The following is a 72,089-nucleotide window of genomic DNA, read 5'->3' as shown; positions in this document are numbered from 1 at the left end:
CTTCAAAAAACTCCACCAGGTTAGTGAGGCATGACCTCCCTCTCACAAAACCATGCTGACTATCGTTAATGAGTTTATTCCGTTCTAAATGCGCATACATCCTATCTCTAAGAATCTTCTCCAACAACTTCCCCACCACGGACGTCAAGCTCACCGGCCTATAATTACCCGGGTTATCCTTCCTACCCTTCTTAAATAACGGGACCACATTAGCTATCCTCCAATCCTCTGGGACCTCACCTGCATCCAGTGACGAGACAAAGATTTGCGTCAGAGGCTCAACGATTTCATCTCTCGTCTCCCTGAGCAGCCTTGGATAGATTCCATCAGGCCCTGGGGATTTGTCAGTCTTTATATTCTCTAACAAACCTAACACTTCCTCCCTTGTAATGGAGATTTTCTCCAACGATTCAACACTCCCCTCTGAGACACTCCCAGTCAACACATCCCTCTCCTTTGTGAATACCGACGCAAAGTATTCATTTAGGATCTCCCCTACTTCTTTGGGCTCCAAGCATTATTCCCCACTTTTGTCCCTGAGAGGTCCGATTTTTTCCAGGGACAGCCTGGAAACTTCCAGATACACCCGGGTGCAAAGCTGCTGGTGTTTATTGTCTTCAAAGCATCTTCACTGTTGTTTCTGCTGGTGTTTATTTCTCAAGGAGGACGATGACAGTTATTTACGACCCTATCATCATGGTCAGGTTCACTTACAAAGTGTCTCACTCCTGGGTTAACCTGACCTATATTTGATTTGATTTGATTTAGTCACAGAATTCATAGAATCATTGAATCCCGTCAGCACAGAAGGAGGCCATTCGGCCCATCAAGTCTGCACCGACCACAATCCCACCCAGGCCCTATTCCCGTAACCCCACGTATTTACCCTGTTGATCCCCCTGACACTAAGGGGCAATTTATCATGGCCAATCAACCTCATCCGCACATCTTTGGAGTGTGGGAGGAAACCGGAGCACCCAGAGGAAACCCACGCAGACACGGGGAGAACGCGCAAATTCCACATAGACAGTGACCCGAGGCCGGAATCGAACCCAGGTCCCTGGCGCTGTGAGGCAGCAATGCTAACCACCGTGGTTAGGTCACGACCCTTTGAAAAAAACATTTCTCCTCACCTCCACCTTAAATGAGCAATCCCTTATTTTTAAACAGTGGCCCATCGTTCTAGATTCACTGACAAGAGGAAACATCCTCTCCAGCTCCCCCGTCAATGCCCCTCAGGCTCTTAAAGGTTTCAATCAAGTCGCCTCTTACTCTCCTAAATTCTAGAAGATACAAACCTAACCTCGTCAACCTTTCCTCATAAAACAACCTGCCCATTCCTGGCAATAGTGCAGTAAACCTTCTCTGAATTCCTTCTAACACATTTACACCCTTCCTTAAATAAGGAGACCAATATTGTACACAATACTCCAGATGTGGTCTCACCACTGCCTTGTACAACTGAAGCATAACCTCCCTACTTCTGTAATCAATTCCCCTCACAATAAACAATAACATTCTATTAGCTTTCCTAATTACTTGCTGCACCGCCTCTTATGATTCATGCACTAGGACACCCAGATCCCTCTGCACCTCAAAGCTTTGCAATTTCTCATCAGCTTCTTTGGCATTCCTCCTGCCAAAATGGACTATTTCACATCTGTCTACATTATACTCCATTTTCCAGATGTTTGCTCACTTACTTAACTTATGACCCTTTTTGTAGCCTCCTTATGTCCACTTTGCAATTTACTTTCCTCCCTATCTTTGTGTCATCATCAAATTTAGCGACCATACACTCAGTCCCTTCATCCACTCATTTATATAAATAGTAAAAACATTGAGGCCCCAGCACAGACCCCTGTGGCACATCACTCATCTCATCCTGCCAAACAGAAAAAGACCCATTTATGCCAACTCTGTGTTTCCTGTCAGCTAGCCAGTCTTCTATTCGTGCCAATCTACTCCCTATAACAGGAGCTTTTATTTTACACAATAATCTTTGATGTGCATTTATACATTGCCTTCATTGCGAGAGGTTTCGAGTACAGGAGCAGGGATGTGTTGTTACAATTATACAGGGCCTTGGTGAGGCCACACCTAGAGTATTGTGCACAGTTTTGGTCTCCTTTTCTGAGGAAGGATATTCTTGCTCTCGAGGGAGTGCAGCGAAGGTTTACCAGGCTGATTCCGGGGATGGCGGCATTGATATATGAGAGACTGACTAGGTTAGGATTGCTTTCACTGGAGTTCAGATGAATGAGGGGGGGATCTCAGAGACTTATAAAATTCTAGACAGGGTAGATGCAGAGAGGTTGTTCCCGATGGTGGGGGAGTCCAGAACCAGGGGTCACAGCCTGAGGATTCAGGGTTGACCATTTAGGGCGGAGATGAGGAGACATTTCTTCACTCAAAGAGTGGTGAGCCTGTGGAATTCATTACTACAGGATGTAGTTGATGCCAAAACATTGAATGTATTCAAGAGGCAGCTGGATATAGCACTTGGGGTGAACGGGATCAAAGGTTATGGGGAGAAAGCAGGATTAGGCTATTGAGTTGGATGACCAGCCATGATCGTGATGAATGGTGGAGCAGACTCAAAGGGCCGAATGGCGTCGTTCTGCTTCTATGTTTCTATGGATTGTCCAGTTCAGTTTCTGGTCAATGGTAACCCACAGAATGTTGATAGTGAGGGATTGCAGCTGTATAAGGTGCTGGCGAGGCCACACCTGGAGTACTGTGTACAGTTTTGCTCTCCTTACTTGAGAAAGGATATACTGGCACTGGAGGGGGTGCAGAGGAGATTCACTAGGTTGATTACGGAGGGTTGGCTTATAAGGGGGGACTGAGTAGACTAGAGCTTTACTAATTGGAATTCAGAAGAATGAGGGGAGATCTCATAGAAACATATAAGATTATGAAGGGAATAGATAAGATAGAAGCAGGGAAGCTGTTTCCACTGGCGGGTGTAACTAGAACTAGGGGGCATGGCCTCAAAATAAGGGGGAGCAGAGTTAGGGCTGAGTTGAAGAGGAACTTCTTCACCTGAAGGGTTGTGAATCTGTGGAATTCCCTGCCCAGTGAAGCAGTTGAGGCTACCTCAACAAATATTTTTAAGGCAAGAATAGATACATTTTTGAACAGTAAAGGAATTAAGGGTTATGGTGAGCGGGCGGGTAAGTGGAGTTGAGTCCATGAAAAGATCAGCCATGATCTTATTGAATGGCGGAGCAGGCTCGAGGGGCCAGATGGCCTACTCCTGCTCCTAGTTCTTATGTTCTGATGATTCAGTGATGGAGGCGCCATTGAATGTCTTGGCGAGATGATTAGATTATTTCTTGTTGGAGATGCCCACTGCCTGCCACAATGTGGCATGAGTATCACCTGCCACTGATCAAGCCAAAGGACTATTCCTCTGGGGGTCAAACGATATTTGAACCAAATGTGTCATCTGCAAACTTACTAACCATGCCTCCTGTATTCTCATCCAAATCATTAATATAAATGACAAAGGAGACCAGGGTGAGGTTAGGGCCGGTCAAGGACAGTGGTGGGAACTTGTGTATGGAATCAGTAGAGATAGGCGAGGTGATGAATGAATACTTTTCTTCAGTGTTCACCAAGGAGAGGGGCCATGTTTTTCAGGAAGAGAAGGTGTTACAGGCTAATAGGCTGGAGGGAATAGATGTTCGGAGGGAGGATGTATTGGCAGTTTTGAATAAACTGAAGGTCGATAAGTCCCCTGGGCCTGATGAAATGTATCCTAGGATTCTTTGGGAGGCGAGGGATGAGATTGCAGAGCCTTTGGCTTTGATCTTTGGGTCCTCGCTGTCCACGGGGATGGTGCCAGAGGACTGGAGAGTGGCAAATGTTGTTCCTCTGTTTAAGAAAGGGAATAGAAATGACCCTGGTAATTATAGACCGGTTAGTCTTACTTCGGTGGTTGGTAAATTGATGGAAAAGGTCCTTAGGGATGGGATTTACGACCATTTAGAAAGATGCGGATTAATCCGGGATAGTCAGCACGGATTTGTGAAGGGCAAATCGTGCCTCACAAATTTGATAGAATTTTTTGAGGAGGTAACTAGGTGTGTTGATGAAGGTAGGGCGGTTGATGTCATATACATGGATTTTAGTAAGGCGTTTGATAAGGTCCCCCATGGTCGGCTTATGATGAAAGTAAGGAGGTGTGGGATAGAGGGAAAGTTGGCCGATTGGATAGGTAACTGGCTATCTGATCGAAGACAGAGGGTGGTGGTGGATGGAAAATTTTCGGACTGGAGGCAGGTTGCTAGCGGAGTGCCGCAGGGATCGGTGCTTGGTCCTCTGCTCTTTGTGATTTTTATTAATGACTTAGAGGAGGGGGCTGAAGGGTGGATCAGTAAATTTGCTGATGACACCAAGATTGGTGGAGTAGTGGATGAGGTGGAGGGCTGTTGTAAGCTGCAAAGAGACATAGATAGGATGCAAAGCTGGGCTGAAAAATGGCAAATGGAGTTTAACCCTGATAAATGTGAGGTGATTCATTTTGGTAGGACAAATTTAAATGTGGATTACAGGGTCAAAGGTAGGGTTCTGAAGACTGTGGAGGAACAGAGAAATCTTGGGGTCCATATCCACAGATCTCTAAAGGTTGCCACTCAAGTGGATAGAGCTGTGAAGAAGGCATATAGTGTGTTAGCTTTTATTAACAGGGGGTTGGAGTTTAAGAGCCGTGGGGTTATGCTGCAACTGTACAGGACCTTGGTGAGACCGCATTTGGAATATTGCGTGCAGTTCTGGTCACCTCACTATAAGAAGGATGTGGAAGCGCTGGAAAGAGTGCAGAGGAGATTTACCAGGATGCTGCCTGGTTTGGAGTGTCGGTCTTATGAGGAAAGGTTGAGGGAGCTGGGGCTGTTCTCTCTGGAGCGGAGGAGATTGAGGGGAGACTTAATAGAGGTTTATAAAATGATGAAGGGGATAGATCGAGTGAACGTTCAAAGACTATTTCCTCGGGTGGATGGAGCTATTACAAGGGGGCATAACTATAGGGTTCATGGTGGGAGATATAGGAAGGATATCAGAGGTAGGTTCTTCACGCAGAGAGTGGTTGGGGTGTGGAATGGACTGCCTGCAGTGATAGTGGAGTCAGACACTTTAGGAACATTTAAGCGGTTATTGGATAGGCACATGGAGCACACCAGGATGGTAGGGAGTGGGATAGCTTGATCTTGGTTTCAGATGAAGGTCGGCACAACATCGTGGGCCGAAGGGCCTGTTCTGTGCTGTACTGTTCTATGTTCTATGTTCTATAACAGTGGACCCAGCACTGATCCGAGACACACCACTGGTCACAGGCCTCCAGTTTGAAAAACAACCCTCTACAACCACCCTCTGGCTTCTGTCAAGAAGCCAATTTTGTATCCATTTAGATACCTCACCCTGGATCCTGTGAGATTTAACCTTATGCAACAACCTACCATGCGGTACCTTGTCAAAGGCCTTGCTAAAGTCCATGTGGACAACATCAACTGCACTGCCCTCATCTACCTTCTTGGTTACCCCTTCAAAAAACTCAATCAAATTTGTGAGACATGATTTTCCACTCACAAAGCCATGCTGACTGTTCCTAGTCAGTCCTTGCGTCTCTAAATGCCTGTAGATCCTGTCTCACAAAATACCTTCCAACAACTTACCCACCACAGATGTGAGGCTCACCGGCCTGTAGTTCCCAGGCTTTTTCCTGCAGCCCTTTTTAAACAAAGGCACAACATTTGCCACCCTCCAATCTTCAGGCACCTCACCCGTGACTATCAATGATTCAAATATCTCGGCTAGGGGAGCCGCAATTTCCTCCCTAGCCTCCCACAATGTCCTGGGATACACTTCATCAGGTCCCAGGGATTTATCTACCTTGATGCACTTTAAGCCTTCCAGCACCTCCTTCTCTGTAATATGTACACTCCTCAAAGACATCACTATTTATTTCCCCAAGTTCCCTAACATCCATCCTTTTCTCCATAGTAAATACTGATGAGAAATATTCATTTAGGATCTCACCCATCTCTTGTGGATCCGCACACAGATGACCTTGTTGATCCTTAAGAGGCCCTACTCTCTCCCTTGTTACTCTTTTGCCCTTTATGTATTTGTAGAAACTCTTTGGATTCTCCTTTGCCTTATCTGCCAAAACAATCTCATGTCCCCTTTTTGCCCTCCTGATTTCTCTCTTAACTCTACTCCTACACCCCCTATACTCTTCAAGAGATTCACTTGATCCCAGCTGCCTATGCATGTCATGTGCCTCTTTCTTCTTATTGACCAGGGCCTCAATATCCCGAGTCATCCAGGGTTCTCTACTTCTGCCAGCCTTGCCCTTCACTCTAAGAGGAATGTGTTTACCCTGAACCCTGGTTAACACACTTCTGAAAGCCTGCCACTTACCAGACGTCCCTTTGCCTTCCCACAGACTCCTCCAATTAACTTTTGAAAGTTCCTGCCTGATACCATCAAAATTGGCCTTGCCCCAATTTAGAATTTTAACTTTTGGGACAGACCTATCATTCTCCATAGCTATCTTAAAACTAATAGAATTATAGTCACTGGTCCCAAAGTGATCCCTCACTAACAATTTTGTCACCTGCCCTTCCTTATTTCCCAAGCGGAGGTCAAGTTTTGCCCCCTCTCTAGTCGGGCCATCCACATACTGAATGAGAAATTCCTCCTGAATACACTCAACAAATTTCTCTCCATCCAACCCTCTAATACTATGGCTGTCCCAGTCAATGTTGGGAAAGTTAAAATCTCCGACTATCACCACCCTATTTTTCTTGGAGCTATCTGTAATCTCCTTACATATTTCTCCTCAATTTCCTGCTGACTATTTGGGGGCCTATAGTACAATCCTATCAAAGTGATTTCCCCCTTCTTATTTCTCAGTTCTACCCATATAGACTCAGTAGGCGAACTCTCGGATATATCCCCTCTCAGTACTAACGTGATGTTTTCCCCAATCAAAAGTGCAACTCCCCCTCCTCTCTTACCTACTGTTCTATCTTTCCTATAGCATCTGTACCCTGGAACATTGAGCTGCCAGTCCTGTCCCTCCCTTAGCCATGTTTCAGTAATTGCTATAATATCCCAGTCCCATGTACCCATCCATACCCTGAGTTCATCTGCCTTGCCCGTCAGGCCTCTTGTATTGAAATAAATGCAGTTTAATCTGGACTTCCCTTGCTCTCTGTCCTGCTTCTGTCTGATCTGTCTGGTACTAGGATTACTGACACTGCCTTTTCTACTTAATGTGCTCTCTTTAACTTCCGTGCTGTCCTCAAACTTCTCTTCTGTCTCACTATTGCTTTGGATCCCACCCCCCTGCCAAACTAGTTTCAACCCTCCCGAGTGGCTCTAGCAAATCTCCCCGCCAGGATGTTAGTCCCCCTTCAGTTCAGGTGTAACCCGTCCCTCTTGAACAGATCAACCCTTCCCCAGAAAAATCCCAATGATCCAAAAATCTACATCCCTGCCCCCTGCACCAGCTCTCAAGCCAGGCATTCATAGAACATAGAACATTACAGCGCAGTACAGGCCCTTCGGCCCTCGATGTTGCGCCGACCAGTGGTACCAATCTAAAGCCCCTCTAATCTACACTATTCCAATATCATCCATATGTTTATCCAATAACCACTTGAATGCTCTCAACGTTGACGAGTCCACCACTGCTGCAGGCAGGGCATTCCACGCCCTTGCTACTCTCTGAGTAAAGAACCTACCTCTAACATCTGTCCTATATCTCTCACCCCTCAATTTAAAGCTATGTCCCCTCGTGCTAGCCAACACCATCCGAGGAAAAAGGCTCTCACTATCCACCCTATCTAATCCTCTGATCATCTTGTACGCCTCTATTAAGTCACCTCTTAACCTTCTTCTCTCGAACGAAAACAACCTCAAGCCCCTCAGCCTTTCCTCAGACGATTTTCCCACCATACCAGGCAACATCCTGGTAAATCTCCTCTGCACCCTTTCCAACACTTCCACATCTTTCCTATAATACGGCGACCAGAACTGTACGCAATACTCCAAATGCGGCCGCACCAGAGTTTTGTACAGTTGCAGCATGACCTCTCGGTTCCGAAACTCAATCCCTCTACCAATAAAAGCTAACACACCGTACGCCTTCTTAACAACCCTATCAACCTGGGTGCCAACTTTCAGGGATCTATGCACATGGACACCCAGATCCCTCTGTTCATCCACACTACCAAGTATCTTACCATTAGCCCAGTACTCTGTATTCCTGTTACTCCTTCCAAAGTGAATCACCTCACACTTTTCCGCATTAAACTCCATTTGCCACCTCTCAGCCCAGCTCTGCAACTTATCTATGTCCCTCTGTAACCTGCCACTTCCCTCCGCACTGTTTACAACTCCACCAACTTTAGTGTCATCCGCAAATTTACTAATCCATCCTTCCACGCCCTCATCCAAGTCATTAATAAAAATGACAAACAGCAGTGGCCCCAAAACAGATCCTTGCGGTACACCACTAGTAACTGAACTCCAGGATGAATATTTCCCATCAACCACCACCCTTTGTTTTCTTACAGCTAGCCAATTCCTGATCCAAACCACTAAATCACCCTCAATCCCATGTGTCCGTATTTTCTGCAAAAGCTTACCATGGGGAACCTTATCAAACGCTTTGCTGAAATCCATATACACCACATCAACCGCTTTACCCTCATCCACCTCTTTGGTCACCTTCTCAAAGAACTCAATAAGGTTTGTGAGGCACGACCTACCCTTCACAAAACCGTGCTGACTGTCCCTAATCAAATTATTCCTTTCTAGGTGATTATAAATCCTATCTCTTATAATCCTTTCCAAAACTTTGCCCACAACAGAAGTAAGGCTCACCGGTCTATAATTACCAGGGTTGTCCCTACTCCCCTTCTTGAACAAGGGGACAACATTTGCTATCCTCCAGTCTTCTGGCACTGTTCCTGTAGACAATTACAATTCATCTGCCTAATCTTCCTATCCCAACTCTCACTAGCACGTGGTACCAGTAGTAGTCCTGAAATTACTACCTCCGAGGTCCTGCACTTTAGTCTTCTGCCTAACTCTCTATATTCACATTTCAGGACCTCATCCCTTTTCCTACCTATGTCGTTGGTACCAATATGTACAACGACCTCTGGCTGCTCACCCTCCCCCTTAAGAATGTCCTGCAATCGCTCAGAGACGTCCTTGACCCTGGCACCAGGGAGGCAACACACCATCCTTGAGTCTCGATCGTGGCCACAAAAACACCTGCCTGTGCCTCTAACCAGCGAGTCCCGTATTACTACTGCTCGCTTGCTCTTTGCCCGACCCTGCTACACAGCCGAACCAGCTGTGGTGCCACAGGCCTGGCTGCTGCTGGTATCTCCCCCTGACAGGCTATGCCCCTCAACAGTATCCGAAACGGTATACCTGTTTGAAAGGGGAATAGGCATAGGAGACTCCTGCACTACCTGCCTGGCTCTCCTGGCGGTCACCCATCTACCTGTCTGAACCTGTGGTGTGACAACCTCCCTGTAACTAGTGTCTGTCACACTCTCTGCCTCCTGAATGCTCCGCAGTGCATCCACCTGCCGCTCTAACCGAACAAAGCGGTCTGTGAGGAGCTGCAACTGGAGACACTTCCTGCAGACAAAGTTGTCAGGGAGATTAGATTGCTCCCTAATTGCCCACATCTGGCAGGAGGAGCATACCACTGCCCTAGCTGCCATACTGCCCTTACACAGTAAGAAGTTTAACAACACCAGGTTAAAGTCCAACAGGTTTATTTGGTAGCAAAAGCCACACAAGCTTTCGAAGCTCTAAGCCCCTTCTTCAGGTGAGTGGAAATTCTGTTCACAACCAGAAACAGTTTTGTTTCTTAAAGACTTGATTAGTTGTAAGTATTCGCATTCCAACCATTATTCATGTAAATTGAGTCTGTGTCTTTATAAGCTCTGTTTGTGAACAGAATTTTCACTCACCTGAAGAAGGGGCTTAGAGCTCCGAAAGCTTGTGTGGCTTTTGCTACCAAATAAACCTGTTGGACTTTAACCTGGTGTTGTTAAACTTCTTACTGTGTTTACCCCAGTCCAACGCCGGCATCTCCACATCATACTGCCCATATACAGATAAAAGATTCTCAACTCACCTGTCCCTTGCTTGTGGTCCTCCTGCCGACTTTTGTTTTGGTTTAGAGGAGGAGGGAGGGAGGGAACCACTGAAGTAGTGTTTGGGGTTTAACTGTCCCTTTACAACAGCTCCTCTACAGACCACCTTCTGGTCGCAGTGACTGCAGCTCTGCAAATGTTGCCTGCAACCACCAATCACCTTCGCCGCTCTGCTGCCCTCACCTGGACGCTTGCCTTCACTTGAAGTAGGAAGGCGTCTCCCGGAAACCCACTTCTGGTCACAATGACTGCACCTATGCAAATGTTACCTGTAACCACCAATCACCTTCGCCGCTCTGCTGCCCTCACCTGGACACTTGCCTTCACTCGAAGTAGGAAGGCGTCTCCCGGAAACCCACCTTCTGGTTGCAGTAAGTGGTTAACTTCTAGAATGTTCTGCCTGAGAAGTGTGATGGAGGCAGACCCAGCCAAGGACTTTGGAAGAAAATTGGATAATTATTTGAATAGAAAGTAGCTGGGGGTTTGCCATTTGTTGAATTGCTCTTGCATGGAGCTAGCACAGAAATGATGGGCCAGATAGCCTCCTTCTGGACTGTAATGACTCTAGTGCCAAAGTTTTCCAGCCATTCTTGTTGGCAAATCTTCCAGTCCCGCTGTCCCCCAGCGGCAGGGGGTGTGAACAATGGGAAATTCCCTTGACAACGACGGGGCTGGAAGATCCCGCCGCCAGCCAACGGCAGACCATCACCGTCACTGCGAAACACGCCCGGAGGAGATGGAAAATCCCATCCTAAGAGTTCTCCCGTCCTAAGTCTCGTTGGATATCAGCAGAGCAGTCCCAGAACTTCAGGGCCAATCATGGAATCCCTACGGTGCAGAAGGCCGCCATTCGGCCCATAAAGCCTGCACCAACAGCCATCCCACTCCTGCCCTATCCCCATAACCTCACCTGTTTACCCCGCTAATCCCCATGATACTAAGTGTCAATTTAGCACGGCCAATCCACCTAATCCGCAGACCTTTGGACTGTGGGAGGAAACCGGAGCACCCGGAGGAAACCCACGCAGACACGGGGAGAACGTGCAAACTCCACACAGGCGGTGACCCGAGGCTGGAATTGAACCCGGGTCCTTGGCGCTGCGAGGCAGCAGTGCTACCCACTGTGCCACCGTGCCGCCCCAATGTTTCTGAGTGCACAATGGGAAGACAGAAACCAACATGTCAAAAGCTCGCAGTAATTTATTAACTTAATTTTGCTGCAGGAGGTTTTAATTGTGATTTGCTTAGGAAACATGATAGCTAACGGCGTATTGTGTTCTTTAATTGATAGATTGCACTATTTATGAATGGTTAATGTCACACCTTTGACAATAGCACGCAAGGGCTTTCTTTGGTATTCTTGTCATACACTCAGGGAGATTGACCATATCTCAAAACAATATTCTCCCCTCTCATTCATGACTGGAGAAAAATAAAATTCAATTACTGCAATCATTTCTATCTTAAAAGGCAAGGAATGAATTGACTTTTTCTGGGCTGTGTAATTGATTCATACAACCTCATCCTAACTGCAAAAGGCAAATCCATGTGCCGACTGAATAGGAAACAACCTCAGTGCTTTGGCATGTTGTAGTCATAGGAATCCCTACAGTGCAGAAGAAGCCATTCGGCCCATCAAGTCTGCACTGACTCTCTGACAGAGCACCTGACAAGCTCTATCCCCGTACCCCCAAATATTTACCCCGCTAATTCCCCTAACCTATACAGCTTGAGACGCTAAGGGGCAATTTAGCGTGGCCAATCCACCTAACCTGCACATCTTTAGACTGTGGGAGGAAACTGGAGCACTCGGAGGAAACCCACGCAGACACGGGGAGAACGTACAGACTTCGCCCAGCCACCCGAGGCCCAGAATCGAACCCGGGTCCCTGGCGCTGTGAGGCAGCAGTACTAACCACCGTGCCGTCAATGCTAATAGTGATTCGAGGCATTATTAAAGGGCGTGGGTTAGGTTGATTGGCCATGCTGATTGCCCCTTAGTGTCAGAGGGATTAGCAGGGTAAATACGTGAGGTTACGGGGATAGGGCTCGTGTGGGATTCTGGTCAGTGCAGGCTTGATGGGCCGAATGGCCTCTTTCTACTATTTCCAAGGGCTGAAATGGTTGCTACGAGAGGACACAGGTTTAAGGTGCTGGGGGGTAGGTACAGAGGAGATGTCAGGGGTAAGTTTTTCACTCAGAGGGTGGTGGGTGAGTGGAATCGGCTGACGTCGGTGGTGGTGGAGGCAAACTCGTTGGGGTCTTTTAAGAGACTTCTGGATGAGTACATGGGATTTAATGGGATTGAGGGCTATAGATAGGCCTAGAGGTAGGGATATGATCAGCGCAACTTGTGGGCCGAAGGGCCTGTTTGTGCTGTGGCTTTCTATGTTTTATGTTCTACACTGCAGGAATTGTATGATATAGCGCCTGCAAGACGGTAAAACATCCTGGGCTATTTCGGCAGGAGGGTTATCAAACAGAAATTGAGACTGATTCACATGAAAGTACTTGGTGGCAAATGGTCTAAATCTGGATTAAAGAGGTAAAGGGACCTTGCTTTGTTAAGTAATAAACACATTTTAAACTCAGGAAGATGAATGAGTGTCCTGGTGTGGTTGACAGTTGACCTGAGTTGCCGCTGAATTTCTGGGTGCTGTTACCTCACACCACTGGGTACTGAGGCCTGGGGCCTAACTGGGGTCTGATGCACATATTGCGGCACAGTGCGGTTTAAACATGCTGTCAGTGCTGAGAGTTTTGACAGTGTACGCTTTGGCAGCAGATACTTATGCAAATGAGGGACGTCTCATGTTGTGTCTGAAACATCTGAACATGGCACCAGATGTAGAGCATCTGTTTAACTGGGACATAGGCTTCACGTCTCAACGTAGGCCCATGGGGATTTCATTCTGTTCATAAGCATTTGCCGTCACAGACTGCTTACCCAGGGATTTTTCATACTGTGTTTCTTATGTATTCATTAATTTCACTGTCCCTTCCATTTTTTCCAGGTTTAATACGAAGGGGATCAGAGGAGACCAGAGGCAGATATGTTGGTGCAGTCTCTCCATCTGTTTGATCTACTCTATACCTTTACCCCACTTAGTGGAATTTTTTTGCGAAATAAGAAAAGTTGTGACATTTACATTTAATTATTTTTATTCATTCATGGGTCGTGGGCTAGGCCAGCATTTGTTGCCCATCTCTAATTGCCCTTGAGAAGGTGGTGGTGAGCTGCCTTCTTGAATCGCTGCAGTCCATGTGGGGTAGGTACTCCCACAGTGCTGTTAGGGAGGGAGTTCCAGGATTTTGACCCAGTGATTGTGAAGTAACGGCGATAAATCAGGATGGTGAGTGACTTAGACGGGAACCTGCTGGTGATGGTGTTCCCAGGTACCTGCTGCCCTTGTCCAGCGATATGGTAGTGGCTGTGGGCTTGGGAGGTGCTGCCTAAGGAACCTTGGTGAGTTTCTGCAGTGCATCTTGTAATTGGTAACCAGTGCTGCCACTGTGCGTAGGTGATGGAGGGATTGAATATTCATGGATGGGGTGCCAATCAAGTGGACTCACTATGCCCTGGATGGTGTTGAGCTTCTTGAGCATTGCTGGAGCTGCACCCATCCAGGCAAGTGGAAAATATTCCAACTCCTGATTTGTGCCTTGTAGAAGATGGACAGGCTTTGGGGAGTCAGGGGGTGAGTTACTCGCCGCAGTATTCCTAGCCTCTGACCTGCTCTTGTAGCCACTGTGTTTATATGGCTGGTCCAGTTCAGTTTCTGGTCAATAGTAGCCCCTGGGATGTTGATGGTGAGGATTCAGCGATGGTAATGCCATTGTCGAGGAGCGATGGTTAGATTCTTTCTTGTTGGAGATGGTCATTGCCTGGCATTTATGTGGCACAAATGTTCCATAGAATTATAAACTCCTACAGTGCAGAAGGAGGCCATTCAACCCATCGGGTGTGCACCGACTACAATCCCACCCAGGCCCTATCCCCATAACCCCATGCATTTACCCTAGCTAGTCCCCCTGACACTAAGGGGCAATTTAGTATTGCCAAGCAACCTAACCCGCACATCTTTGGACTGTAGGAGGAAACCGGAGCACCCGGAGGAAACCCACGCAGACACGGGGAGAACGTGCAAACTCCACACAGACAGTGACCCAAGCCGGGAATCGAACCCGGGTCCCTGGCGCTGTGAGGCAGCAGTGCTAACCGCTGTGCCACCGTGCCACTCCTGGGGACATGGGTTCAGATGGCAGCTAGTGTAATTTGAATTTTATTAATAATTCTGGAATTATTAAAACTAGTCTCAGCGGTGGTGACCATTGTTTCACTAATGTCCTTTCGGGAAGGAAATCTGCCTTCCTTACCCGGCCTGGCCTGCATGCAACTCCAGAGCCACAGCAATGTGGTTGACTCTCAACTGCCCTCTGAAGTGGTCGAGAAAGCCACTCAGTTCAAGGGCAATTAGGGATGGGCAATAAATGCTGGTCCAGCGAGGAATGCCCGCGTCCCATGGAGGAATAAAAAGATGAACTAAGATGGAGGAGCCTCCTGCAAAGCATGAACATTGGCAATGACCAGTCCTGATTCAGTGCTGTAAATCCGAGGGTAAGGAATTCCCGGATGGCGAAAATCCCCTTTCCGCCTTCTGAGGGAATGGCGGACAACACGTCCCCCGCCCGTCTTCCTAATTTGAGTAAAACAGATAACCAATGAGATCAAATCAAATGAAGTGAGGGAAAAATTAAAGGGGCCGGCCCTCAAAGGGATACCGGCTTAGACAAAAAAACAAATCGCAAATGAAACTTAAAACATTAAACCGAAAGATGATTAAGAGGCACCCCAATCCCCACGGTGCCCAGTGTGCATGGAAGATGATTCATAGAATCAAAGAATCATAGAATCCGACAATGCAGAAGGAGGCCATTCGGCCCATCGAGTCTTCACCAACCACAATCCCACCCAGTCTCTATCCCCATAAACCCCTAGCATTTACCCTAGCTAGTCCCCCTGACACTTAAGGGTCAATTTAGCACGGCCAATCCACCTAACCCGCACACCTTTGGACTGTGGGAGGAAACTAGAGCACCCGGAGGAAACCCACACAGACACGGGGAGAACCTGCAGACTCCACACAGACAGTGATCCAAGCCAGGAATTGAACTCAGGTTCCTGGTGCTGTGAGGCAGCAGTGCTAACCACTGTGCCACCGTGCCACCCTAAGAGGGTCAATAAGACCCCCTAATCCCCACGGTGCCCACCAAGTATGGAAGGCCCTGATGATGCTGATGGGCACTGCCTGCTCCCTGTCTAGGGACACTGGGTTGTGAATGTGGCTGCACTAAAGGGGCCAACTATTGGGTCAAGCAATCCTCTCTGTTGCCCGCTGCCTGGGCATGTTTATGGCATTCCCACCCATACCGGCTGTCCCATGGGCATTCCCTGCTCCGCTGAGCATTAGTTGGCTGTAGGCGGGACTTCTGCCCCTCGTCCGGGAGAAAGCTCTGCCTCAGAGAGCCACTGAGCTTTCAGAGTGGCCAGGAGCTCTCTAACGCCTGCAGCGCCAGAAGCTGCAGTGGACAGCACCGGGACTGCAAGCAGTCCCCAGAGTCCATGTCCCGGCAGTCCGGGTTTGGATTTGGTGGTTTCAGGCAAAGGAGGGTAGGTGAGGTCCAGCGGGGTGGGTAGAGAGGGAACTGGGATGTCAGTGGAATGGCCGGGGCAGTGAAGGAGCGCCTGCAGGGATTAGACCTTTTCGGGGAGCATCCAATGTGACTGGAGTCTGCTGATTGAGGGACACCTGGCTCCCACAAACTCCTGCACCACAATCCTGCCTGAGGCCTAAACAGGGTAATTTTTTCAGGCCTGCCCCCTATCCTTGAACTTTTCCAAACGGTCTCCAAGTTGGGAAATGGCCCTTAATTGGTCAATAATTGGCCACTTAAGGGCCTGAATTGAGGCAAGGACCCAGTGAAAATTGCAGAGATTGAACCCAATGGGAAAGGCCTCCACACAAACCCAGCAACACGCTTTCCTCATGCAGTATAAATTGGTATTCCCTTTGATATTTGATATTCTTGCAATTCTGTCCTGATGAGTCCCAGGTGAAAAGCTTCAACAACATTTCCTTTTCACTGATAATTAATATCCCTAGATGTTGCCCATTGATTTTCCACTGCAAAAGATAATTTTGATATTTGATTTGATTTATTATTGTCACATGTATTAACATACAGTGAAAAGTATTGTTTCTTGTGTGCTATACAGACAAAGCATACCGTTCATAGAGAAGGAAAGAAGAGAGTGCAGAAGGTGTTGTTACAGTCATAGCTAGGGTGTAGAGAAAAATCAACTTAATGCAAGGTAAGTCCATTCAAAAGTCTGATGGCAGCAGGGAAGAAGCTGTTCTTGAGTCGGTTGGTACGTGACCTCAGACTTTTGTATCTTTTTCCCGACAGAAGAAGGTGGAAGAGAGAATGTCCGGGGTGCATGGGGTCCTGGCTGCTTTGCCGAGGCAGCGGGAAGTGTAGACAGAGTCAATGGATGGGAGGTTGGTTTGCGTGATGGATTGGGCTACATTCACGATCTTTTGTAGTTTCTTGCAGTCTTGGGCAAAGCAGGAGCCATACCAAGCTGTGACACAACCAGAAAGAATGCTCTCTATGGCAGACTATCTGAAAGTAAATGCAATAAATCTATCAAAGTAATCTAAGCAAAAGTCAGAAAATACATTACGGAGGAAATCGATACTTTATCACAGAAGAGGAGATCAAAAATTTAAAGTTTAAAGTTTATTTATTAGTGTCATAAGTAGGCTTACATTAACACTGCAATGAAGTTACTGTGAAAATCCCCTAGTCACCACACTCCGGCGCCTGTTCGGGTACACCGAGGGAGAATGTAGCATGGCCAATGCACCTAACCAACATGTCTTTTGGACTGTGGGAGGAAACTGGAGCACCCAGAGGAAACCCACGCAGACATGGGGAGAATGTGCAGACTCTGCATAGATAGTGATCCAAGCTGGGAATTGAACCCAGATCCATGGCACTGTGAGGCAGCAGTGCTAACCACTGTACCATTTGTTCGGGTACACTGAGGGAGAATTTAGCATGGCCAGTGCACCTAGCCAGCATGTCTTTTGGACTGTGGGAGGAAACCAGAGCACCCGGAGGAAACCCACACAGACACAGGGAGAATGTGCAAACTCCACACAGACAGTGACCCAAGCCAGGAATCCAACCTGGATCCCTGGCGCTATGAGGCAGCAGTGCTAACCACTGTGCCACCCTAGAATCAGTTCGATCGTTGGGTAAACAATAAAGAGTATTTCTTAAAGTAAAAGAAAATCACACGACGATAAAGACTAATATACATGAATGACACTTAAGTATATACATATGAATAACTAAACACATCACTCTAACTGATATTATCTCTTGTTCTCAACCAGTTAGCCTGTTCCCAGCAACCAACCCAGTTAGCCTGTTCCCAGCAACCAACCCAGTTAGCCTGTTCCCAGTAACCAACCCAGTTAGCCTGTTCCCAACAACCAAACCAGTTAGCCTGTTCCCAACAACCAAGCAAGTTAGCCTGTCCCCAACAACCAAACCAGTTAGCCTGTCCCCAACAACCAAACCAGTCAGTCTGTTCCCAACAACCAAACCAGTTAGCCTGTCCCCAACAACCAAACCAGTTAGCCTGTCCCCAACAATCAAACCAGTTAGTCTGTTTCCAGCAACCAAACCAGTTAGCCTGTTCCCAGCAACCAAACCAGTTAGCCTGTTCCCAGCAACCAAACCAGTTAGCCTGTTCCCAACAATCAAACCAGTTAGCCTGTTCCCAACAATCAAACCAGTTAGCCTGTTCCCAGCAACCAAACCAGTTAGCCTGTTCCCAACAATCAAACCAGTTAGCCTGTTCCCAGCAACCAAACCAGTTAGCCTGTTCCCAACAATCAAACCAGTTAGCCTGTTCCCAGCAACCAAACCAGTTAGCCTGTTCCCAACAATCAAACCAGTTAGCCTGTTCCCAGCAACCAAACCAGTTAGCCTGTTCCCAGCAACCAAACCAGTTAGCCTGTTCCCAACAATCAAACCAGTTAGCCTGTCCCCAACAACCAAACCAGTTAGCCTGTTCCCAGCAACCAAACCAGTTAGCCTGTTCCCAACAATCAAACCAGTTAGCCTGTCCCCAACAACCAAGCAAATTAGCCTGTTCCCAACAATCAAACCAGTTAGCCTGTCCCCAACAACCAAGCAAGTTAGCCTGTTCCCAACAATCAAACCAGTTAGCCTGTTCCCAACAATCAAACCAGTTAGCCTGTCCCCAACAACCAAACCAGTTAGCCTGTTCCCAGCAACCAAACCAGTTAGCCTGTTCCCAACAATCAAACCAGTTAGCCTGTCCCCAACAACCAAGCAAGTTAGCCTGTTCCCAACAATCAAACCAGTTAGCCTGTTCCCAACAATCAAACCAGTTAGCCTGTTCCCAGCAACAGTCACATTTTATTGGCATTCTTTTAACCTGTTTCAATTTTCTTATTCAAAACTGTATCTGAACACAATATTAAATGCCGCTCATGGCAAAAGAACGGGGATGGGGGGTGGGGGGGAGAGCGGGGGAGGGGGCTGGGAAGTCTCCCATCCTGCTCGCCATGGGAATTGGAGTGGGCGGGGGACGGACCATACAAAGGCCCACTGACCTCGGGCGGGATTCTCCGGTTTTGGGGCGAGTCCAGCCGGAGAATCCCGCCATAGGTCCTCTCTCATAGAATCCCTACAGTACAGAAGGCGGCCATTTGGCCCATCAGGTTCTGTAACTTGATTTTGTGTTTCTGTATGCCCTGTTTGAGAGCAGATATTCACTCCATCTGACGAAGGAGCAGCGCTCCGAAAGCTAATGGCATTTGCTACCAAATAAACCTGTTGGACTTTAACGTGGTGTTGTTAAAACTCTTACTGTGTTTACCCCAGTCCAACGCCGGCATCTCCACACCATCAGGTTGACACAGACGCTCCAACAGAGCAGCTTACCCAGGCCCAGCCCCCACCCTATCCTTGTATCCCCACACATTTACCATGGCTAATCCATCTAACCTACACATCTTTGGAGTGTGGGAGGAAACCGAAGGAAACCCACGCAGACACAGGGAGAATGTGCAAACTCCACACAGTCGGCCAAGCTGGGTATTGAACCCAGGTCCCCAACGCTGTGAGGCAGCAGTGCTAACCACTGTGCCACCCTACCACTCTCAGGTCAGTGTTGAGGTTATTAATCTCATATTAACCAGCTGGATTGAGGAATTTCTAGTTTTCATCCAATTTGTTTTGCTGAAGTTTAAGATATCTATTGAAAACTATCTGGCAAACTCAAATCCCATAGGAGCTGCGATTCCACAGGATTTTCTTATGAAACAATAACATGTCAGAGTGGTTATTATTGCAGATTGGTTACAGAGCAACAGGTACCCATTCACCCCCCCCCCCCCCCCCCCCGCCGCCACCGCCCCCCCCCCCCCCCCCCCCCGCCATCATGTCTGTGCTGGTTGTACATCGAACAATTCACAATATCATTTGTCAGAATATTTCCAAGGATCTGTTTTTAGAACACTCTGTATCATTTGTCACTCGATCAGGGGACGCGATGGCCTAGTGGTATTATCGCTAGACTATTAATCCAGAAACTCACCAAATGTTCTGGGGACCTGGGTTCAAATCCCACCACGGCAGATGATGGAATTTGAACTCAATTTTTTTTAAAATGGAATTGAAATTTATTTATTAGTGTCACAAGTAGGTTTACATTAACACTGCAATGAAGTTACTGTGAAAATCCCCTAGTTGAATCTACTAATGATCATGAAACCATTGTCGATTGTCAAAAAACCCCATAGGGCGGCACGGTAGCACAGTGGTTAGCACTGCTGCTTCACAGCTCCAGGGTCCTGGGTTCGATTCCTGGCTCAGGTCACTGTCTGTGTGGAGTTTGCACATTCTCCTCGTGTCTGCGTGGGTTTCCTCCGGGTGCTCCGGTTTCCTCCCACAGTCCAAAGATGTGCGGGTTAGGTTGATTGGCCAGGTTAAAAATTGCCCCTTAGAGTCCTGGGATGTGTAGGTTAGAGGGATTAGCGGGTAAAATATGTGGGGGTAGGGCCTGGGTGGGATTGTGGTCGGTGCAGACTCGATGGGCCGAATGGCCTCCTTCTGCACTGTAGGGTTTCTATGATATGATCTGGTTCACTAATGTCCTTTGAGGATAGAAATCTGCCGTCCTACATGTCTGGTCTACATGTGACTCCAAAGCCACAGCAAATGTGGTTGACTCTCAACTTCCCTCCAAGGGCAACCAGGGATGGGCAATAAATGAAGTCTAAATATAGGAGAGAGAGAGGAGGAATGTAATAGAGGAGCGGGAGAGAGGGTGAGTAACGGAGGGGAGGGGGAGAGGGAAACAAGAAAGGGGAGAGAGGGACGCAAGAGAGGGGGAAGGGTGAGCAGAGATGATGGGGGTGGGGTAGAAGGAGGGAGATGGGGGCATGGGGAGAGATGGAGGGGTAGGAGAGAGTGAAGGCAGATGGAGGGGGAAGGGAGAGAGGAGGTGGAGGGGATAGGGGAGAAGGGGATGTTGTACATTAAGGGTTAACAGGCGACTAAGTACAGAACTAGGCACCTGACCCAGAGCTTTGTCAGCAATGTAGAGCTCGATAATAATGTGCCAGGACAGTCCTGGAGCCCTCCCCATCATACCTGTACGCACCACTGTAAATATACACATACATCTGTAATCAATAAAGGGGAATGTCTTAGGAACTTCTACCCTAGTGCTTCATGCTGCCTAATCAGGACACAATGTGGAGATGCTGGCGTTGGACTGGGGTAACCACAGTAAGAAGTCTCACAACACCAGGTTAAAGTCCAACAGGTTTATTTGGTAGCACAAACTTTCGGAGTGTCGCTCCTTCTTCAGGTGAGTGAAGAGTTGTGTTCACAAACAGGGCATATATAGACACAAACTCAATTGACAAGATAATGGTTGGAATGCGAGTCTTTACAGGTAATCAAGTCTTAAAGGTACAGACAATGTGAGTGGAGAGAGGGTTAAGCACAGGTTAAAGAGATGCGTATTGTCTCCAGACAGGACAGTTAGTGAGATTTTGCAAGCCCAGGCAAGTCGTGGGGGGTTACAGATAGTGTGACATGAAACCAAGATCCCGGTTGAGGCCGTCCTCATGTGTGCGGAACTTGGCTATCAGTCTCTGCTCAGCGACTCTGCGCTGTCGTGTGTCGTGAAGGCCGCCTTGGAGAACGCTTACCCGAAGATCAGAGGCTGAATGCCAGTGACAGCTGAAGTGCTCCCCGACAGGAAGAGCACACGCCATGGGTAACAACAACCCAACAAAACAGGGGAGGGAGTGGAGAGGGGGAGGGAATGGAGAGGCTGAGGAATGAGGGAGAGGAGAGGGGAGGGGAGGAAGGGAGGTAGGAGGAGGGGAAAGGGAGGGAGAGAGGCTGTGGAATCGGAGCCACTCTATCTGTTCATTTCGAGGGAAAGCTTTGCAAGATGGAGATCGGATGCCGGGACTAGGATGCTTTGAAATCCCAGTCATTTGACAAAGATTATTGGGATTGGTGGGGAACACACTGCAATGTGACACTGATATACATTTTGCATGGAAACTGGAAGTTTTGACAGGAAGCTGCATTGATTCACACTGTTAACGTATAAATATATATCTTTTAAATCGCTTAAAATGGGGAAGAGACTGGTCACTTTGTTTAAATTATGGAATCAAAGTTATCTCTGCGATGCTTTCATAGAATCATAGAATCCCTGCAGTGCAGAAGGAGGCCATTTGACCCATCAAGCCTGCACCAACCACGATCCCACCCAAGCCTTATCCCCGTAACCGCACATACTGTGGCACAGTGGCTAGCACTGCTGCCTCTCAGCTGTCCCACCCACTGTCTGTGTGGAGTTTGCACATTCTCCTCGTGTCTGCATGGGTTTCCTCCGGGTGCTCCGGTTTCCTCCCACAGTCCAAAGATGTGCGGATTAGGTTGATTGGCCATGCTAAAATTGCCCTTAGAGTCCTGGGATGCGTAGATTAGAGGGATTAGTGGGTAAATATGTAGGGATATGGGGGTAGGGCCTGGGTGGAACTGTGGTCGGTGCAGACTCGATGGGCCGAATGGCCTCTTTCTGTACTGTAGGGTTTCTATGATTCTATGAGCTCCAGGAGCCTGGGTTCGATTCCCGGTTTGGGTCACTGCCTGTATGGAGTTTGCACATTCTCCCCATTTCTGCGTGGGTTTCCTCTGGGTGCTCCGATTTCCTCCCACAGTCCAAAGATGTGCAGGTTAGGTTGATGCTAAATTGCCCCTTAGGGTCCTAAGATGTGTAGGTTAGGGGGATTAGCAGGGTAAATACGTGGGGTTACAGGGATAGGGCCTGGGTGGGATTGTTGCCGGTGCAGAATGCCCTCCTTCTGGGGTTCTTTCCTGAATGTGGGGTGGGGGGAACACAAGGGCAGCTAAAAGCCAGATAAACAAGGAGAGGTCAACAGGAATAAATGTGTGGGGGTGGAGAATTAAAAAGAAATGAACAAAATTGAGCGGGGGGGGGCGGAGTTAGGAAAATTACAAAGAAAGGGTGGCCGATGGAAGCTGAATTAGAGAGAATCAGCACGGATAAGAGGCAAGTGGAGGGAAGGACCCTGGATGATAAACAGTTCAACTGTCGAAAACAAATCCCCACCGAGGCACAGGGTTAAATGGGAACAAGATAAAGAGAAGAAAATGATACGATTAGATATCACCATTTTGTACTTTGATGTTTTAACCACAGAATCCCTGCAGTGCAGAAGGAGGCCATTCGGCCCATCACGTCTGTACCGGCCACAATCCCACTCCCTATCCTGCAACCCCACGCACTCACCCTGCTAATCCCCCTGACATTCGGGTCAATTTGTCAGAGTGTTCTTCTGTCCTGTATCTCTCTAACTGGACGTGATTTGAGGTGCAACAGTTGGAGAGGTTCAGGGATGAGTGTGTGTGAGAGAGAGAGGCTGAGAGTTGTGCGAGTGTGTGAATGGCGTGTGAATGAGTGTGAGGATGTGAGCTGAGCGTGTGTGTAAATATGAGGATTCCTGTGGCGAGAAACTCACCTCCTGACTCCCCAAAGCCTGTCCACCATCTATACGGTGGCATAGTGGTTAGTACTGTTGCCTCGGAGCGTCAGGGACCCAGGTTCGATTCCCGGCTTGGGTCACTGTCTGTGCGGAGTTTGCACGTTCTCCCCGTGTCTGCGTGGGTTTCCTCCGGGTGCTCCGGTTTCCTCCCACACTCCAAAGATGTGTGGGTTAGGTTGATTGGCCATGCTAAATTGCCCCTTCGTGTCGGGGGGTTACAGGGTAAACACATGGGGTTAAGGGGATAGGGTCTGGGTGGAGTTGTTGTTGCTGCAGGCTCGATGGGCTGAATGGCCTCCTTCTGCAATGTAGGGATTCTATGATTCTAAGGCACAAATTAGATAGAATATTCCCCACTTGCCTGGATGGGTGCAGCTCCAACAACACTCAAGAATCTCGACACCATCCAGGACAAAACAGCCCCGCTTGATTGGCACCCCATCTACAAACATTCACTCCCTCCGCCACTGACACACAGTGGCAGCAGCGTGTGCCTTCTACAAGATGCACAACCGAGACTCGCCAAGGCTCCTTAGACAGCACCTTTCAAACCCACAAACACTTATATCTACAAAGACAAGGGCAGCAGACACATGGGGAACACCACCCCTCGCAAATTCCCCTCCTGAGTCACTCACCATCCTGACTTGGAAATACATTGCCATTCCTTCACTGTCACTGGGTCAAAATCCTGGAACTCCCTCCCTAACAGCACTGTGGGTGTACCTACACCACAGGGATTGCAGCGGGTTCAAGAAGGCAGCTCACCGCCACCTTCTCAAGGGTAACTAGGGATGGGCAGTAATTCTGGCTAACCAGTGATGCCCACATCCTGTGAATGAATAAAATATGATGGTGTGTGATTGTGAGGGTGTGTGTGTGGAAATACTTGAGTGTGTGTGAGTGTGATGGCGTGTGTGTGAGTGTGAGGATGTGGGTGTGAGAAGGTTCATCAGGGTGTTTGTGTTCGGGTGACTGTGTGAATGTGAGAGTGAATGTGAGACGGCATTTAAGGGGGTATGTGAGGGTTTGTATGTGTGTGTGTGTTAGGATGTGTGTGGGGAGTGTATCTGCATGCGTGTGAGGGTGTGTGTGAGGGGGTGGGTGAGGAGGAGTGAGAGGGTATATATCTGTGTGTGTGAGGGTGCCTGTGTGAGAGTCTGTTTAAGGGTGTATGTATGAGGGTGTGTGTCTCTGCGTGGGAAGGCCTGTTTGAGGATATGTGTGTGTGTGCGGATGTGTGTATCTGCGTGTGAAGGTCTGTATGAGGGGGTGTGTGTGAGGGTGTGTGAGATGCGTGTGAGTGTGGAGTCTGATCCAACCAGAGAGTGAAAATGTGAGAGACAGTGAGATCCACACTCGCTCTCTCTCTGTCTCTCTCTCACACACACTCACTGCACTGATAGACACACACATTTTCTCTGTCTCTCTCTCTCACACACACTCCAGGCCCGATTTTACCATTTTCATTCTAAGTGTCGAATCTGGACGTAGTACAGATCCGACTTAGAAATCCGCTTTCAGGCGCCCCCATACGCTCTCAGCCATCTCCAGTCCGATTCGTGCTGTGGGCGGGGCTTAGTGCTGCTGGAACGATCGGAGCTCTGAACTGCACATGTGCAGTTAGAAAAAAATTGGAAAAAGCACGCCCGTGTCAGATCGCTCCTGACCCGCAGAAAGCAGGGAAAGCGGCCCGGGAGCGAGGGTGTATCTCGGGGCGGGGGGCGGGGAGGGGGGGCGCAGATGGATCTCTGGTGGGGGGGGCGCAGATGGATCTCAGGTGATGGTGCGGGGAGCGCAGGGGGGTCTGCTGCCACTCTGCGGGTGATCGGTGGGGAGGAGGGGGGCAAGGGTGGCGATCGGTCTGGGTAGCGGGGGGGTGGTGGATAAGGGGGGTAGTGATGTGTGTGTGTGTCCCTTAGTCACCACCCCCACTACCCAGACCGATCGCCACCCCGGCCCCCCTCCCTCCCCACCAATCGCCTGCAGAGTGGCAGCAGACCCCCCTGCCCCTCACCAGAGATCCATCTGCCCCCCCCCCCACCAGAGGTCCATCTGCCACCCCCCTCCCCGGGATACATCTTACCCACCTCCCTCCTCCCCCCACACGACAACGATCTGGCCTCACTTCCTCCCCCACCCCCCAAGACAATGATCTGGCCTCACTCACTCCCCCCCCCCCCCTAGACGACGATCTGGCCTCACTCACCACCCCACCCCCCACAGACGACGATCTAGCCTCACTCCCTCCCCCCCCCCCCCCCCCACAGACGATGATCTGGCCTCACTCCCTGCCCCCCCCCCACCACCCCCAGATGATGATCTGGCCTCACTCCCCCCCCCTCCCCCCAAGACAACGATCTGGCCTTACTCCCTCCACCCCCAACCCCCCCCTCCCAGACGACGATCTGGCCTCACTCCCCCCGCCCCCCCCCCCACAAGACAATGATCTGGCCTCACTCCCTCCCCCCCAACCCCCACCCCCCCCAAGGCAACAATCTGGCCTCATTCCACCCCCCCCAGAGAATGGTCTGGCCTCACTCCCCCTCCCCTCCAGAGGAACATCTGACCTGCCTCCCCCCCCCCACCACCAGACAGCGATCAGCCCTCTCCCCACCAGACAATGATCGGCCCTCACCACCCCCCCCACTCCCGCCCCCCCCCCGCCAGAGGTACTCCCCCCTCCAACCAGAGAATGATGTGACCCGCCTCCCTCCTCCCCCCCACCACTGATCTGAGTCAGGGAGCCGTTGGAAACACTGAACTCGCTCTTCAGCAGCTGGAGAGCCCGATTCAGACTTTTATTTAGCAGGTCCGTTACGGCGCGGTTCCAGATCGGTAAACGCGGTGGTAAAGGGGGAAGTGCTGATAGAGTTGGGCGGGCAGTTTATTAATTCAATTTAAATGCGTGCAAATGCATTTAAATCATCGTTGCGCCCGATTTGGACGTGGAACGGATCCCCGCCATTCGCGGGTCTCGGTAAAGTGGCGATCTGCGCGGACGCGGGTGCAGATCACGATAAAGGCCTCACACCCGACTTTACCGCGATTTCGAGCCCGAAAACGGGTGCAAATTGTTGGTAAAATCGGGCCCTCCGTCTCTCTGTCACATACACTCTCTCTCACTCTCTCACATTCAGACAGACACACACTCTCTGTGTCTCTCACAGACACACTGCACTGGCAGACACACACATTCTCTCTGTCTCTCTCTCACACACACTCTCTCACTCACACACACACACACACTGCACTGATAGACACACACTCTCTCTCTGTCTCTCTCTCACACACACTCTCTCACTCACACACTGCACTGATAGACACACACTCTCTCTCTGTCTCTCTCTCACACACACTCTCTCTCTCTCTGTCTCTCTCACACACACACAGTGTAAGGCAGCATTTTGGGAGCTGTATCTCAAGGAGGAAAGTAAAGGACAGGAGCGCCACACACTCCCGCATCTGGATCCAGCCAGAATGAAAACATCAGATCCCAAATTCTCAGCTTAACTTGAACTAAAGTGCCCGGAGACAGCCCGTTACACTGAAACCGGTATGTGTCCTTTACAGAATTGAACAGTGTTTATGTTGTAGTGTAGATTGTAAAGATTAAATCTGTGTAGAGTATAAATATACAGAATGATGGTGATGTTTATACTGGCGATGCATGTACTGGTGTTCAGAGTGCGGTTAAAGCATTATTATTTACTGATGTGATTAGAAAGAATCACATTGATTTGGACAGGGACTGATGAATGGGAGTGTTCTCTCCCTAAATAAACTGCAGATGTAGGAGTGAAGGGAACAGAGAAATCAAAGCTGCCGGTGCAAGGGGAGTATCTGAGTATTCGCTGGGACAGAATACACATTGTATACAATAGGAGTGAATGTACACAAATCCACATTTAAATATATACACACACACTTCACACACACATCTGATCAATATCCGACAAAGGATTCCGTGTACAGATTATATTATTGGGCAAAGTTAATGAATTTCGAACAATATTTCATCCATATATTTCACTAGAAGCTGATCTGGCTGCGTGACTTACCATTCAATTCCAATTCTACATCTTGTAATAGCCCAAGACATTCCCAACTGACTAACATGCTGGAAGGGGTAATCTGGAGAGTGGGATATACTGTGCGCACTCACACACACACCAGCACACACTCACATTCACTCACACACACCAGCACACACTCACATTCACTCACACACACCAGCACACACTCACATTCACTCACACACACCAGCACACACTCACATTCACTCACACACACCAGCACACACTCACATTCACTCACACACACACAAACATTCACTCACACACACACAAACATTCACTCACATTCACTCACACACACCAGCACACACTCACATTCACTCACACACACACAAACATTCACTCACATTCACTCACACACACCAGCACACACTCACATTCACTCACACACACCAGCACACACTCACATTCACTCACACACACAAACATTCACTCACATTCACTCACACACACCAGCACACACTCACATTCACTCACACACACCAGCACACACTCACATTCACTCACACACACCAGCACACACTCACATTCACTCACACACACCAGCACACACTCACATTCACTCACACACACACCAGCACACACTCACATTCACTCACACACACACAAACATTCACTCACACACACACAAACATTCACTCACATTCACTCACACACACCAGCACACACTCACATTCACTCACACACACCAGCACACACTCACATTCACTCACACACACCAGCACACACTCACATTCACTCACACACACCAGCACGCACTCACATTCACTCACACACACCAGCACACACTCACATTCACTCACACACACCAGCACACACTCACATTCACTCACACACACCAGCACACACTCACATTCACTCACACACACACAAACATTCACTCACATTCACTCACACACACCAGCACACACTCACATTCACTCACACACACTAACGCTCACTCGCACTCACAGCCCAGCACACTTTCACACACTCGCATACACACATTCACAGTAACACATACTCACACTCACTCTCACACACACTCACTCATACACACAAACACACTAACACACACTCACTCAGTCACTAACACATACTCATACACACACTCACTCACACAAACACACACACACACACTAACACACTGACTCACACACAATAACACACACTCACTAACGCACGCTCACTACACACACTTATTCACTCACTTACTAAGACGCACTGACTCACACATACTCACTCACTCACTCACACCCTGACTCACACACTCACTCACACACACACACACACACACACACACACACACACACACACACACACTCACACACTCACTCTCACACATTATAACATACACACACATTCACACACACACACACACTCACATTCACACACACACTCAGTCACATACTCACTCACCCACCCACTCACACTCACATGCACACATATATTCACTCACAAACACACTCACACTCACACACACACACACAAACACACACACACATATATTTACTCACAAATACACACATACACACTCACTCACACACACATATATTTACTCACAAACACACACATATACATACACACAGCCTCACTCACAAACACATATATTCACTCACACACGCTAACACACTCACATACACACACTCACTCTCAGTCTCTCTCAGAGTCACTGTTAGTCTACACTCAGAGTCACTGTCAGTCTACACTCAGAGACATTGTCAATCTACACTCAAAGAGTCACAACATATCTGCGTGGTGGGGAAATGCCGTTTCCAATCACTTTGCAAAGGAATGAATGAAAGGCAGAATACTGCGAGGCCTGGATAGAGTGGATGTGGAGAGGATGTTTCCACTAGCAGGAAAAACTAGAACCAGAGGGCACAAACTCAGGCTAAAGGAACGATCCTTTAAAACAGAGATGAGGAGGAATTTCTTCAGCCAGCGAGTGGTGAATCTGTGGAATTCTTTGCCGCAGAAGTCTGTGGAGGCCAGGTCATTGAGTGTCTTTAAGACGGAGATAGATAGGTTCTTGATTAATAAGAGGATCAGGGTTTATGGGGAAAAGGCAGGAGAACGGGGATGAGAAAAATATCAGCCATGATTGAATGGCAGAGCAGACTCGATGGGCCGAGTGGCCTAATTCTGCTCCTATGTCTTATAGTCTTATGGTCTTATAGGTCACACTGGCTAATGTTATGGTTCAGGTCAAAAACTCCAAAGTGTGCTGTGGAGCCCGCCTGGATCATAAGTTTTGCATCTTGAATTTGGCTAGGATAAGCATGAGATGTTTCACTTCAGGTATGATTCAAGTGACCCACTAGGGAGCTTTTATCAAACAAAGTTTACTTAAGAATATAGTTAACATGTATGGTAAGAAAATTAGCAAGAACGTATAAATAAGAACAAACAAGAAACAGAACAACCACCCTTAACATATATATCTAATATGTTCTAAGTAAAACCAAAACCTTCCATAGACAAAACCCTTTAAACAAGTTCAACACAACGAAGACTAATGCTCACGTGATACTGGAAATTGAGTCCTTTGGTTGAAGTCTGCAGTCCTCTGGATTCACTCAGAACCAGTTGAAGTCAAAACAGCTTCTCAAAACCCCAGGCAGAGACTCTCTGGTCAAGCCACCAACTGCAGAATCTTCACTGTAGGAAGATGTGACCTTTCTTTCAGGTAACCAGCAGAATTTCCAAAACAACAGGGAGAGAGGGAAAACACTTCTTTTTAGCTTGCTGTCCCTTCCAAAACTAAAATGCAGCTCAGAACTGAAACTGAAAGAACTTCTGTCACCTGACCTGCCAACCAGTTTTTTTTCTCCCCTCCTAACAATGCAGGGCCACAGTAAACATAAACTAACCCCATTTAAACCATTTAAGGAGCAGTAAAAGGACTCTCGTAGTTTGTCCGGCAACAATGAGAAAAACATACTGAGGCTGTGAGAAACACTGTACCTGTGTGAGCTGCAGAGATCATGATTTTTAAAAAATCTCTTAAAGGTACACTAACAGACCTCCCTCCTGAAGAAAAATAAATGAACCACCAACATTCACAGGTGGTTTCATTTTTCCAAACCCTTTCAGTTTCACACTACTAGTACTCTACAATAAATATACATACATTTTTACAAAATCAAAATATGCAAACATAACAGTAATATAGTCCATTCCAGTCCTTGTCTTCCACCATCAAACACTCCAAGACCGCAAGGAACTACAAAGGGTCGTGAATGTAGCCCAATCCATCACACAAACCAGCCTCCCATCCATTGACTCTGTCTACACTTCCTGCTGCCTCGGAAAAGCAGCCAGCATAATTAAGGACCCCACGCACCCCGGACATTCTCTCTTCCACCTTCTTCCTTCGGGAAAAAGATACAAAAGTCTGAGGACACGCACCAACCGACTCAAGAACAGCTTCTTCCCTGCTGCCATCAGACTTTTGAATGGACCTACCTCGCATTAAGTTGATCTTTCTCTACACAATAGCTATAACTGTAACACTACATTCTACACTCTCTTGTTTACTTCTCCATGAACGGTATGCTTTGTCTGTATAGCACGCAAGAAACAATACTTTTCACTGTATACTAATACATGTGACAATAAATCAAATCAGATCAAATCCTTCTTTTATTAATTAACAACAAACTGCTTCCACTCCAAAATTCTCCTTCAGTTTTTAATCCTGCTTTGATTCCAAGTTCATAGAATCATAAAATCCTGCAGAAGGAGGCCAGTCAGCCCATCGAGTCTGCACCAACCACAATTCCACCCAGGCCCTATCCCCATAACCCCATGCATTTATCCTAGCCAGTCCCCCTGACACTAAGGGCCAATTTAGCATGGCCAATCCACCTAACGCACACATCTTTGGACTGTGGGAGGAAACCGGTGCACCCGGAGGAAACCCACGCAGACACGGGGAGAATGTGCAAACTCCACACAGACAGTGACCCAAGCCAGGAATCGAACCGGGTCCCTGGCGCTGTGAGGCAGCAGTGCTAACCACCGTGCCACCCCTGGTTCAAACTCAGTTTGTTGTTGCGATGATAAATTTTCTCCGGTAATGGCCTGACAGAACAAGGCAGGATCAGCAGGGTAACACATTACATGTGTGTAGAATCATAGAAACCCTACAGTACAGAAAGAGGCCATTCAGCCCATCGAGTCTGCACCAACCACAATCCCACCCATATTCACCCACTAATCCCTCAAACCTACACATCTCAGGATACTAAGGGCAATTTTAGCATGGCCAATCAACCTGACCCGCACATCTTTGAACTCAGGTCCAGGTAGTCAGGGCTGTTCAGAAAGGTCCCCCTTCTTGTTCATTGACCTTAGCTGCTCCTCTGCCAAACAATTCGACTCCCTCGCTTGTTCTGGACCTGCACCTTCGCTTTCTGCATACTCTTTCGTAATGACACACGGCAGATTATCTTTCTTGATGTCAGAACCCATTTCTCATCGTAGTCAGCCCTGCAACAATGAGAGAATGAGTGGATGGCACGGTGGCACAGTGGTTAGCACTGCTGCCTCACAGCTCCAGGGACCCGGGTTCGATTCCCGGCTTGGGTCATTGTCGGTTCTCCCTGTTTATTTATTCGTCACAAGTAGGCTTACATTAACAGGGCGGCACGGTAGCACAGTGGTTAGCACTGCTGCTTCACAGCTCCAGGGACCTGGGTTCGATTCCCGGCTTGGGTCACTGTCTGTGTGGAGTTTGCACATTCTCCCCGTGTCTGCGTGGGTTTCCGCCGGGTGCTCCGGTTTCCTCCCACAGTCCAAAGGTGTGCGGGTTAGGTTGATTGGCCATGCTAAAATTGCCCCTTAGTGTCCTGGGATGCGTAGATTAGAGGGATTAGCGGGTAAAATATGTAGGGATATGGGGGTAGGGCCTGGGTGGGATTGTGGTCGGTGCAGACTCGATGGGCCGAATGGCCTCTTTCTGCACTGTAGGGTTTCTATGATTTCTATGAACACTGCAATGAAGTTACTGTGAAAATTCCCTAGTTGCCACACTCTGGCGCCTGTTCGGGTTACACTGAGGGAGAATTTGGCACGGCCAATGCACTTAACCAGCACGTCTTTCAGACTGTGGGAGGAAACCGGAGCACCCATTGGAAACCCACGCAGACACGGGGAGGCTTGGGTCACTCCGCACAGACAGTGACCCAAGCCGGGAATCGAACCTGGATCTCTGGCGCTGTGGAGCACTGTGCCACCGTGTCACCCCGTGATAAAACCGTTCGTATAAATGAGCAACCTCTCCGCCAGCAGTTATTATGTCCCTGCAGGGTGTAGATGTGACTAAGGGCAGCATTTGTTGCTTTTCCCTAATTGCCCTTTAACTGAGTGGCTTGCTGGGCCATTTCAGAAGTCAGTTAAGAGTCAACCACGTTGCTGTGGCTCTGGAGTCACCCCAGTGGGGATAAGGACAGCAGATTTCCTTCCCTGAAGGAGCATTACATAGAAACATGGAAACTAGAAGCAGGAGTAGGCCATTCGGCCCTTCGAGCCTGCTCCGCTATTCATTTTGATCACGGCTGTTCATCGAATTCAATATCCCGATCCCCCCCTTCTCCCCATATCCCTTGATCCCTTTAGCCCAAAGAGCTATATCTAATTTCTTCTTGAAATCACACAATGTTTTGGCCTCAACTACATTCTGTGGGAGTGAATTCCACACATTCACCACCCTCTGGGGGAAGAAATTTCTCCTCACCTCAGTCATAAAAGATTTACCCCGATCCTCAAACTATAACCCCTAGTTCTGGACTCCCCCACCATCGGGAACATTCTTTCTGAATCTACCCTGTCTAACCCTGTTAGAATTTTATAAGTTTCTATGAAATCCCCTCTCACTCTTCTAAACTCCAGTGAATATAATCCTAACCGATTTAGTCTTGGTGAACAAGATGGGTTTTTCTTTAATGTTTCATGATCACTATTGCTGCGATTATCATTCAGTTCAAATTTTAGTTTTAATTAATTGAATTTAAATTCCACCAGTTGCCGTGGTGGGATTTGAACCCTTGTTCTCAAAGCATTAGCCTGGTTCTCTAGTCTAGTAACTGTTAATTCTGAGATTACGGGGGAGGTAGCTCCAAAGAATTCACACAGAACAGCAAGCCACAGGGTTTGTTGAAGATCTGTACTCCTCGCACTCCAGCCCTTGAGTGGCTGTAGGTGCCATTTCAGGCAGGTCACCACCCACCCCGGGTCACCTGACCCATCCTCTTAAAGGGGCCACACACCGCATACATAGAAGTAACATTATCAGCTACCATCTCACCTGCCCTCCCGCCAACTGAAAGGAAACAGTGTCTCACATCAGGAAGTGAGCCAATGAAATATTAACATTATTCAACACTAAAGAACAAGGGACATTCACTGTGGAAGATCTATCCAATAACAGCAGATTATAGGGTTAGATGGGGTGGGAGGGAAGCGGAGTTGAGTATTGAATGACCTGTTTCTGTGCCGTAGACTCTCTGATACAATGCTGTGTCTGCCTTTTATGGTACCATTGCTAATTCATGGCATTTTCCCATACATTGTGTAATAAGTCTGCGGAGGCAGAAGTCCCTTCACCAAAACCCCTTTATTGACAGTTCCAGCAGCAGTACACAGAGTGCTAACAGTCAGCAGTCTGCCTTCGGGGGTGCCAGAGGAAACTGACACACCCAGTTAAATATAAGGAGAAGACTCCCTGATGGGCCCATCAATTGACTCCTGAGTCAGGGAGTTCATATTCCAATAGGCCAACCTCAATGGTCTCATTGAAGCCATTACACATTTAGAAACATAGAAACATAGAAAAACTACAGCACAAACAGGCCCTTCGGCCCACAAGTTGTGCCGAACACATCCCTACCTTCTAGACCTACCTATAACCCTCCATCCTATTACGCTCCATGTACTCATCCAGGAGTCTCTTAAAAGACCCTATTGAGTTCACCTCCACCACCACTGACAGCAGCCGATTCCACTCGCCCACTTTATGGCAGCATTAAGGCAGCACGGTGGCACAGTGGTTAGCACTGCTGCCTCACCGTGCCAGGGACCCGGGTTCATTTCTGGTGACTATCTGTGTTGAGTCTGCATGTTCTCCCCGTGTCTGCATGGGTTTCTTCCGGGTGATCTGGTTTCCTCCCGCAGTCCAGAGATCTGTAGGTTAGGTAGATTGGCCATTTAAATTGTCCCTTAGTGTCCAAAGATGTGTAGGTTAGGTGGATTGGCCATGGAAAATGTGTGGGGTTAATGGGGATAGGGCGGTGGAGAGGGCCTGGGTAAGGTACTCTTATCAGAGAGTTCGGTGCAGACTCGATGAGCCAAATGGCCTCTTCTGCACTGTCGGGATTCAATGTTTTAACTTACCTTAGGTGTTTGGCCTTGCTAAATTCTCCCGGAGTGTGGTGACTAGGGGATTTTCACAGTAACTTCATTGCAGTGTTATTGTAAGCCTACTTGTGACTAATAAATAAACTTTAAACCTGTGGTATAATTACTGTGTGGTAAAACTATGCTGAATTATAGCTACTTTGGTGTAGTATTATTCCATTTCTCATGCTCCTGCCCACTGCTGATATAGTCAGGCTCCTCCTGCGAATGGGACTGCTGCTTTGTAGCAATGCTACCCTACACTTAAGTTACTACACGGACTGCAGTAAAAGCATGTACAAGGCTACAGGCCAAATACTGGAAAATGGGACTGCATAAAAGATTTACAAGGATGTTACTGGGACTGGAAGGTTTGAATTATAAGGAGAGGCTGGATAGGCGGGGACTTTTTTTCCTGGAGCGTAGGAGGATGAGGGTGACCTTATAGAGACTTATAAAATCATGATGGGCACAGTGAATAGCCAAGGTCTTTTCCCCAGGGTGGGGGAATCCAAAACTAGAGGGCATAGGTTTAAGGTGAGAGGTGAAAGATTTAAAAAGGACCTGAGGGGCACCTTTTTTCACACAGAGGGTGGCGCGTGTATGGAATGAGCTGCCAGAGGAGGTGGTCGAGGCGGGTACAATTACAACATTTAAAAGACGTTTAGACAGGTACATGGACGGGAAAGGTTTAGAGGGATATGGGCCAAACGCAGACAAATGGGACTAGTTCAGTTTAGGAAAGCTGGTCAGCATGGATGAGTTGGGCCGAAGGGCCTATTTCTGTGTGGTATATCTCTATGACTCTATAACTCTAGATAGACATGTTGGCACAGACACGATGGACCGAAGGGCCTCTTGTTGTGCTGTAAAACTCTATGACTGGAATTTTACCACCTCGTCCGCCCCAGAATCGAGGTGGGCGAGGCTTGCCGAACGGCACTCTCTGTTGGCCTCGGGCGGGATCTTACGAGCCTCGGGCAGGCGAGGTGATAAAATTCCGGCAGATGACTCTATAAAAATGCAGTGGGATACAACCTCCCTGTAGCAAAGCTTAGATATCTCCTCTGCTTTATCTCCTTCTCCTGAAGTGTTTTTGGTCCTGTAATATCACCGGCCAGTGGTAATTATTGATGGGGGTGATAGCTCACACTAACTGTTCTGTGCTAAGCTGGGACCACTATTCCGGTTTTGTGAATGCTGTCTAGTTTTCTCTTGCTGATTTCCTACCACATTTTAAGTGTTTAATTGTGGGTTGTGGTGTTCTGATTACTGCCAGGAGCATTTTATACATATTTATAAAAGCTGTTTCCTATCCATTCTGGGGAAGGAGCTGAGAATATAATAATGTTTCTTTCTCATTAGATTCTGACCGGGTCCTTCTCGATCCCAAATAATGACCCAGTTAGCTGACATGTTGAGAGGATGAATGAACTGATTAACACTTACAAGAGGGCAGTTTGTCCCTTAATCTGTTATGTTTGTGCCCATATTATAAATTGACTGTAAAACTCTGCACTTCCATTAAAATTACCTTCATTTTTAATGTGTAAAGGGGTAATCGGCGTAGCTTCAGCTGTGTTATTAAGTGACAGAATTGACATTACAAAATGTGATCACATTGTAAAAACACCACTACATTTCATGCGTGTGTGTGTTCATGTGTGTGCATGCGTGTGTCTGCACGCCTGTGCATATATGTGTCTGTGTATGAATATTTGTGTGTGTGTGCATGGATACATATTGGCAGGTGCATCTATACACGTGTGTTTGCAGATATAGAATCATAGAATCATGGAGTCCCTATAGTGCAGAAGGAGGCCATTCGGCCCATCGGGTCTGCACCGACCACAATCCCACCCAGGCCATATTCCCGTAACCCCACATATTTACCCTGCGAATCCTTGACACTAGGGTCAATTTAGCACGGCCAATCAACCTAACCTAACCCGAACATCTTTGGACACTGGGAGGAAACCGGAGCACCCGGAGGAAACCCACGCAGATGCGGGGAGAACGTGCAAACTCCACACAGACTGTCATCCAAGGCTGGAATTGAAACCCGGGTCCCTGGCGCTGTGAGGCAGCAGTGTTAACCACTGTATGATCATATATTTGTATGTGTGTGTGTGTGTGTGTTTGTGTGAACGTGTTTGCCTGTAAGAGTGCATGTGTGTGTGTGTGTTTTTTTATTCGTGGGACATGGGCATCGCTGGCTGGGACAACATTTATTGCCCATCCCTAGTTGCCCGAGGGCAGTTGAGAGTCAACCACATTGCTGTGGTGTTATGTTCGTTTTTCACGAGACTCTTCCGTCCTTGATACAAAGGCGAACACCAACCGTTGTCAGAATCAAAGTTCTTTATTTGTCCTACATATGTAGGCTGGCTAACCTTTGCTACTTAACTTCCACTCAGTGCTGGAAGTCAGTTAGCAAAAAGCGTGCAGAGTAACAAGGCTGACCCCTTTTATACAGTTTTACTATTGCATCAGGTAGATGAGATTTCAAACGAGACTTAAGCACACCTCACCTGATTCAATCAAAAACGAGTAGTTACAGGAATTGCTGCATAAGAAAGAACATTCTATTCAAATACGCATTTACTAATAACAACTCCCACCCATCAGAACATAAGCATAATGTCTTTAAGATATGCTATCTGTTAGCGCAAAAGAGAACATTGTCACGTACTTAGCTAAACTCGCACCCCAGCCGTGCCCAGCAAGCTGGAGCCTGTGGTTATCTTGTCTTGTCAGTTTGGTCCCATGAGCTGTTTCTCTGCCATTCTTGCAAGCCCAATAGTTCATCTTGCCCTCTACAGTGGACATTAACGCTTTAATATCTCAGTGGCTCTGGAGTTAGTTGTAGGCCAGACCGGGTAAGGATGGCAAATTTCTTTCCCTAACGGACAGTAGTGAACCAGATGGTTTTTTCCGACAATTGACAATGTTTAAACTTTATTTATTAGTGTCACAAGTAGGCTTACATTAACACTGCAATGAAGTCACTGTGAAAATCCCTTAGTTGCCACACTCCGGCACCTGTTGGGGTACACTGAGGGAGAATTTATCACGGCCAATGCACCCAACCAGCACGTCTTTCAGATTGTGGGAGGAAACCAGAGCACCCAGAGGAATAACCCCACAGTGGTAACCAACGATGGTTCACCACAACCTGTGTCCCTGGCGCTGTGAGGCAGCAGTGCTAACCACTGTGACCCCATGCTGGGGTTTCATGGTCATCAGTAGATTCTTAATTCTTGATCTTTTTAATGGAATTCAAATTCCGCTATCTGGCGGGATTCGAACCCGGGTCCCCAGAACATTAGCTGAGTTTCTGGATTAATGACCTAGCAATAATACCTCTAGGCCGTGTGTCGGTGCATGTGAATATTTGTACATGTATGCAGGTGTGGATGTGCATTTGTGTGTGTACGTGTGCATGTGTGTTCAAGCATTTACATACGTGTACATGCACATGAGTGTTTCTGTGGGTGGGCGTGTTTGATGTAGAATTAAATATTGTACTTTGGCTCACTTCCCATGATTACAATTCAGTGCATATTGAAAGGAATTACAGGCTGATTATTTAGCTGTGTATCACAGATTGACTGGGTTAGGTTTGTTTTCGCTGGAGTTCAGACGAATGAGGGGGGATCTCATAGAGACTTATAAAATTCTAACAGGACTAGACAGGGTAGATGGTGGGGGAGTCCAGAACCAGGAGTCACAGTCTGACGATTCGGGGGGTAGACCATTTAGGACGGAGATGAGGAGACATTTCTTCATCCAAAGAGTGGTGGGCCTGTGGAATTCATTACCACAGGAAATAGTTGATGCCAAAACATTGAATGTATTCAAGAGGCAGCAAGATACAGCACTTGGGGTGAAGAGGTTCAAAGGTTATGGGGAAAAAGCAGGATTGGGCTATTGAGTTGGACGATCAGCCATGATCGTGATGAATGGCGGAGCAGGCTCGAAGGGCCAAATGGCCTCCTCCTGCTCCTATCTTCTATCTTTCTATGTTTCTATGAATGGCCATCAAACCCCAGAGTGGGACTTCAACCCAGAGGTAGGGACAATACCACTGCACCACAAGACCTCACAATCACCAACACACCCCAACCAAATATGACAGTAACATGTAACGGAGTTATGTAGATTTCTGAGGTCTGTTCACCATGTCTTTAGCGAGAATTGCTACCTGCTTTGATTTGATTTATTATTATTGTCACATGTATTAACATGCAGTGAAAAGGATTATTTCTTGCGCGCTATACAAAGCAAACCGTTTATAGAGAAGGAAATGAGAGTGTGCAGAATGTAGTGTTACAGTCATAGCTAGGGTGTAGAGAAAGATCAACTTAATGCGAGGTAGGTCCGTTCAAAAGTCTGACAGCCGCAGGGAAGAAGCTGTTCTTGAGTCGGTCGGTGCGTGTCCTCAGACTTTTGCATCCTTTTCCCGATGGAAGAAGGTGGAAGAGAAAATATTGTCGGAGTGCGTAGGGTTCTTAATTATGCTGGCTATTTTTCCGAGGCAGCGGGAAGTGTAGACAAAGCCAATGGATGGGAAGCTGGTTTACATGATGGACTGGACTTCATTTATGGCCATTTGTAGTTCCTTGCAGTCTTGGGCAGAGCAGGAGCCATACCAAGCTGTGATACAACCAGAAAGAATGCTTTCTATGGTGCATCTGTAAAAGTTGGTGAGAGTTGTAGCGGACATGCCAAATTTCCTGACATGTCTTTAGGGTTTTTTGCCGGGTTTGGTAACAAGAGTATGCACCATGACAAAAGCGTGATGTCATGAGGTCTGAATTTTTCAACATGAATTTTAAAGTTTAATATTTTTGTCATTTGTGTTTTGGAATATGGGCTATCCTGTCAAGGCAATTTTTAATATTAATTTCATTCCGAGTTGTCCCGGTGATCCTATTTAAATCCTGAGGAGGCAGAGTGGAGCCAATATTTATGATGTTGGTGCCCCCAACAGTGTAGAAGGAGGCCATTCGGCCCATCATGTCTGCACCGGCCCTCTGACAGAGCATCTTACCCAAGCCCTATCTCCGTAACCCCATATATTTTCCCCTCTAATCCCACTAATTTATACATCTTGAAACACTAAGGGGCAATTTAGCATGGTCAATCCATCTAACCTGCATCTTTGGAGTGTGGGAGGAAACCGGAGCAAAGATCAAAGAACAAAGAACAGTACAGCACAGGAAACAGGCCCTTCGGCCCCTAAGCCTGTGCCGCTCCTTGGTCCAACTAGACCAATCGTTTGTATCCCTCCATTCCCAGGCTGCTCATGTGACTATCCAGGTAAGTCTTAAACGATGTCAGAGTGCCTGCCTCCACCACCCTACTTGGCAGCGCATTCCAGGCCCCCACCACCCTCTGTGTAAAAAACATCCCTCTAATATCTGAGTTATACTTCGCCCCTCTCACCTCGAGCCCGTGACCCCTCGTGAACGTCACTTCTGATCTGGGAAAAAGCTTCCCACCGTTCACCCTATCTACCCCCTTCATAATCTTGTACACCTCTATTAGATCTCCCCTCATTCTCCGTCTTTCCAGGGAGAACAAGCCCAGTTTACCCAATCTCTCCTCATAGCCAAGACCCTCCATACCAGGCAACATCCTGGTAAACCTTCTCTGCACTCTCTCTAAAGTCTCCACGTCCTTCTGGTAGTGCGGCGACCAGAACTGGACGCAGTACGCCAAATGTGGCCTAACCAGCATTCTATACAGCTGCAACATCAGACTCCAGCTTTTATACCCTATCCTATAAAGGCAAGCATACCATATGCCTTCTTCACCACCTGTGTTGCCACCTTCAAGGATTTGTGGACTTGCACACCTAGGTCCCTCTGTGTTTCTATACTCCTGATGACTCTGCCATTTATTGTATAACTCCTCCCTACATTATTTCTTCCAAAATGCATCACTTCGCATTTATCCGGATTAAACTCCATCTGCCACCTCTCCGCCCAATTTTTCCAGCCTATCTATATCCTGCTGTATTGCCCGACAATGCTCATCGCTATCCGGAGGAAACCCTCACAGACACAGGGAGAACGTGCAAACTCCACACAGACAGTGACCCAAGCCAGGAATCGAACCCGGGTTCCTGGCGTTGTGAGGCAGCAGTGCTAACCACTGTGCCACCATAATGCTTTAGGTTAGGATTCAGTCATGGTGGGTGCCTTAAGGTGAGGGAATTGACTGCGCCTTCTCGTGTCGGGCACAGTCTAAGTCTGGATGTTCTCTGGATCGTAATGTAGGCTGACAGGGATCACTTCTCGAGTGACCTGAACACAATAAATTCATCAGTTTTGCCCTGAGCTTGCGACTGAGAGCAGGTTAGTGATGATACATCGCAAGGTGCTGAGCTGTGGAATTCCTGCAGCCGTGTTCTGAGGCTGCAATGATTGACGTCAGACCGTCAACCTCCCTGTCAGGAATGATCCCAGCCAATAAATGATTTTCCCACTGACTCCTACGACCTCAGGCTCTTTATTGCCATGCTCAATCAAATAGAATCATAGAGTCATAGAGATTTACAGCATGGAAACAGGCCCTTCGGCCCAACTCATCCATGCCGCCCTTTTTTTAGACTCCAAAGCTAGTCCCAATTGCCCACATTTGACCCATATCCCTCTATACCCATCTTACCCATGTAACTGTCCAAATGCTTTTTAAAAGATAAAATTGTACCCGCCTCTACTACTATCTCTGGCAGCTTGTTCCAGACACTCACCATCCTCTGTGTGAAACAATTGCCCCTCTGGACCCTTTTATATCTGTCCCCTCTCACCTTAAACCTATGCCCTCTCGTTTTAGACTCCCCTTTGGGAAAAGATTTTGATTATCTAGCTGATCTGTGTCTGAAAGTGTGATGGAAGCAGATTCTGCAGTAACTTGGCAAAAGGGGATTGAATATAAATTTCAAAAGGTGTAAATGGACAATGTTATATGGAAGGAATATCTGGCTATCTCCAGCAAGCAGCTAGCCCAGACATGATGAGGCAAAAAACCTCCTTCTGTGCCGTGTAGGCTGAGCTTTCTGGGCTGTTCTGTAACAATCTGCAAGCACTGTAGCCAAGTACTGCGGGAGTCCGAGCTGTCCGCTTACTAACACTGGATATAGTTTACAACATAGTGAGAGAGTCTAACAAGTCAGCCGAGAGGTCTGGTCCACTCCTCCATCACAGCCAACACCCCCCCCCCCCCCCCCCACCCCCTGCCCACAGTCAACTGAGAGACACCTGAGGAGAAATCAGTGGCAAGGATAGAATAGTGCAATGGTTCTCCATTTCAAACTATAATGATGTGGAGATGCCGGCGTTGGACTGGGGTGGGCACAATAAGAAGTCTCACAGCACCAGGTTAAAATCCAACAGGTTTGTTTGGAATCACAAGCTTTTGGAGTGCTGCTCCTTCATCAGGTGGTGCCATGATGACTGATGATGATTCATGATGTTTGGACCTGGGGTGGCACGGTGGCACAGTGGTTAGCACTGCTACTCACAGCGCCAAGGACCCGGGTTCGATTCCCAGCTTGGGTCACTGTCTGTGCGGAGTCTGCATGTTCCCCCCATGTCTGCGTGGGTTTCCTCCGGGTGCTCTGGTTTCCTCCCACAGTCCGAAAGACGTGCAGATTAGGTGCATTGGCCGTGCTAAATTCTCCTTCAGTGTACCCGAACAGGCGCCGGAGTGTGGCGACTAGGGATTTTCACAGGAACTTCATTGCAGTGTTAATGTAAGCCTACTAGTGATGCAAATAAATAAACTTAAACTTGATGAAGAAGCAGCGCTCTAAAAGGTCGTGATTCCAAATAAATCTGTTGCACTTTAACCTGGTGTTGTGAGACGTTTTACTGTGCCTTTATTCTGAGATTATGCCCTCTGGTCCTAGACTCTCCCATGAGGGGCAAACATCCTCTCAGCATTTCATCTCAGCAAGGGAAGGGCGATGGCCTAGTGGTATTATCGCGAGACTATTAATCCAGAAACTCAGCTAATGTTCTGGGGACGTGGGTTCGAATCCCACCATGGCAGATGGTGGAATTTGAATTCAGTAAAAAAATAATCTGGAATTGAGAATCTAGTAATGACCATGAAACCATTGTCGATTGTTGGAAAAACCCATCTGTTTCACTATTGAGCTTTAGGGAAGGAAATCTGCTGTCCTTACCTGGTCTGGCCTACATGTGACTCCAGAGCCACAGCAATGTGGTTGACTTCCAAGGGCAACTAGGGATGGGCAATAAATGCTGGCCAGCGATGCCCATGTCCCAGGAATGAGTTTTTAAAAATTACCCTGTCAAACCGGAGTCAAAGAGTGATTCTAAATGTTTAAAGTTTATTTATTAGTGTCACAAGTAGGCTTACATTCATACTGCCATGAAGTTACTGTGAAAATCCCCCAGTCACCACACTCCGGTGATGCCATTGTATGGGAGAAAATTATCATTGCTTTAGTAATGGTGTAGTAATGATAGTTCCTCTGGAACCTTGTACCTCACCTAATAAGAACTCTTTTTCTTTCAGTTCCTGTTCCCTACACCTGCCCACATGACGGATGATGAGAGCATGATGTCTGGACACTGGAATTCCTCTGAAAACTATCAGCTGAACCCAGCCAGTGTCATCGTTCCCATCGTCTTCTCCCTAATCTTCCTCCTCGGGACGGTCGGGAACAGCCTGGTCCTTGCCGTGCTCTTCCGGAGTGGCCAGATGGGACACAACACGACCAACTTGTTCATTCTCAACCTGAGTGTGGCCGATTTCTTCTTCATCATATTTTGTGTTCCGTTCCAGGCCACAATCTACACGCTGGAAGGCTGGGTTTTTGGCTCCTTCATGTGCAAGGCTGTTCATTTCTTCATTTACCTGGCGATGTACGCCAGCAGCTTCACCCTGGCCGCTGTTTCAGTCGACAGGTACGGTAAAGTGAGGGATGACAGAATCGACGCGATTTCTGCACAATATTCCATTCGTTGAGATGTGAAATGTGGGGAGGGTTAACTTGCCTGAGAGGGAAACTGGTGATTGCTGGACACATGCATCCCAAAGCTCTCCACCCCTGGAGGAGGTCTCCCATCTCATAAGAATATAAGAACTAGGAGCAGGAGGAGGCCATCTGGCCCCTCGAGCCTGCTCCGCCATTCAATAAGATCATGGCTGATCTTTTCATGGACTCAGCTCCACTTACCCGCCCGCTCACCATAACCCTTAATTCCTTTACTGTTCAAAAATTTATCTATCCTTGCCTTAAAAACATTCAATGAGGTAGCCTCAACTGCTTCACTGGGCAGAGAATTCCACACATTCACAACCCTTTGTAAAGTTAAAGTTTAAAGTTTGTTCATTAGTCATAAGTAGGCTTACATTCACACTGCAATGAAGTTACTGTGAAAATCCCCGAGGGTGAAGAATCACCTTGGGTGAAGAGGGTTCCTCCTCAACTCAGTCCTAAATCTGCTCCCACTTATTTTGAGGCCATGCCCCTTAGTTCTGATTTCACCCGCCAGTGGAAACAACCTCCCTGCTTCTATCTTATCTATTCCCTTCATAATCTTATATGTTTCTATAAGATCCCCCCTCATTCTTCTGAATTCCAATGAGTATAGCCCCAGTCTACTCAGTCTCTCCTCATAAGTCTCTCAACTCCGGAATCAACCTAGTGAATCTCCTCTGCACCCCTTCCAGTGCCAGTATATCCTTTCTCAAGTAAACAGGTCAAAACTGTACACAGTACTCCAGGTGTGGCCTCATCAGCACCTTATACAGCTGCAACATAACCTCGCTGTTTTTAAACTCCATCCCACTAACAATAAAGGACAAAATTCCATTTGTCTTCTTAATTACCTGCTGCACCTGCAAACCAACTTTTTGTGATTCTTGCACAAGGACACCCAGGTCCCTCTGCACAGCAGCATGCTGCAATTTTTTACCATTTAAATGATGGTCCATTTTGCTGTTATTCCTACCAAAATGGATGACCTCACATTTACCAACATTGTACTCTATCTGCCAGACCCTCGCCCACTCACTTAGACTATCTATATCCCTTTGCAGACTTTCAGCGTCCTCTGCACACTTTGCTCTGCCACTCATCTTAGCATCATCTGCGAACTTTGACACACTACACTAGGTCCCCGTTTCACATCAGGGGTCAGTTCAGAATCACCGAATGATTATAGCGCAGAAGAGGCCACTCAGCACATCATGCCCGGTCTAACTCTCCAAAGGGGCTGTTGTGTAATTGAGAGAGATATATCGTAGCTATTATGCCACACAGTTCTATGATCATTGTATCACAGGTGGATTGAGATGGTGGAAGGTTAAGAACACAAGAAATGGGAAGAGGATAAAGGCCATTCAGCCCTTCAAGCCCACTCTGCCAATCAATAAGATGATGGCTGATTTTCTACTTCAACACCACTTACTGGATGACCTCCTGTTTTGCCTAGCGATCCCTATTTTCCTACATTCCAGTGGGGAATTACTAGAGACAAATAGTGTTTACTGTATTTCTCCCAACCACCCTCTGGGTCAAAACACATCACTTGTACTCCTTTTGCCAATTAATGTGAACCCGTGCCTTCCAGTTCTTGATGCTCTCTTTGGCGCCCCTGTATGCCAGTGGCTGTTGTGTGCATTGCAGTCACATTCTGCCACTTTCCATGTGAACCTGGTGCAGGTTTCTGATCAGGGATTTAAGGGAAGGAATTTAGCTCTTGGACCTGAAGGGATCAAGGGCTAAGGGGGAAGCCGGGATCAGTATTTTGAATTTGATGATCAGCTATGATCAAAATGAGTTTAAAGTTTAGTTTGAAAGTTTTAAAAAGTTTTAGGGGCTAATTTTCCCATCTCGCCCTGCCATGGGAATCGTAGCGGGCGAGGGGTGGACCATGGAAAGGTCCATTGACCTTGGGTGGGATTTTCCGGTTTTGGGGCGAGCGCAGCTGGAAGATCCCGCCCTTAATGTTTATTTATTGGTGTCACAAGTAGGCTTACATTAACACTGCAATGAAGTTACTGTGAAAATCCCCTGGTCGCCACACTCCGGCGCTTGTTCGAGTACACTGAGGGAGAATTTAGCAAGGCCAATGCACCTAACCAGCACTTTTTTGGACTATGTGGGGAAACCAGAGCACCCGGAGGAAACCCACGCAGACACGGGGAGAATGTGCAAACTCTGCACAGACAGTGACCCAATCCGGTAACCGAACCCGGGTTCCTGGCGTTGCGAGGCAGCAGTGCTAACCACTGTGTCACCGTGCTGCCCAATAATGAATGGCGGAGCAGGCTTGAAGGCCTTTGCTGCTTCTGTTTTCCATGGTTCTTTAGGGTCGTGGGTTGGTGCAGAGAGAAAATTCTGGTGACAAATAGTTGTGCCATTTTTACCAGCTTCACACCTTTATTGTTGTACTGTTTAGATACCTGGCGATCCGTTACCCACTGCGGTCCCGGGAACTCCGGACTCCCTACAACGCAATCACCGTCATGGTGGTGATATGGGGACTCTCCATCATCTTTGCCGGGCCCTACCTGAGCTACTATGACCTCATCCCGTATGAGTGGTTTTACATTTGCATGCCGGCATGGCAGGAGCCAAAGAGGAAGATCATGGATACATCCACGTTCATATTTGGATACATAGTCCCGGTCGCGGTTATAAGTCTGTCTTACGCCAGGACAATCAAGTACCTCTGGACGGCAGTGGACCCGATCGAGGACATATCCGAGTCCAAGAAGTCCAAGAGGAAGGTGACGAAGATGATTATCATCGTGACTGTGCTCTTCTGCCTCTGCTGGCTCCCTCACCACGTGCTGATCCTGTGTTTTCACTACGGCCACTTCTCCTTCAACCAGGCCACCTACGCCCTCAGGCTCCTGTCTCACTGCATGGCCTACGCCAACTCCTGCCTCAACCCCATCGTCTACGCCCTGGTTTCCAAGCACTTCCGCAAAGGCTTCAAGAAGGCCTTCAGCTGCTTGCTGAGCAAGAACGGGATGAACAAGGTCCACGTGGTTCACGTCGTCAACATGGTCGCAGGTTCCACCGAGGTCACGCACCTCAACGGCGAGAATGGGCGGCAGCACGGCTGTGAGCTGCGGGACCGGCAACACTCGAAAGCCCAGAGTACGGCAATGACAATTACAATGCCATTCGAGAGGACATCTTGAGGACACAAAGGAACTCATTGACATCCAGCCTCGCTACGAATTCAGTTCCTCATTGTGTATGCACACGTCTATATATACAAAGAACAAAGAACAGTACAGCACAGGAACAGGCCCTTCGGCCCTCCAAGCCCGTGCCGATCATGATGCCCTAATTAAACTAAAAAAAACCTTCTGCCCTTTCTCGGTCCATAGCCCTGTATTCACCCCCTATTCATGTACCCATCCAGATGCCTCTTAAATGTTGCCAATGTGCCTGCTTCCACCACCTCCTCTGGCAGCGCGTTCCAGACACCCACCACTCTCTGCGTGGAAAACTTCTCCCACACATCTCCCTTAAACTTTCCCCCTCTCACCTTGAACCTGTGCCCCCTTGTAATTGACACTTCCACCCTGGGGGAAAAGTCTCTGACTATCCACCCTGTCTGTGCCTCTCATCATTTTGTAGACCTCTATCAGGTCTCCCCTCAGCCTCTGTCTTTCCAGTGAAAACAATCCTAGTTTATCCAAATTCTCCTCATAGCCAACACCCTCGAGACCAGGCAACATTTAAAGTTTTAAAGTGTATTTATTAGTCACAAATGTGCAATTCTGTTCACCCTATTATAGAAAGGATATTATTAAACTAGAAAGAGTGTAGAAAAGATTTACTAGGGATGCTACCGGGACTTGATGGATTGAGTTATAAGGAGAGGCTGGATAGACTGGGACGTTTTTCTCTGGAGCGTAGGAGGCTGAGGAGTGATCTTATAGAGGTCTATAAAATAATGAGGGGCACAGATCAGCTAGATAGTCAATATCTTTTCCCAAAGGTAGGGGGGTCTAAAACTAGAGGGCATAGGTTTAAGGTGAGAGGGGAGAGATACAAAAGTGTCCAGCGGGGCAATTTTTTCACACAGAGGGTGGTGAGTGTCTGGAACGAGCTGCCAGAGGTAGTAGTAGAGGCGGGTACAATTTTATCTTTTAAAAAGCATTCAGATAGTTACATGGATACGATGGGTATAGAGGGATATGGGCCAAAGGTGGGCAATTGAGATTAGCTTAGGAGTTTTAAAAAAAAGGGCGGCATGGACAAGTTGGGCCAAAGGGCCTGTTTCCATGCTGTAAACCTCGATGACTCTATAAGTAAGGCTTACATTAACACTGCAATGAAGTTATCGTGAAATTCCCCGAGTCGCCACATTCTGGCATCTGTTAGGATCAATGCACCTAACCAGCACATCTTTCGGACTGTGGGAGGAAACCAGAGCACCCGGAGGAACCCCACGCAGACACAGGGAGAACATGCAGTCTCCACACAGACAGTGACCTGAGCCAGGAATCGAACCCAGGTCCCTGGTGCTGTGAGGCAGCAGGGCTAACCACTGTGGCACCGTGCCGCCCCATCCCTGATGAACATCCTGGTGAAGCTTCTTTGCACTCAGTCACTCAGTCCCTATGTTAGTTTTTTTTTCCTGTGGGCGAGTGTAGGCGTTCATTTTAAAAGAAAATAATGAACCATTTATTTATCAGGAGCATTTTACTGAACTTTCACTGCTGAAAATAAAACATAAAGTTAGCTGGCACCTTCGAACTTGTACCTGTTAGAAACTGGGAGATAATTAGGCTGGCACTGAGTGAAGATAAGGTCAGAAATGAAAGAAGAATTCACGTTTACAAAGCATTTTCATGTCCATTGCTTTTGATTTGATTTGATTTGTTTTTGATTTGATTAGGTTTGATTTGATTTAATTTGATTTTGATTTGATTTATTATTGTCACATGTATTGGGATACAGTGAAGAGTATTGTTTCTTGTGCGCTATACAGACAAAGCATACCGTTCCTAGAGAAGGAAAGGAGAGGGTGCAGAATGTAGTGTTACAGTCATAGCTAGGGTGTAGAGAAAGATCAACTTAATGCAAGGTAGGTCCATTCAAAAGTCTGATGGCAGCAGGGAAGAAACTGTTCTTGAGTTGGTTGATATGTGACCTCAGACTTTTGTATTTTTTTCCCGACAGAAGAAGGTGGAAGAGCAAATGTCCGGGGTGCATGGGGTCCTTAATTATGCTGGCTGCTTTTCCGAGGCAACGGAAAGTGTAGACAAAGTCAATGGATGGGAGGCTGGTTTGCACAATAGACAGGGCTTCATTCACGACCCTTTCGGTAGGGGAACATGTGGCAAATAGTGACCACATCTCTGTTAACTTTAGGATAGTAATGGACAAGGACGAGTGTTGTCCTAAGGGTAGCGTGCTAAATTGGGGGAAGGCTAACTATAGCCGGATTAGGCAGGAATTGGTGGCCGTTGATTGGGAGAGGCTGTTCGGGGGTAAGTCCACGTCTGGCATGTGGGAGTCTTTTAAGGAACAGTTGATAAGGCTGCAGGACAGGCATGTGCCTGTAAAAAGGAAGGATAGGAAAGGTAGGATTCGAGAGCCGTGGATAACCAGGGAAATTGAGGATCTGATCAAAAAGAAGAGAGAGGCGTACGTTAGGTCCAGGCAACTGAAAACAGATGGAGCTCTGGAGGAATACAGAGAGAGTAGGAAAGAACTCAAACGGGGAGTTAGAAGGTCAAAAAGAGGTCATGAAATGTTCTTGGCAGACAGGATTAAGGAGAATCCTAAGGCATTTTATTCATATGTTAGGAACAAAAGAGTTGTCAGGGAAAAAGTCGGACCTCTCAGAGACAAAGGAGGGGAATTATGCTTAGAACCCAAGGGAATAGGGGAGATCCTAAATGAATATTTTGCATCGGTATTCACAAAGGAGAGGGACTTGTTGACTGAGAGTGTCTCAGAGGGAGGTGTTGGCCCGTTAGAGAGAATCTCCATTACAAGGGAGGAAGTGTTAGATTTTTTAGGCAACATTAAAACTGACAAATCCCCAGGGCCTGATGGCATCTATCCTAGACTGCTCAGGGAGACAAGAGATGTAATTGCTGGGCCTCTGACGGAAATCTTTGTCTCTTCATTGGACACAGGTGAGGTCCCTGAGGATTGGAGGATAGCGAATGTAGTACCGTTATTTAAGAAGGGTAGCAGGGATAACCCAGGTAATTATAGGCCAGTGAGCTTGACGTCCGTGGTAGGGAAGTTGTTGGAGAGGATTCTTAGAGACAGGATGTATGTGCATTTAGAACGGAACAATCTCATTAGTGACAGACAGCATGGTTTTGTAAGAGGGAGGTCGTGCCTTACAAATTTGGTGGAGTTTTTTGAGGAAGTGACAAAAACGGTTGACGAAGGAAGGGCCGTGGATGTCGTCTATATGGATTTCTGTAAGGCATTTGACAAAGTCCCTCATGGCAGGTTGGTTAAGAAGGTTAAGGCTCATGGGATACAAGGAGGTGGCTAGATGGGTAGAAAACTGGCTTGGCCACAGGAGACAGAGGGTTGCAGTCGAAGGGTCTTTTTCTGGCTGGAGGTCTGTGACCAGTGGTGTTCCGCAAGGCTCTGTACTGGGACCTCTGCTATTTGTGATATATATAAATGATTTGGAAGAAGGTGTAACTGGTGTTATCAGCAAGTTTGCGGATGACACGAAGATGGCTGGACTTGCGGATAGCGATGAACATTGTTGGACAATACAGCAGGATATAGATAGGCTGGAAAATTGGGCGGAGAAATGGCAGATGGAATTTAATCCAGATAAATGCGAAGTGATGCATTTTGGAAGAACTAATGTCGGGGGGAGTTATACAATAAATGGCAGAGCCATCAAGAGTATAGAAACACAGAGGGACCTAGGTGTGCAAGTCCACAAATCCTTGAAGGTGACAGCGCAGGTGGAGAAAGTGGTGAAAAAGGCATATGGTATGCTTGCCTTTATAGGACGGGGTATAGAGTATAAAAGCTGGAGTCTGATGTTGCAGCTGTATAGAACGCTGCTTTGGCCACATTTGAGTACTGCGTCCAGTTCTGGTCGCCGCACTACCAGAAGGACGTGGAGGCTTTAGAGAGATTGCAGAGAAGGTTTACCAGGAGGTTGCCTGGTATGGAGGGTCTTAGCTATGAGAAAGATTGGGTAAACTGGGGTTGTTCTCCCTGGAAAGACGGAGAATGAGGGGAGACCTGATAGAGGTGTACAAAATTATGAAGGGTATAGATAGGGTGAACAGTGGGAAGCTTTTTCCCAGGTCGGAGGTGACGATCACGAGGGGTCACGGGCTCAAGGTGAGAGGGGTGAGGTATAACCCAGATATCAGAGGGACGTTTTTTACACAGAGAGTGGTGGGGGCCTGGAATGCGCTGCCAAGTAGGGTGGTGGAGGCAGACACGCTGGCATCGTTTAAGACTTACCTGGATAGTCACATGAGCAGTCTGGGAATGGAGGGAAAGAAACTAATGGTCTAGTTGGACCAATGAGCGGCACAGGCTTGGAGGGCCGAAGGGCCTGTTTCCTGTGCTGTACTGTTCTTTGTTCTTTGTATTATAGGCAAATGCTGTGACCAATTTGTGCGCAGCAAGCTCCCACGCAAGCCTACACAATAAAAAATCAGGCAGTCTGTTTGCGTAAGGTTTGGTTGAAGGATAAATGCGGCCGGGGATGCCTCACCTGCTCTTCGCTTGTGACCAGCGTGGGCTGGGTTTCACCAGGAAGACAGCATCTGCAACCTCTCAGTTATGGAACTGAAATGTGAACCATACTCTCTGACTCAGAGGCAAGATGGCTACCACTGAGCCAGGACTGAGGCCTGAGGTAAGCTGGAAAGGAAGTAACAATTGTTGACAGGGGGTGGGCAGGGGATAGCAAGAGAATCCTAGAGAACGGAGGGTGGGGTGGGGGGTGGGGGAGGGGGGGGGTGGGGGGGGGGGAGGGGGGGCAGGGGGGGCGCTCTGCCACCAGTGGTGTCAGTGGAGGAAGCAATCTAAGGAGGCAGAATGGAAGTTCTGAGTTGGGGAAACAGGCTGGGAATTGAAGAGAATTGCAACTTTGTCAAGGAAGGGTTTATAAACAGCGCACAAATATGAATTCTACAGGCGTGGGGATCCGGAGTCGGTGAGGGACTGTGTTATAATGTAACCAATGGTAACATGCTGTGAGGGTCAGCTGACCTGGTAGATAATGTAACCAATGGCAAAGGATATGGTGGTCAGCTGACCTGGTATAATTAGAAAACAGATGGGGCTTGTGTGGCCCAGGGTGTGGCCTCAGGTGTTGGAGTAATGAAGTTTCTTTATTATACCTTTTCCTTTGATTTTATTTTCCCAAGTTAGTTCTTTAATTGCTTGCGACTGAAGTATCCTTACTGCCAGGTGAACAGGCTGGGATTGATGGGTCTCAAGAGAAAGGACAAAACACACCCCAGTTAAGAAATGACCCATCCATTTGGGAAGAATCGGACATTATTTTTGAATGTTGGGTTATTTTTCTCGGGCAGACTGGTCTGACTCATGGCAATGATTCTCATTGTCACTGAGATACTGTTCAAATCGGAAAGGGAACATTGGGGTGAGAAAAACATTCAGCACAATTCTATGTTATGTAAATATGGACAATGATAGAATCATAGAATCCCTACAGTGCAGAAGGAGGCCATTTGGCCCATCGAGTCTGCACCGACCACAATCCCACCCAGGCCCTATCCCCGTAACTCTAACTATTTACCCTAGCTCGTCCCCCTGATTCTAAGAAGAAATTTACCATCGTCAATCCACCTAATCCGTACATTTTTGGAGTGTGGGAGGAAACCGGAGCACCCGGAGGAAACCCACGCAGACACGGGGAGAATGTGCAGACTCCGCACAGACAGTGACCCAAGCCGGGAATCGAATCCAGTCCCCTGGCACTGTGAGGCAGCAGTGCTAACCACTGTGTCACCATGCCGCCCTAAGTTTAAAGTTTATTTATTCGTGTCACAAGTAGGCTTACATTAACACTGCAATGAAGTTACTGTGAAAATCCCCTAGTCACCACACTCTGGCGGCTTGTTCGGGTACACTGAGGGAGAATTTAGCATGGCCAATGCACCCTAACCAGCACGTCTTTCGGACTGTGGGAGGAAACCAGAGCACCCGGAGGAAACCCACGCAGACATGGGCAGAATGTGCAGACTCCACACAGACAGTGATCCAAGCCGGGAATTGAACCCGGGTCCCTGGCGCTGTGAGGCAGCAGCGCTAACCACTGTGCCACCGTGAAGAATGAAATGAAGCTGGGGACAAGGACAGCTTTGAGATTGGGTGAGACTGAGAGAGGGATTGTGATACCTGCTGCCCTTTGAGTTTCATGAACCAGTTCAATGTTTTCAGCGTCCAACCAGCACTTCCTGCACGGGGGCTGAACGTTGTGATTGGCCATCACCACTTTGTCTTGCTCTGCTTAAAGGGAACTTGCACCTCTTAAAGGGGCGGTGTGACCAGAGCAGACCATGGCAGTCACATAGGGAGTGAATCTGCCCTGGGAAAGATGGTAGAATGGAACAACATTGACAATAAGAGCAGGCCCCGAGGTGCTCGGACGGTGCGCTGGATGCTGCGGTGGAGGAGGTGGACAGGAAGGGAGATGTTCTGTGTCCACAGCAACAAGAGGGCAGCCAGACAGATTGACAAGGGAGCAGAGAGCTGTTGGGGGGGAGGGGGGCGAGGGGGGCGAGGGGGGGGGGGGGCGGGGGGCATTGGATTCTGCGTTCACGAAGTTCACACCATCGCTCAGGGTGAGTGAATGCATCTTCAGATGTCATATCCTGCCAGCTGTACCAGTTGCCTCCCCAAGACTGCTCTTGGCTCACTTACCCACACCAATCAGGACCCTTACCCAGTGTTCAATGCTCCACCATACCCTCACTCACCTAGCACTGCTCAAATCCTCACAATTCGCTCAGACACACCGCCAGCTATTCAACCGTGACAGCTACACCGGTCAAATCGATTTCGCCACGCTCACTGCACATTCTGGAAGGTCAAGGTGGCACATAACTGGAGGCAGCAGGAGCTTACCGGGTGTGGGGGGGGGGGGGGGGGGGGTGGATTTACCTACAGAGTCTAACGCAATGGTAATGATTGGGATGATCACTGCTGAGGCCATAGACAGAGGCAGCTTTGAAACTATCAGAGATGATAGGATCGTCACACCCTCTTACGCCTCCTCAGCCCACACTCACATTGGACTTACAGGCTGCAGATGGTGTAATCTTGTACCCCTTACCCCCACCCCCCCACCCCACCCCCGACTGCCTGCAGACAACATTACCCTAATGGCGGTTCTCCTTTCAGATACCCAGCTAGGGCAACATAGACGGGCATTGCAGGAGTCACAGCTTGGAAGATTTTCCACCGATACTAATGCAACACAGTGTGGCACAGAGGTGGGATTTGCAGGTGACGAGATACTTGGCACAAGATATGGGGCACAAGATGTGCAGGTTAGGTGGATTGGCCATGTTAAATTGCACTGTAGTGTCCAAAGATGGGTAGGTTAGAAGGATTGGCCATGTTAAATTGCTCCTTAGTGCCCAATGATGTGCAGGCTAGGTGGATTGGTCAGCTAAATTGCCCCTTAGTGTCCAGAGGTGTGCAGGTTAGGTGGATTGGCCATGCTAAATTGCTCCTTCGTGTCCAGAGATGTGCAGGTTAGGTGGATTGGCCATGCTAAATTGCTCCTTCGTGTCCAGAGATGTGCAGGTTAGGTGGAATGGTCATGGGAAATGAAGGGGTTACGGAGCCAGAGCAGAGGGATGGGCCTGGGTAAGATGCTCTTTCAGAGATTCGGTGCAGACTGGATGGGCCGATCAGCCTCCTTGTTCTATGGAGAGTGAGCCAGACAACAGGAGTGTTGTTCCAGCATGTCACTGACCATTTCTATCATCTTTTGTGTGGTTTAATGTGCATCCATGCTCTGCAGGAGTTGCACACCAGCGGGTCAGCCATGTAGTCAGTGGGTAGTCCTTGTTATCCACTCGCCATCTGTCGGTTTTCTCGGGTGACTCAAATGTAGCCAGCACACTGAACTACACAGTGAATAAAGATATGTTTACTGCTGCCATTACAAGCAGTGAGTTGGTTAGAGTTTCTGCCCATGGTTATATACCAGCTGGATATTGAAGAAATGGTATCCCTTTCAACTTGTGAATGGGACAGAGTTGACAGATGGTCACTAGCACCGTGAGCCGTGGGCAATTCTAGTGCAACCATCTGTTCTCTCTCCATCTCTCCGACAAGAGCCTCAGTAACTTCCCTCATGTGGCAGAGGACGCAAGACGCTGCAAACATCTCCAGCTCCAACTTGGGAAAAGCCAGGTCCATCAAGATTCATTGTCACTGCCACTTCACAGCCATTGGCAATGTCTTTCCCCTGCTCTGAGATTGCAACTGGGGGGTGCTGCAGGTGACATTCTTACTAATGCGTGGGTGTCTCATACATTGTTCCTCACTGAGACTCAGGTAGGAGAATTGCCCCCTGAAAAAGCCTGGAGAGGTACGGTCTTCTGCTCAGAGTCCTCCTCCCCCTTCCAGCAGCTTGTCCTGCTCTGTCTGACCTCTGTTCATTCTCCAGGTCTCTATTCCAAAGTGTACGCCTCTTCGTGCAGCCATGTCTAGGAATAACTTATTTGTGCAGAAGCCTTGAATCATAGAATCCTACAGCGCAAAAGGAGGCCATTCAGCCCATCCAGTCTGCACCGACCACAATCCCACTCAGGCCCGATACCCACAACCCCATGCATTTACCCTAGCTAGTCCCCCTGATGCTAAGGGGCAATTTAGCATGGCCGATCCATCTAACCTGCTGGGAGGAAACCGGAGCACCCAGAGGAAACCCACGCAGACACGGAGAGAATGTGTAAACTCCACACAGACAGTGACCCAAGCCGGGAATCGAACCCGGGTCCCTGGCGCTGTGAGGCAGCAGTGCTAACCACTGGGCCGCCGTGCCGCCCCATGAAGTCAGCCTAAGCTCCGTAAGCACCAGTCGCACGACTCCCTGCAGACATTGCAACTGTAAAAAGCACCAAACATTTGTCGAATTATTGCAACAATCAGGAAAGGCAATCAGCAGTTAGCTTGTAATTAGCGATTGATTTGTTCGAATGGGTGAGCTCATGTGCACATGTGCATGGAGCATGCCCACACATGCACACGCGTGTGCGTTGACAGGTGTGGAATCCTTCCCACTGCTGAACATTTGCTCCATTGTGCAAAGTTCAGAGAGATCGTTAGTGGAAGCGCAGAACTCCAAAATGGCGCAGTTATTGTCAAATATTGCTCTGTACATCTGGCAGCCATTGAGTAAACACACTAAAGTCTTTATCAATTTGACACTGTACACGATTCACCCCAAAGGTGAGTGTAGACGCCGTGGCTGCTACTTTGGAGCTCTCAGGATGCTCATAGCTGTTACAAAAAGACATAGCAGAACCCAATTTCCTATCCTCAAGCGCTGAACAAGAGTCTAAGTACTTTCAATGCCTCACTTTCCTGTTCTCCCACTGCTAGATAAGCATTATCATTATAATGTTCTCTGCGACACGGTGGCATGGTGGTTAGCACTGCTGCCTCACAGCGCCAGGGACCCGGGTTCAATTCCGGCCTCGGGTCACTGTCTGTGTGGAGTTTGTATGTTCTCCCCGTGTCTGCGTGGGTTTCCTCCGGGTGCTCCGGTTTCTTCCCACAGTCCAAAGATGTGCAGGTTAGGTGGATTGGCCATGCTAAATTGACCCTTAATGTCAGGGGGATTAGCAGGATAAATGTGCAGGGTTACGGGAATAGTGCCTGGATGGGATTGTGGTTGGTGCAGACTCGATGGATCGAACGGCCTCATTCTACACTGTAGATTCTATTTACCCTTGTCAAGTGTTTCTCACCACATCTACAAACATCCACTCCCTCCACCACCGACGCTCAGTAGCAGCAGTGTGTACTATCTACAAGATACACTGCAGCAATTCACCAAAGATCCTTAGATAGCACCTTCCAAACCCACGACCACTTCCATCTAGAAGGACAAGGGCAGCAGACACATGGGAACACCACCACCTGCAAGTTCCTCTCCAAGCCACTCACCATCCTGACTCGGAAATATATCGCCGTTCCTTCACTGGGTCAAAATCCTGGAACGGCATTGTGGGTCAACCCACAGTACGTGGACTGCAGCGATTCAAGAAGGCAGCTCACCACCACCTTCTCAAGGGCAACTAGGGATGGGCAATAAATGCTGGCCCAGCCAGCGACGCCCATGTCCCACGAATGAATAAAAAAAACTGACAGATTGCCACAATTACGTCAGAAACAGTCAATAAAGAGAGAAATAGAATGAAAAATACTGAAAAAAAGATAGAACCTCGTCAAACTTTCCCATGCTGACCCACCTGTTACGATAATCTTAGTTCATGCTGCATCTCTGACACAAGTGATCTTTTTCCATACTAGGATTGTGGAGTTTCCTTGAATATTGAGAAACGAAATTTCATCAATATTTACAACAGCACAACATTTCTGTAGATTCCGACAAATATCCACTTGGTTGTTAAAATACCTGGGGAACAGTTTTACCCTGAAACACTGTCTTACTGTTATGTTCACCTACACGGTCTTTCCCTTAATAAATGCATGCTGGAAGCGAAAGATATTGTCCGCTTCAGTGTATAATTTATTGTTTCTTGTGTACGTTTTTTGTGCTTTAATATTGTCTCATTGTATTAATGTAGGTGTGGATTTTCTATTAGGACTCTGGCACTGAAGTGTGTTACATTATCTGAATGGTGTCAGGAGCTTGTATGAATATGGCATACTGTATTCTATCGTGAACATGTATTCATTTGTTAAATATTGTGGAGTTGCTAATAAAGAACGTCTGTTGTGCAGCAATCGGCTGTAATGATTTTTGCCGACTACTCATTCTGCAAAATTCTCAGTGAATCATTACGGGAGTGAGCATTATCTCTGCTCAAAAAGGAAATAGGGAGGGAAAGGAAGGGTAGGGATCGTCACACACACATTGGAGTGAGAGGAACATAAGAACAGCAACAACAAAAACAGAAAATGCTGGAAAATCCCAGCAAGTCTGACAGCATCTGTGGAGAGAGAATAGAGTAAGAAGTCTCACAACGCCAGGTTAAAGTCCAACAGGTTTATTTGGTAGCTACCAAGTAAACCTGTTGGACTTTAACCTGGTGTTGTTAGACTTCTTACTGTGTTTACCCCAGTCCAACGCCGGCAACTCCACATCGAGAGAGAATAGAGCCAACGTTTCGAGTCTGGATGACCCTTCATCAGAGCTCTGACAAAGATTTATCCAGACTCAAAACGTTGGCTCTATTCTCTCTCGATGTGGAGTTGCCGGCGTTGGACTGGGGTAAACACCGTAAGAAGTCTAACAACACCAGGTTAAAGTCCAACAGGTTTACTTGGTAGCTACCAAATAAACCTGTTGGACTTTAACCTGGTGTTGTTAGACTTCTTACTCTATTCTCTCTCCACAGATGCTGTCAGACCTGCTGGGATTTTCCAGCATTTTCTGTTTTAGTTTCAGATCCCAGCAGCCACAGTATTTTACCTTTTAAAAGACAACAGCACACATTTTACACATTCTGTGCTTGGGATCGTTTGGGATCATTGCAAGGTAATTGATCATGTCACTACACTGGCCGATACACTGCTGTTGTTCACTCAGTGGGATGACAATGTTGCAAAGATCTTTGAACCATTTCCCCCGTCAGTGCTTCTGAATAACTTGCTTGGTAATAGGTGATAAAGTGTGGCAAGTACACTGCAAACAGCATTCGACAGGGTTCAGATTCAGAAAGAATGTTCCCCATGGTGGGGGAGTCCAGACTCCCTTAGGGGTCATAGTTTGAGGATAAGGGGTAAACCTTTTCAAGGAAGGAAATCTACCGTCCTTACCTGGTCTGGCCTACATGTGATTCTAGAGCCACAGCAATGTGGTTGACTCTCAACTCTGAACGAGGGCAATTAGGGATGGGCAATAAACGCCTCTAGAAGATTCCGCCCATAATCTCTGCTCTTCCTCAGGCATGCTTCCTCAGGCAGCAGGGGACAGGGGATCGTTGTAAGCAGGTCTTTTGTGGTCTGTTGCTCAGGCTCCCTGCTGCTGTTGAGAATTAAGGACTCACATTTATACAACTTCAAACCATTTCAGATGTTAGAAAAACAAATGGGTTAAAGTGGCAGTGATTGCAAAGTTAAAGTGGCAGCTTCTCTGCCGTTTGGCCATTCACGCCCTTTATTCTCTCTGTGGACTCCACAATCCTAGTGTGCCAGGACAAAGCAGCCTTTTTCCCTGGTTTCTGTGGCTATGACTCATCTTTCATTCCCTCTCCCTGCAGTATAAATATCTCCCACTTTCAATGCCTTTTAGGCACAGTAAGTAATCTCACAACACCAGGTTAAAGTCCAACAGGTTTATTTGGTAGCATGAGCTTTCGGAGCACTGCCCCTTCATCAGGTGAGGGGCACACTCACCTGACGAAGAGCAATGCTCCGAAAACTCATGCTACCAAATGTTGGACTTTAACCTGGTGTTGTGAGATTTCTTACTGTGCCCACCCCAGTCCAACGCCGGCATCTCCACATTATGCCTTTTAGCTTTGACAAAGGGTCATTTGGACTCGAAATTTCAGCTCTTTTCTCTCCTTACAGATGCTGCCAGACTTGCTGAGATTTTCCAGCATTTTCTCTTTTGGGTCAAGGAAACAAAGGTAGTTTGAAGGGATTTATATCTGTATGGGTAAACATTAGGAATAAGGTATAGTTTCAGATAGATTTAATTTAATGTTTCTGTGCCTGAAAAAGGGGTGTTAACCGACTGGAATACTTGAACGTTCTCCCACAGATATTTTCCTCTCGTGTGACTAACAAAAGACAGAGGCGACTCAGATTTAACAAGTAATATTCGCCCCACTCAAATGTCAGGCAATGACCATCACCAATAAGAGACACTCTAACCACCGCCCCATGACATTCAATGGTGTAACCATCACTGAATCCCCCACTGTCAACATCCTTGGGGTTACCATTGACCAGAAACCCAACTGAACTCACCACATAAACACAGTGGCTACAAGAGCAGGTCAGAGGCTAGGAATACTGCGATGAGTAACTCACTGCCTGACTCCCCAAAGTCTGTCCACCAACTACAAGGCACAAGTCAGGAGTGTGATGGAATACTCCCCACTTGCCTGGATGGGTGCAGCTCTAACAACACTCAAGAAGCTCGACACCATCCAGGACAAAGCAGCCCCGCTTGATTGGCACCACATCCACAAACATTCACTCCCTCCACCACCAACGCTCAGTAGCAGCAGTGTGTACTACCTACAAGATGCACTGCAGCAATTCACCAAAGATCCTTAGACAGCACCTTCCAAACCCACGACCATTTCCATCTAGAAGGACAAGGGCAGCAGATACATGGGAACACCACCACCTGCAAGTTCCCCTCCAAGCCACTCACCATCCTGATCTGGAAATATATCGCCGTTCCTTCGCAGTCGCTGGGTCAAAATCCTGGAATCCCCTCCCTAACGGCATTGTGGGTCAACCCACAGCACGTGGACTGCAGCGATTCAAGAAGGCAGCTCACCACCACCTTCTCAAGGGCAACTAGGGATGGGCAATAAATGCTGGCCCAGCCAGCGATGCCCGTGTCCCATGAATGAATAATAAAAAATTTTTTCACTCAAACAAAACCTTTCTTTTCATTAATCATTTCGGGTACCAATTCTCAACATAAATCTACATTAATTGCAACACTTACTTTAACTTTCTCAACTTCATTCATTTAACTTCAACCTCAACTTTAACTCAGCAGCACAGTGGCCCAGTGGTTAGCACTGCTGCCTCCTAGCGTCAGGGACTGGAGTTCGATTCCCAGCTTGGGTCACTGTCTGTGTGGAGTCTGCACGTTCTCCCCGTGTCTGCGTGGGTTTCCTCCGGGTGCTCCGGTTTCCTCCCACAGTCCGAAAAACGTGCTGGTTGGGTGCATTGGCCATGCTAAATTCTCCCTCAGTGTACCCAAACAGGCACCAGAGTGTGGCGACTAGGGGATTTCCACAGTAACTTCATTGCAGCGTTAATGTAAGCCTACCTGTGACACTAATAAATAAACATTAAAAAAAACTCTAATTTTAACTCATTTGACTTTAAACCTTTGAACTGAAAACAAATTCTACCAGCTTGAGTGGCCTGACCAGGTCTGCCCTTGGGTATGGATCTTCCTTGTGGTCCTTTGCTATTCTCTGTAGATGATCTTCGGATCCCTCATCATGAATGTTCTTCTCAAGTTTATACTGAGGAAAAAGATTCAAAAGTTGCACATTCTTCCAGAAGGTTCCCTGGCACTCAGGAACTGAGGTTCTCCTACCACCAGAAACTGATCACAAAGTTCGATTATAGACATTGGAGTTACTCGAAAACAACTCCCAAATATTTATACCAAATTGCATGTAAGTCATGTACCTCACCATATCTGGGATAAGGCCCTAATCAATGATGCCAGTATATATTTTGCACTCATCCGGACAACCATCCTTATTTGGTCAACACAGGAAGTGTCAGGTCACATCTCCCAGGACAGGACACAACTTGCTGCGGCCTTCTCTGACCTGCATCAGTGTTTAACACAACTTGGTCAAAATTCCCAGCATGCTTGATTGTAGCTCTTAACCATTCCTGTTGCTGCCATTGCCGTTGGCCATCTGGCCACAAGAGCTGTATTTAGATTACATGTTTGTCAGTTTGGGGGTTAGTTTCAATTTCAGCTGGGATTCTAGTGGGATAGAGAGAGCTACAGTGTGAAGAATAAATATCGTTGCTTAGTAGCTAAGGGCCCTGTAGGGCAAATCAATCAGCTTTCTTTGTTCTTTTGTATTGCTTGTCGTATGAGGAACGGTTGAGGACTCTGGGTCTGTACTCGTTGGAGTTTAGAAGGATGAGGGGGGATCTTATTGAAACTTACAGGATACTGAGAGGCCTGAATAGAGTGGACATGGAGAGGATGTTTCCACTAGTAGGAAAAATTAGAACCAGAGGGCGCAACCTCAGGCTAAAGGGACGATCCTTTTAAACAGAGATGAGGAGGAATTTCTTCAGCCAAAGAGTGGTGAATCTGTGGAACTCTTTGTCGCAGAAGGCTGTGGAGGCCCGGTCATTGAGTGTCTTTAAGACAGAGATAGATAGGTTCTTGATTGATAGGGGGATAAGGGGTTATGGGGAAAAGGCAGGAGAATGCGGATGAGAAAAAAATCAGCCCTGATTGAATGGCAGAGCAGACTCGATGGGCCGAGTGGCCTAATTCTGCTCCAATGTCTTATGGTCTTTTAGTTTCAGCAGTTGGAGAATGAAGGCAATGAAGCAGTAAACAACTCTCTTGCAGCTCTGCTATGGGAAGCGAAGAAGTCTCTTTTAGCTTTGCTGTAAGAATAACCCTACCATGGAGTAATGGCTCAGACAGCCAGTGCCAAAGATCGAAAGAGCAACTAGTTAAGAAGTTAGAGAAGCAAAGAAAAGTTTCCAGAAGGCCTGGGGTTAAAGTGAACAAAGAACAAACTAGATAATAGGACATGATTCTGTTCAGGGACACCAGACAAAGCTGAAAAGAAATCGATTGGTGAGGATAGTAGAGACAAAGTTTTGAAAAGTAAAGCTAAAGTTTGAAACATCTTGCTATCATCTGTAAACAAATGATAAAGTATTGACTGGATATCAGAATTAGTGTAACAGTGGAAACCAGAAAAGGGTTAAACTGAAATCCTGGCATGGAATTACTACTAAAAGTGGAGCAGGAGCTCTGGTCAAATTGGTCTTTTGGAAAACATGAACTGGATTTTGGAATGCAGATCATTGATTATTGCCGCGAGAAATTTTAAAGCTTTTTTTGGGAATGGAGTTTTGAAACTTTGAATCATCTGTAGGGAAAAGGTTTCGGTATTCCAGTCGGGTAACACTCCCAGTTACAGAAATATTAAATTAAATCTTTCTGAAACTATACCTTATTTCTAATATTTACCCATACAGATATAAATACCTTAAAGCTACCTTTGTTTCCTTAACATTTGAAATGGTCTGAGGTTGTGGAAGTCGCAATATAAATACAAGTCCTTACTTCTCAACAGCAGCAGGGAGCCTGAGCAACAGACCACAAAAGCCCTGTTTACAAAGTTCCAAGAGACTAAATCGGTTAGGATTATATTCACTGGAGTTTAGAAGAGTGAGAGGGGATCTCGTAGAAACTTATAAAATTCTAACAGGTTTAGACAGGGTAGATTCAGAAAGAATGTTCCCGATGGTGGGGGAGTCCAGAACTAGGGGGTCATAGTTTGAGGATAAGAGGTAAACCTTTCAGGATTGAGGTGAGGAGAAATCCGCAAACACTAACTCTACGCGCTAATAAAACCACTGTAGTTTCAACTGGACTTTGCCATATGTGTTAATCTTAAAACCTGTGTGTATTGGTTAAGCTAAAGCAGGAATAAAGGAGTATTGTATTATAACCCATTTTTCATGCTTAATAAATGTTTCTTTTCTTGTAATTGAAGTTAATTAAATTCCTGTTCCTCCACATTTGATAAAAAAAGATTCCGGGGTGGGGGAGGGGGGGGGGAGGAGGGGAGGAGGGGGCTGTGATTCTCCCAAGAAGATTCCAAGTGCTGAATTTGTGTGAAAACTGGAGTAAATCCCGCTGGTGTTTTCAGTGGGATTTGAGAGTGAATCTCCGACAGTCTGTGCACTGCAGAGAGTACCAGTGTAAAAAGCTGTGGGCGGTGCCCATTCCCGCTGGAGAGGCCGGCAGCACATTTGCCGATCTGTCAGAGCGGAGATCAGCGCATACGCAGTGGACCCACACTGCCAGCCTCTCGACTGCTAGCCAACTCGATCACTGGCCAGCCCCACGACCCTCGCAACATTGGGCATGAGACCCCCCCCCCACCTCACCACAGGCCAATCGCTGGCCCCCCAACCATGTCTGTGCCCAGCCACCCCCCCCCGAACTCCCCCAAAGTGCCAACCCTCACCCTGGCAACCCCGACCGAACCCCCCCCCCTCCCCAGGCAGGCTGCCACCCCGCCTCCCCAATGGCCAGTCTCGATCGTTGGCTTCTCTCCCTCCCCCACCGATCCCTATTCCCTATGCAGAGTGACAGCAGGACCGCCCCCTCCCCCCCCACCCCCACCCCCACCGATCACCCCACCAGGCCTCGCCCTCATACGTCCCACACTCTTGGCACTGCCCAATGCCTGGTGGACAGTGCCAAGGTGCCCCCTGGGCAGTGCCAGGGGACCAGGCTGGTACTGCCAAGGTGCCCATGCCCAGTTGACACCCCCCACAGCGCTCGACCTTCTGGGGGTCCTCGGTTGCCCCCCTTCACTCCAGCGGGGTCGGGCCGCTAGCTGCCCCCAAGTTTAAAAAAAAATTAATTTGTGGGACATGGGCGTCGCTGGCTGGGCCAGCATTTATTGCCCATCCCTAGTTGCCTGAGGGCAGTTGAGAGTCAACCACATTGCTGTGGCTCTGGAGTCATATGTAGGCCAGACCGGGTAAGGACGGCAGATTTCCTTCTCTGAAGGACATTAGTGAACCAGATGGGTTTTTCTAACAATCGACAATGGTTTCATGGTCATCAGTAGATTCTTAATTCCAGATATTCTTTATTGAATTCAAATTCCGCCATCTGCTGTGATGGGATTCGAACCCGGGTCCCCAGAACATGAGCTGAGTTTCAGGATTAATAGTCTAGCAATCTAGGGCGGCACGGTAGCACAGTGGTTAGCACTGCTGCTTCACAGCTCCAGGGACCTGGGTTTGATTCCTGGCTTGGGTCACTGTCTGTGTGGAGTTTGCACATTCTCCTCGTGTCTGCGTGGGTTTTCTCCGGGTGCTCCGGTTTCCTCCCACAGTCCAAAGATGTGCGGGTTAGGTTGATTGACCATGCTGAATTGCCCCTTAGTGTCCTGAGATGCGTAGGTTAGAGGGAATAGTGGGTAAATATGTAGGGATATGGGGGTAGGGCCTGGGTGGGATTGTGGTCGGTGCAGACCCGATGGGCCAAATGGCCTCTTTCTGTACTGTAGGGATTCTATGATTCAATAATATCAATAGGCCATCACCTCCCCTTAAGAAGGAAGCTATAGTAAACCCCACTGGAGTGAAACTCTCCTAGCGGGGTGGGAGAGGCTAATGGGACTGGTGACTTCAGTCCCAGGCCCGCCAATTATATTTAAATTGCCTTCTGCATATCTAATACAGCTCCGCGCCTATTTCTGGCCTGGAGCTGAGATCCCCCGGGATGGGAGAATCGCCCCCATGGTCTGGGATCTTCCTGTCCCGTTATAACACCAACTGGGATTGTAACACAAAACACTTTGCATCCTATGCAGTACTATGTTACGTCACCACTCTAATGGAGGGAATGCAACAGCTGAGTTAATCGCACACAGCAAGATCCCAAAAGACAGACCGGATCGTGCCCAGCGTCTTTCATTTAACTGTGCTAAGCTGAAGAAAAAATTGGCCAGAGCATTCAGGAGAAAGGACAGGAAAATTCCGTCCTGAGTGTCTGTCTGACCTCTCCTTTGAGAAACAACACCAGGCGGCAATGCAGTTCTCAGGTGACCTTTCCTGCTTAGGTTTCCCGGTGGGGGGACTTGAACCCAGACCCCACTGAGTCAGAGACAAGAGCGCTGCCAATGGAGTCGCAGGTTTGTCATCAGGAGCTGCCCAATTGGATGGCAGCCAACCAGAATAGGATTGTGGGAGCAATGTTGAGAAGATATTACAACTTTGCTTCAAATCAAATTTAATATTTTTTATTCATTCATGGGACATGAGCGTGGCTAGCTGGGCCAAGCATTTATTGCCCATCCCTAGAGGTAACTTGTACATTAAGCTGCAGATAATGTGCATATTATGCTGAAAGTGGGGGAACGCTTTTTAATAGGACATCACGGTGGCACAGTGGTTAGCCCTGCTGCTTCACAGCGCCAGGGACCCAGGTTCGATTCCCGGCTTGGGTCACTGTGTGGAGTGTGCACATTCTCCCCATGTCTGCGTGGGTTTCCTCCGGGTGCTCCGGTTTCGTCCCACAGTCCAAAGACGTGCTGGTTAGGTGCACTGACCCGAACAAGCACTGGACTGTGGCGACTAGGAGAATTTCACAGTAACTTCATTGCAGTGTTGATGTAAGCCTTACTTGTGACGAATAAATAAACTTTAATAATAACATGAATTTTGGAATATCTCCCGATCATAATAAACTATGATGTAAATGAAAGATTTAAATGTTTCTCTAATTTCAAAATTACCCAGTGCTTTTAAGCATGCAAATCTGTGAACTAGAAAGGGAATAAATATTCATTTGCTAATTACCATCCACAGACTAAACTGGTCTGTAAAAGTGCTGAGATACACGGTGTGAATGTTAAACATGCTCATGCTTCCATTCTGCAGGGCAATGAGTGTGAGGTGAAGTCAGGTCACAAAGTACTAGCCCCTGGGAGGGGCAAAGCCCAGAGCTCCACACAGTGAAATACCATCAGTGACCTTAAACTCAGAGAATTTTGCAATGGATTTGGAGATTACATCAATATTCACACCAGCTTGTGTGGCAGAATAGAACACACTCACCTAAACCATCGTCACATCCGCTCCCCCATCCCTTCACCCACTCCCCCACCCCCACCCCCACCATACCCCCACTACACCCCGAACCCCACCACACCCCCATCCACATCCCTAAATTGCTCCTTAGTGTCCCACCCAAGTTAGGTGCATTGGCCATGCTAAATTTTCCCTCAGTTTAAAAAAAGATACAAAAGTCTGAGGTCACGTACCAACCGACTCGAGAACAGCTTCTTCCCTGCTGCCATCAGACTTTTGAATGGGCCTACCTCGCATTAAGTTGATCTTTCTCTACACCCTAGCTATGACTGTAACACTACATTCTGCACCCTCGCCTTTCCTTCTCCATGAACGGTATGCTTTGTCAGTATAGCGCGCAAGAAACAATACTTTTCGCTGTATACCAATACATGTGACAATAATAAATCAAATCAAATCAAACAATCTGAAAGACGTGCTGGTTAGGTGGATTGACCATGCTAAATGTACCATGTACCTGAACAGGCACCGGAGTGTGGCTACTAGGGAATTTTCACAGTAACTTCATTGCAGTGTTAATGTAAGCTTACTTGTGACACTAATATGTAAACTTTAAACCTCTCTAGATGGCATCCTCAATTATCTAGGGATTGTTGTGGGGGCAGTGGAATGGGGGGGAGGGCAGCGTAACGGGGGGCAGCGTAACAGGGGGCAGCGTAACGGGGGGCAGCGTAATGGGGGGCAGCGTAATGGGGGGCAGCGTAACGGGGGGCAGCGTAACGGGGGGCAGCGTAACGGGGGCAGCGTAATGGGGGGGGCAGCGTAACAGGGGGCAGCGTAACGGGGGGCAGCGTAATGGGGGGGGGCAGCGTAACGAGGGCAGCGTAACGGGGGGCAGCGTAACGGGGGGCAGCGTAACAGGGGGCAGCGTAACAGGGGGGCAGCGTAACGGGGGCAGCGTAACGGGGGGCAGCGTAACGGGGGGGCAGCGTAACGGGGGGCAGCGTAACGGGGGGCAGCGTAATGGGGGGCAGCGTAATGGGGGGGCAGCGTAACGGGGGGCAGCGTAACGGGGGGCAGCGTAATGGGGGCAGCGTAACGGGGGGGCAGCGTAACGGGGGGCAGCGTAATGGGGGGCAGCGTAATGGGGGCAGCGTAACGGGGGGCAGCGTAACGGGGGGCAGCGTAATGGGGGGCAGCGTAATGGGGGCAGCGTAACGGGGGGCAGCGTAACGGGGGGCAGCGTAACGGGGGGCAGCGTAACGGGGGGGGCAGCGTAACGGGGGGGCAGCGTAACGGGGGGGCAGCGTAACGGGGGGGCAGCGTAACGGGGGGGCAGCGTAACGGGGGGGCAGCGTAACGGGGGCAGCGTAATGGGGGGCAGCGTAACGGGGGGGGCAGTGTAACAGGGGGCAGCGTAACGGGGGCAGCGTAATGGGGGCAGCGTAATGGGGGGCAGCGTAACGGGGGGCAGCGTAATGGGCGGGCAGTGTAATGGGGGGCAGCATAACGGGGGGGGCAGCGTAACGGGGGGGGCAGCGTAACGGGGGGGCAGCGTAACGCGGGCAGTGTAATGGGGGGCAGCGTAACGGGGGCAGTGTAACAGAGGGCAGCGTAACGGGGGCAGCGTAATGGGGGCAGCGTAATGGGGGGCAGCGTAATGGGGGGGGCAGTGTAACAGGGGGCAGCGTAACGGGGGCAGCGTAACGCGGGGGCAGCGTAACGGGGGGGCAGCGTAATGGGGGGCAGCGTAACGGGGGGCAGCGTAACGGGGGGGCAGCGTAAAGGGGGGGCAGCGTAACGGGGGGGCAGCGTAAAGGGGGGGCAGCGTAACAGGGGGCAGCGTAACGGGGGGCAGCATCACGGGGGCAGCGTAATGGGGGGCAGCGTAACGGGGGGGCAGCGTAACGGGGGGCAGCGTAACGGGGGGGCAGCGTAACGGGGGGCAGCGTAACGGGGGCAGCGTAACGGGGGGCAGCGTAACGGGGGGGCAGCGTAAAGGGGGGGCAGCGTAACGGGGGGGCAGCGTAAAGGGGGGGCAGCGTAACAGGGGGCAGCGTAACGGGGGGCAGCATCACGGGGGCAGCGTAATGGGGGGCAGCGTAACGGGGGCAGCGTAACGGGGGCAGCATCACGGGGGGCAGCGTAACGGGGGGCAGCGTAACGGGGGCAGCGTAACGGGGGGCAGCGTAACGGGGGGCAGCGTAACGGGGGCAGCGTAACGGGGGGCAGCGTAACGGGGGCAGCATCACGGGGGGCAGCGTAACGGGGGGGCAGCGTAACGGGGGCAGCGTAACGGGGGGCAGCGTAACGGGGGGCAGCGTAACGGGGGCAGCGTAACGGGGGCAGCGTAACGGGGGCAGCATCACGGGGGGCAGCGTAACGGGGGGCAGCGTAACGGGGGCAGCGTAACGGGGGCAGCGTAACGGGGGGCAGCGTAACGGGGGCAGCGTAACGGGGGGCAGCGTAACGGGGGCAGCATCACGGGGGGCAGCGTAACGGGGGGCAGCGTAACGGGGGCAGCGTAACGGGGGGCAGCGTAACGGGGGGCAGCGTAATGGGGGGGCAGCGTAACGGGGGGCAGCGTAACGGGGGGGGCAGCGTAACGGGGGGCAGCGTAACGGGGGGGCAGCGTAACGAGGGGGCAGCGTAACGAGGGGGGCAGCGTAACGCGGGGGCAGCGTAATGGGGGGGCAGCGTAACGAGGGGGGCAGCGTAACGGGGGGCAGCGTAACGGGGGGGCAGCGTAACGGGGGGGCAGCGTAACGAGGGGGGCAGCGTAACGGGGGGGCAGCGTAACGGGGGGGGGCAGCGTAACGCGGGGGCAGCGTACCGCGGGGGCAGCGTAATGGGGGGGCAGCGTAACAGGGGGGCAGCGTAACGCGGGGGCACGGGGAAGGCGGGATGGGTCTCAGTTGGGTGACAGTACAATTCTGAACCACCCACCAGCCAGTTAGCTCACTGAATCGCTCTGCTCCTCTGTGCATCTATCCTCCTGTATTTAAAACACCCACATCGTAACCTTGTCTTCTTTTACAGGATTCTGACTGACCTCCCAGTGACACAGTGATCAAAAAGCCATTATCATTTCTCTTTGTTTCCTGTGATGACAGGGTGATTCATTCACCAATCCACTGGGGTTCCGTCCTGAACATCCATTTCTTTCTCCGTGTAGGAACAGGTTATATTTCGATCGCAACTTTCATAACTCCCGGGTGATCCAAAGTGGGTCAGAATTCTCCGGCCGTTCACACCGGATTCTCCAGTCTCGCTGGCAGTGCAGCCCTGTGCACGCGGGTTTCCCACTGGCGTGGGGAATTCCCATTGACAGCGGCGGGACTGGAGAATCCCGCCGCTAGCAAACAACATGCCACCTCCCACCGGTGGGAAATACACGGCTCGGGGGGGGGGGTGGAGAATCCCGCCCGTGCTTTTTAAAGCGTAGTCCCTTCTGTAATGCAGGCAATTGGGGCAGCTACACACGTGTGCACAGACACACACGCGTGCGCACAGCCACACGTGCGCAATTGAGGCAGCCATCTTGTGCACAGCAAGCTCCCACAACATAATAACGACCAGATAATCTGCTCTAGTGATGTTGTTTGAGGGGTAAATGCTGGACAGGACACAAGGTGAGCTCTCGGCTCTTCTCTGTAACAACCCCATGGCACCTTGTACATCTATCTGCCCGAGAGGGTTAGACAGGACTCCAGTTTAATGTATCAGCCAGAGGAAGGCACTCTGACAGTGCAGCACTCCCTCAATATTGCACTGGAGTTTCAATGTTTTTTTTAGGTATTATCCTTCACAGTTTGAAAATAATTTGCTGTTAATTTATAGTTATTCTGATTTGATTTCATTTGTTTTGATTTATTATTCACATGTATTAACATAGAGTGAAAAGTGTTGTTTCTTGTGAGCTATACAGACAAAACATACCGTTCATAGAGAAGGAAAGGAGAGGGCGTAGAATGTAGTGTTACAGTCATAGCTAGGGTGTAGAGAAAGATCAACTTAATGCAAGGTAGGTCCATTCAAAAGTCTGATGCCAGCAGGGAAGAAGCTGTTCTTGAGTTGGTTGGTACGTGACCTCAGACTTTTGTATGTTTTTCCCGAAGAAAGAAGGTGAAGAGAGAATGTCCGGGGTGTGTGGAGTCCTTAATTATGCTGGCTGCTTTCCCGAGGCAGCGGGAAGTGTAGACAGAGTTTAGCTGGTTTGTGTGATAGATTGGGCTACATTCACAACTTTTTGCGGTCTTGGGCAGAGCAGGAGCCGTACCAAGCTGTGATACAACCGGAAAGGACGCTTTCTATGGTGCTTCTGTAAAAGCTGCCATTAATTTATCTCCTTGCTATTCTGTTTCTTGCTGCTGTCCAACAGTTTGATCCTCCAATCCTGGGCTCTTCTATACTATTGTTGGTAAAGTTGTAGTGGGCGGAGGAGGAGTTGGTGGTCGGTGATGGGCATGGCCCCACTGCCCAGTTTTACTCTCCTCCCCGCTGCCCGTCCCGCCTGCCTGTCGGAGTGTGGGCTATGTCTGTAAATGATGTCACAAGGGAAACATTTGAAGATGGAGCTAAAGGCAGTCAGGATGGTGAGTGGCTTGGAGGGGAACTTGCAGGTGGCGGTGTTCCCATGTATCTGCTGCCCTTGTCCTTCTAGATGGTAGCGGTTGTAGGTTTTGAAGGTGCTGTTGAAGGAGCCTTGGTGAGTTCCTGCAGAGCATCTTGTAGATGGTGCACATAGATGCACACTTATTTGCACATGCACCGATGTGCACACTAATATATGATCACACGGTAATTAGTACTGCTGCCTCACAGCACCAGAGCCCAGGTTACAATTCCAGCCTCGAGTGACTGTCTATGTGGGTTTCCTCCCCGTGTCTGCGTGGGTTTCCTCCGGGTGCTCCGGTTTCCTCCCACAATCCAAAGGTCTGCGGGTTAGATTGGATTGCCTATGCTAAATTGCCCCTTAATGTCAGGGGGATTAGGAGGGTAAATATGTGGGGTTACAGGGTTAGGACAGGACCTGGGTGGGATTGTTGTAGGTGCAGGCCCGATGGGTCAAACGGCCTTCTTCTGCACTGCAGATGCTATGATTTTATGTATATGCAATCAAGCAGGGCTGCTTTATCCTAGGTGGTGTCAAGCTTCTTGAGTGTTGTTGGAGCTGCACTCATCCAGGCAAGTGAGTATTCCACCACATTCCTGACTTGTGCCTTGTAGATGGTGGACAGGCTTTGGGGAGTCAGGAGGTTAATTACTCGCCATAGGATTCCCAGCCTCTGACCTGCTCTTGTAGCCACAGTGTGTCCGGGTCCCTGGCAATGTGGCCAGGCCAGTTCAGGTTCTGGTCAATAGTAACCACCAGAATGTTGATAGTGGGTGATTCAGCCCTGGTAATGCTACTGAATGTCTGATAGTGAGTGTCTGGGACTTTGTTGCACAAATGTTACTTGCCACTTAAAGTTTAAAAAGTTTATTTATTAGTCACAAGTAAGGCTTACATTAACAC

The 72,089-nt window shown here is 48.4% G+C and overlaps 1 protein-coding gene across 1 annotated transcript; it reads left to right on the top strand.

Annotated features, from left to right (window-relative positions):
* Positions 1-43,422: 43,422 nt before the first annotated feature.
* galr2b (galanin receptor 2b) lies at positions 43,423-47,043 on the top strand. The gene is made up of 2 exons (XM_078239850.1): positions 43,423-43,790; positions 46,293-47,043. The coding sequence occupies exons 1-2, from the start codon at positions 43,423-43,425 to the stop codon at positions 47,041-47,043; spliced, it is 1,119 nt and encodes a 372-aa protein (XP_078095976.1).
* The last annotated feature ends 25,046 nt before the right edge of the window (positions 47,044-72,089 follow it).

Source organism: Mustelus asterias, chromosome 23 (genome assembly GCF_964213995.1).
Source record: "Mustelus asterias chromosome 23, sMusAst1.hap1.1, whole genome shotgun sequence".
NCBI classification, from domain to species: domain Eukaryota; kingdom Metazoa; phylum Chordata; class Chondrichthyes; order Carcharhiniformes; family Triakidae; genus Mustelus; species Mustelus asterias.
This window is presented reverse-complemented; position numbering and strand designations above follow the sequence as displayed.

What these genes read in the sequence shown, in the direction of transcription:
- galr2b (XM_078239850.1), top strand. Translation starts at nt 43,423, where the DNA reads ATGACGGATGATGAGAGCATGATGTCTGGACACTGGAATTCCTCTGAA. An exon ending in GCCGCTGTTTCAGTCGACAG is followed by an intron (nt 43,791 to 46,292) that starts GTACGGTAAAGT and finishes TGTACTGTTTAG; the next exon opens with ATACCTGGCGATCCGTTACC.